The 72,089-nt window shown below is 38.6% G+C and overlaps 3 protein-coding genes, 1 non-coding gene and 1 pseudogene across 6 annotated transcripts in view; 3 read left to right on the top strand and 2 right to left on the bottom strand.

Moving 5' to 3' along the window:
- Window positions 1-5,609: 5,609 nt before the first annotated feature.
- On the top strand, window positions 5,610-7,685 carry LOC149819697 (transcription factor bHLH30 pseudogene; annotated as a pseudogene).
- A 26,300-nt stretch (window positions 7,686-33,985) lies between these two features.
- On the top strand, window positions 33,986-62,073 carry LOC149819695 (protein N-terminal and lysine N-methyltransferase EFM7-like). Of its 2 annotated transcripts, none has more exons than XM_089982952.1 (8): window positions 33,986-34,113; window positions 34,221-34,288; window positions 35,084-35,203; window positions 36,428-36,501; window positions 60,177-60,228; window positions 61,198-61,299; window positions 61,387-61,495; window positions 61,760-62,073. In XM_089982952.1, exons 1-8 carry the CDS (start codon window positions 34,049-34,051, stop codon window positions 61,887-61,889), a joined length of 720 nt encoding a protein of 239 aa, XP_089839078.1. In that variant the 5' UTR covers window positions 33,986-34,048; the 3' UTR covers window positions 61,890-62,073. The 2 variants fall into 2 exon arrangements, with proteins under 2 accessions (XP_089839078.1, XP_089839077.1); XM_089982951.1 differs by lacking the exon at window positions 60,177-60,228 and adding an exon at window positions 56,377-56,428.
- Window positions 46,431-46,533, bottom strand: LOC149819696 (U6 spliceosomal RNA). Its single transcript, XR_016426944.1, has one exon. It is a non-coding gene; the product is annotated as a U6 spliceosomal RNA (small nuclear RNA).
- Window positions 62,074-65,563: 3,490 nt separating the features above from the next.
- Window positions 65,564-67,941, top strand: LOC149819694 (protein trichome birefringence-like 8). The gene is made up of 3 exons (XM_089982341.1): window positions 65,564-66,926; window positions 67,185-67,343; window positions 67,423-67,941. Exons 1-3 carry the CDS (start codon window positions 66,553-66,555, stop codon window positions 67,748-67,750), a joined length of 861 nt encoding a protein of 286 aa, XP_089838467.1. The 5' UTR covers window positions 65,564-66,552; the 3' UTR covers window positions 67,751-67,941.
- A 139-nt stretch (window positions 67,942-68,080) lies between these two features.
- The window catches only part of LOC149819693 (Holliday junction resolvase MOC1, chloroplastic-like), a 16,492-nt gene continuing 12,483 nt past the window's right edge, over window positions 68,081-72,089 (bottom strand). Inside the window, exons 3-6 of one of the 2 annotated variants that reach the window (XM_089982342.1) lie at window positions 70,365-70,417; window positions 69,591-69,722; window positions 68,461-68,533; window positions 68,081-68,278 (exon numbers count right to left, since the gene is read on the bottom strand). In XM_089982342.1, coding sequence (XP_089838468.1) covers window positions 68,211-68,278; window positions 68,461-68,533; window positions 69,591-69,722; window positions 70,365-70,417 — 326 coding nt within the window. In that variant the 3' untranslated portion in view covers window positions 68,081-68,210. Of the gene's footprint in view, window positions 68,279-68,391; window positions 68,534-69,590; window positions 69,723-70,364; window positions 70,418-72,089 lie in introns of both variants that reach the window. The other variant, XM_089982343.1, reaches the window with a different exon arrangement.

Below are 72,089 nucleotides of genomic sequence, written 5' to 3'. Positions count from 1 at the left end.
TATATATACATTTTTAGGAGCTAGGCTTTCGCCCCACTGGCCACTGCTAGAGGCAGCTGCTGCTTAGAACGCCTAAGTGACTGCATAACCATAAGGGGGTGTTTGATTGGGCAGTTCAAATTGTGTAGAACAGTCCTGTTTAGACACTGCTGGCTGGGTGCAAAGATGTCCTAAATAAGTCAAGTTTTTGTCTCACATGTTTCATTTTATTATTATTATTATTTTCTTTTGGTTTTTGTTGTAGGTGTTTTGGACACCACCCCTCCAGGCAGAGGGGTGGAACACCGTGTTCCAAGCAAGCACCGCGGGCATCCCATGTGTCTGATGTTTACGTCAGGCACAAGGGCCGCGAAAGGCAGCGACCCACAGAGTAAACACTTGTGAAGGCTTCCAAAGTAAACATTGAATTGTGTGCACAAGTGATAAGGGGCTGAATGAAGGGAGCCTCTTATCAGCACTGGTGTAGCCCTGTGTGTGAACGGAAACATAAGGTTGTACCCTACAGTGGGTTAACTATGCGAATATATGTCAAATCCAACAAAATAACCAAATTTCACTGATATTTGAATCTGTTTAAAGTGGATCTGGTTTGAGTTTTTCACCATTTAAATCTGATTTTGAATTCGAATCCAGTTAGCCAACATCCAATTGGTCAAATATGGTATTGGACACATCCCATCCAAATATGAACCGTTTGCATCTCTAACTATATTCAACAAAGCCTAACTATATTCAACAACAATCATGAAGTTTGTACCTCATGCAAGAATCACCCTGATTGGATCACTTATACGTTTTTTACAATACTGCTCATTGTTTACGTAGTTCTAGCCACCAAATGGTAAAATCTAATCGTGCAGATGTATTTAGCATAGTTTATTTACTATGTTTTATCACCATAAGATTTCATTTTTAAGTCTATAAAAATTAATGGCTCACATTTCATAAAAATACAAGTGGTTTAAAAATGGTATCTTACATCAAATTCAAGTTAACTTTAACTCATAGAAATAATCAATAGAATATATTAAACACGATCTAACATTTATACCTTTTATCAAAGTAATGTCTATCTTCTAGACCTTTTATCTCTAAAATCATCTTAAACCCTTTTAAAAAACAGACTTCTATGTGTTTTTTGCTTAATCCAAACCTGTAGATGTGTTCATCATTGTTTATTAACTAAAAATCATGCTTTGGATTGAATAAATTCAACAAGAATTCTTGAATTTTACTTATTCAAGTTTTTGGTGCAATATGAGCCATTGCATTTTTTGTTGAGTTAAAAGCACATTTAAAAGTAAAAAATATTAACATAATACATGTTTTCTACTAAAATAAAGCATAGAGATCGCATCTATGGTATTGTTTGATTACTAAATCATGGTATGAGCAAGCCTGGGTTTTCAACCCAACTCTTTTACCCCTCAACCATGGCATCCCCCTCCCCACGGAACTTATGTCTGGCTATTTTTTGGCTGGCCACAGGACGGATTGGTATCAGCAGTCCATTTTCCTACCGGTGTCGGATTGAAAACTTGTGTTTTTTGTTTTTTTAGTTTTTTTTCACAAAATGTAACTAGCCGACCATTTTCTATCCAGCTACTAATCGAGAAAAGGCCGGCCCGGTATCACCCGGCATGGATGACCCTACACTGGCCATTTCTCGGTCGATGGCTTGCTGGAAAATGACCGCACAACTATTTCTTTTTTTATTTTTTTCATAGAAAATGAGGGTCGGCCAATTTTCGACCGGCCATTAGCCAGAAAATGGCCTGCTTGGGGTCGCCCATGTCAGGCAATGCCAAGCTGACCAGTTTCTACCCAGCGGCTGGCCGATAAATAGTCAATCCTCATTTTTTTTTTAAAGTTTTTTTTGTGGTAAAAACTATTTTTGACTTCATGTCATTCAAACAAGTCATTTAACCTTTAGGGCTTTAGGCAAAGCCTAGTTCTCCAAAAAAAATCAAGTTTTATCTCTATCATCCAAACATGGCCTATGGGTTTAGATTAAACAAACAAAAAATACATGCAAGTCTGTTTTCTAAAAAAGTCTGGGACGATATGGAAGAGACACATTCAAGTATGAGGCATTATAGGTCCAACTCTTATGCCCCAAAATTTAGAGACAACACCATAGCGGAGAATCTTTTGCATGTCCCGTGTTCCATGTTCTATCAAACAAGGGACAGCCGACTGCAGTGACCACTTTGTCCCCAGGTGGGTTTGTCCCACGTTAATTTCAAATGCGCACTTAGTCTGCATCCTGGTCCAAACCAAAAAGTTTGGAAATATCAAAGTATTGATGATACTCACCTCTAAGGTAATCCAATAAGTGGTGGATGCGGATCTAGGTCCACAGTAACCTCCATGTATTTGAAGAAACTGGCTGTAAGAGGAAGCTTATGGATTTGGAAAAGTGGCAGCTAAATCCAAAGGGGAGATGGTCTCACCTCCTTTTCCAAATTCATAAACTCCCATCTCACCTACCACTTCCCAAACAGTGCCTAAGTCAAAAGCGTTCACGGGTCTCTCAAACCCGACTCGTTGACAGCCTATGCATCAACATCTCTGCCTACAAACAAAAAATGTTATTACTGCAAAGACACTTTTTTCACTATCAAATATTACGATTAATAAAGAAATTATAATATGATAAAGATTGATTAAATGTGTATATTTAATTATTTTAATTTGCAAGCAACCTTATAAAAACTATGTACTTCGTCTTATTTCCTAGAAACTTGTTAAATTTTTTGAATCCGCATCAATAAACGTTTCAAGTAAAACATATCCTAAACTTTTTAAACCGTCACCTGCTAGTACTCGTTTCAGGCAACTGTGATCTGAAATATAAACTGCCCTAAAAAGTATTTTCTTGCGCCGCTGATAGCGCATGATAAAATGTCCGAAAAGTGTCGGACACTTTGTGTGTTTGAGAATACTGCCGTACAAGCTAGTATCGTCGGACACAGGTTGGAAACTTGGACGCACCCAACGCGTCCATTTGCCTTTTTTTTAAACCTTTAGTGCATATGGTCATGACTGCGCTAAAGGTCTGGGCTGAAACGGGGCTAAATGCTCCTTTTGACAAAAAATGATTTTTCACCACTGATCTTGCACAATCAGTGGCGGAAAGACGTCTGATAGATAGATAGAGAGAGATGTGATCGTACTTGATTTTTATGGGGATTACCTCTTGAAGAGTTCTATTCAGACACATGTGCCAGTTTTTTATAAAGATTTAAAAAATCAATGGTCTAAAATATTTATAAATTTTTGAGGATCCAAATATCACTTTTTTTTATCAAAAACACATGATCCAGGTTTAGATTCGTAGTAACTTGACGGTGTTGTTGGAACCGAGAAAAAACAATGAAAAAGCTGAAAACCCCATTTAGTATGTTTTATTTAACACGAATATATATATATATATATATATATATATATATATATATATATATAAAGATCTAGATTGGTTGAGCGAGTGAAAGATTAGGCATGCTTGAAACTCCAATAGAAGGAAAGGTTTTCCCTGGAAGAATGATTTTGGCTTTAAAGTACTTCTTTATCACCAAAGGATCAGGGTTTTGGTGATAAATAAGGCCTGATTAGAATTTGGGTCGGATTTAAAGGGTCCAATTAAAATATGAAGCTGGGTATTGATTGTGAAATTTCATACCAGACTTGGTTCCGACCTGAGTTCCGATTAAGACCCATAATTTTTTAATGTAAAAATGATAAAAATATTATTTTACCAGGTCTGGTTCATGCAATCTTTATAAGATCCGAGTATGGTTTCTCTTATAGTTGATCCGATTAGACCTGTGTCTGAACTCGGTATCACATCTCAAGTCAGGTTTGGGTCTGATTTCACATGATCCGAACCGAACCTGACCCGCTGACACCCATGGGTAAGCTCCATCCTCAGCGGCAATGACTAAAAATGTCAATTTACGGATGTGAATCCTTGTGACATTTATTATTCTGTTGGTGTATGTGTTGTTCTTGACAAAAAAATTCTTTTTGACACAAAAAAAATGGAAAAAAAATATGAGAAAATAAAATTATGAGCTACGAATAAGAAATAGAGAAGAAAAAATTGGCACAATATGCACGGTTCCCCCTCCCCCCCCCCCCCCCCCCCCCTTTCCTGATTTTAACTAAATAAATCCATTTTAGCTGGAAAAAATATAAGTTTATTTGAGTTTTTCACCCCTTAATGTTGCAATATCCCCCAAATCAGCTTTTTTGTCATCTAACTAAAAGGGAAGTTTTATTTATTATTATAAATTTTAAATAACTTTATTCCACTATCGTCACATTGCTGGCTAGTGGCTGCCCTGCTCATGATGCTTTTCAGTAACCTTTCAAAGTTTAAAGGTGTGGGCCCAACCATAAGCTGTCCACCCCGCACTCCAATTGACACGTTGGCTCCTTGCCCAAACAAGTATGAGATTTCGGATCAAGAGCAACCAAACAAAGATCCAACTCCAACCCGATTTTGACTTAATCGGATCTGACCTGGTCAGATTCGGAATAGGATAGAAAAAGATGAAACCGAATCCGGATTCGACAAGTTTAAAACCCGATATTTACATTTAATCAGATTCAAATCTTAGTTGGATTCAGGTTTTAATTGGATTTCAATGCACAATTAATACCGAATCGGAGTCCAGTTTTTTTATCAAATCTGAATTTGGATTTGGCTAGCAAATCCGACTAATTCATATTCTGATTTGGGTTACATCCGACCCGTTGACATCCCTATTATGGCCTACACTTGAGATTTGAGAAATAGATTGGATCAGACATGGGTCTGACCCGTTTAAGAACACTAACATTCCACACGAGCTCATCCAAGGGCCAAGAGTATGGGTGGGCATCCAGGCCCAGCCCGGGCCTGTTTAAAGCTCTGCCTGCCCGGTTTTAAGTGCGGCTTGTGCTGGAAATGGTCTTGTTCTCAACGGGCTTGGGTTTAAAGAGCAGCGCATGACCCTGCCCATTAACCCAAATGGGCTAATGTGAATCGGGTTGGGCCTGGGCTGGCCCAACCCAAACTCAATTAATTAGTGTAACTACCTAACTAATTTTTTTTTCATAAAATTAGTGCAATTAATTAGGTAAATAATAATAATTATTAAATTACTATGCAATTAATTATTTTTTAAAATTTTATATTATTAATAATTAGTAAATAACTAAAGCCCGTCGTGCCGGCCGGCGAGTCGACTTGGACCCGGCCCACGTTTTCCACCCATAGGCAAGAGAGAGAAATAAATCAATGACACAGCATCCTGACGTTTGCATAATGGAATAAAAATGTAAATACGTCCAAAACAGCAGGTGCAGATCAGTAATTCTCATGGGAAAAGCGATTTAAAAAGCAGTAGCCGAAACCGCTCAAAGCAAAGCATTCCAACTCCAACCCACCCTCCACCACCTTTCTGCCAACCGGTCCCGCCGGAAAATTCGCCGCGATAATCCCTCCACCCGCCGGGAAACACCACCACCACCACCACCACCATCCTCTCTCTCTCTCGCTCTCTAAAAGGAACAGCTCTTCCACAATGAGATGCTTGCCCATGCAACCTGACCACTTCCAACCGATGCCGGCCTCGGGGATAGGTCAGATTTCGGCGATATCGGCGGGTGGTTTCCTGTCTTCTTACGATGGGAACGTCAGAATTCCGGCCAATCACGTCGTGTTCCCGTCCGTTCCAGCGTTCTCCTTCGCCGGAGGAGGAGAGCCAGAATACCAAGGAATTCCGAGCGGCTGCCTCGCGGTTCCGCCAGCGGCCGGCCGGTTTCTGGGGTTCCAAGGGGGGGTCCTCCACGACGTCTCGAACAGCGCCGTCCCCTCGCCGGAGAATCTCGACGCAAAGGTGGCCGCGTCGAAGAGCCACAGCGAGGCCGAGCGGCGGAGGAGGGAAAGGATCAACTCCCACTTGGCCACTCTCAGGAGCCTCCTCCCCAACACCACCAAAGTACAACATCTCTCTCTCTCTCTCTCCCTCTCTCTCTCTCTAAACTTTGAGATCGAAGGTCATTGCTCATCATTAAGCATCATTTCCTTTCTCTTTTTTCTCTGTTAGAGACGGCAAAAGAGAATGGAAGGCTTTCTTGGTTTAGGGTTTTTCCTTTTGTTGGGACAGAAAGCTGGAGTCCTTTTGCGTCAACCCTCTGAAATATTCACCCCGGAAGACACAAAAGCGAACCAACAATAGTACCATCAAAATGTAGAACCATCACCCTTCTTTCCTGGTCCCGTAGACACCATCATGATCACCATGGGAACAGTCATGAAGGGAATCTTTGAAACTGCAGCCACTCACTAAAAGAATGCCTAGTTCGTCTAGTTCAACTAGAATTTCGTCTCGTTCAAATTAGAATTTCGTCTCGTTCATTGGCACACACGTCCCTCCAAAACAAATCGGAAAACCCATTTTTGGCTAATGCCTAAGTATCTCAAAATTGATTCTTTGTGAATAAAATTTTGTTTTATCTCGAGATTAAACATGCCAGCAAAGGAAGGAGGAAAGGGAAATTGGGCTTAAATAATACTTTGAGTGCTTTGTTGTCATTTTCATAGTGTTCGGATATATTGCGTATTTCATGTAAAAAAAAAGAATTTTGGTTCCATGGAACGAGTTTTCAAATCCATAACCAAACACAATAAATAAATATTGCACACTAATTATGGATATTGGGTTTTACATGCCAAACATGCAATAATGCCATGTTTAAATTTATCAACCTATCCAGAAATATGAGATTAAGTTGGGATACTGCATTTTAGGCAAGCAATATCCCAACTTAATCTCATATTTCCTGATAAGTTGGTGCAAATTCAAACAAGAAAAGACTGAGAAAATCATGTTAAAAAAATAAAGGGTGTTTTGATTATTTGCTTATGTCTCAACGGCAGACGGACAAGGCATCACTTCTAGCAGAGGTGATCCAGCACATGAAGGAGCTGAAGCGGCGAACATCAGAGCTTGCTGAATTCAGCCTTGTTCCGACGGAAACCGATGAAGTGAGCGTGCTCTCTGCTGAGGTTTCCGATGACGGCAGGTCAGTGATCCGGGCGTCCTTCTGCTGCGACGACCGGACGGACATCCTGCCGGAGCTCATCAGGACGCTCAAGACGCTGCGCCTCCGGACCCTCAAGGCCGAGATCTCCACGCTCGGTGGGAGGATGGTCAATGTGCTCTTCATCACCGGAGAGGAGGATTCCGGCGGCGATTCGGCGGTTGGGTGCATACAGGAAGCTCTCAAGGCGGTCATGGAGCGCACCGGCGGTGAGAGCTCCGCCGGGAAACGGCAGAGGATGGAGAGGAAGACGAGTTGAAGATGTGGGGTTGGCCCTCTCTTCTGCTTGTTTTGTAGAGACAAGTGTAGAGTTCCTTTCTATTTCTGCTGTTGGGGGTGTTGGTATAGTTGTGGGAAATGTTGGGTTGGGCTTCTTTCTGCTTCTGCGGGGAAGCGAGTGATGTCCAATTATCAGGAGCATTGAACCTTGCTGTACTTGATTAACAGAAACTGATGGGGCCGTTCATTCTTTTGGGGGTTCTCATGAGATGGTATCAGTGTTTGGGGTGCTAAGAATGTTCACATATTGAAATTGGAAATTAGTTCTATGGATTTGGCTACTGAATGACAGTTATCAAAATGGTTGGATTGAGAGAGCAATCAAAATCTGGATGCTTACTTTGCATGTGTTTAGTAGATTTGGGTGATATAGTTTTCCTCTTCCTGCCATTGCCGACTGAAAATCGATCGGAACTTTGAAATTGGGTGATTTACAAGGATGGGGATACTCATTTGATGATGTGAATATGATTATTATTATCTTTTAATTGTTGATAACCAAGCTTGGAGAGAGAGAGAGAGAGAGAGAGAGAGAGAGAGAGAGAGAGATTTAATTGAACCAACGGAGTGAAGTTACTTAGCGGTGGTGATATTCATTTTTAATCAAAAAAACCAGAGAGATTTAACTGAAGGACGAGAGAGAGATTTGATTGAAGCACTGGAGATTTGATTCCACAGAACACCCCATAATGATGATATGCATTATGAATCATAAAATTCAGAGACATTTTAAACCATGCCATCGAATATTGGGAAGAAATTCATAATTTTGGTTTTGGGAAATCAAGTTCCAAAGCAAATATCTTGGGGGTCAGGGAAAACGAATGAAACATTCGAAGTTTGTTAAGAAATCAAAGAGATGTGACTGCCAATATTATGCGCGCGTTAGGTCAAATAGGACTTCTTCTACCTTCTTTTCAAATCATCAAACGTCCCGTACGTGCTTCCTTAGTGCCCAACCCCGTTGATGAAGGGATGTGATGATTGTCATTTTTTAAAACTCTAAGATTCATTGCTGCATTCAACCGTATGACCATGAAAGAAGCAACTCATGAAAAAAATAAAACGTTTCCAAGGAATTGTTTTCGGATACTGTAATCTACTAAGGATGTGTATTGATTCCCTGAAATTTGTTCCCATTGGAAACTGTGTTCCAAGAGCTCATTATTGCAGAATCTAATCTTCCTCTGTAGGTGGATAGATCACATTTCAGCCAACTGGACGTCTGTGGAATTTGTTTCCCACTGCATCCAAATGGTGGAATATGGTTTAACCAGAAAATGGTTCCAACGAAACCTAAGAATCCAATACAGATAAAGGGCACGTTTGCCTACAGCGGTATGAAGCGTGAACCTTTCGCGGAAACGAAGTCGGGCCACGGGAAGTCTTTCCGCTGAAAGGGGGGTGATCCCGTTGATTTTAGGGCAGTTTTTCCACGAGGAAAGAGAGACCACTGTTTGTGTTGTTATGGTGAGGCCCGTGAAAACTCTTTGTTCCTCGTGCTTTTCCGCAAAACCCTACCATTTCGGTGACACAAATGCCTCCTAAACAAAATTGAAGAAAATAAAAGAAAATCTCACAATGAATTGTCAACTAGTAAAGATTTTAAGATGCAATTTTTGGACGGCTTTGAGAAAAGGGATTCTATGGATGGAATCTTCCAATCGAGAACAAGATAATCTCGTTTCAGATATCCAAAAATGAATAGTACAAACAAGTTTAAGTTATATCGCTATCAAAACCCTAAAAACGACTCGAAGTTTCTCTCACACAACTGCAACGTGTCTCAACGTAAAGCCTAAGAAACCTTCTTCCCTTTCCTTTTGATTTGGAAGAATTATACATTTTTCAACGGTTATGCAAAACCACGAGGAAAAAGATCGAGAAAAAAACCAAGAACAAGAGAAAACACAAGATTTAAGTGAGACACTCAGGCTTAGGTTCACCGGCAAATTAAAGGTGAGCAAAAAAACCACTAGCAAATGCGAGGAGATATCCCGAAACTCTCATGCCCAACTCTAGAAAAAAAAATTATACATATAAGGAAGGGCATCAAACCCTAACCGGTACAAAAAGAAAAATTACAAAATATATTTACATCCGATAATGGATCAAAGCGGGTCCAAAATTCAAGCCACTCACAACATCAAGTATCCTTCCGATCATGATTTATGAACTATAAAGATCACGCAGTCAGATCGAATCCGATCGCTACGGATCGCTCAACCAAGATCATCATCTTCTGATTCGGGAAATTCAGAACTATTTGCTCCTCCTAATTAATTCTGACATCAATTTCTGGTGATTTGAATTTAAAACAGACCGAACGAGATCGTGAAGCAAACAAACCCTAGAAATCCTTCGTCGACTCGCACCGAAATGCCTCCTCCGGCGGGCTGACGACGGCTGGAATCGCCGATTCTTCGCCTGTTCATACACACTCTTCTCTCTCTCTCTCTGAACGGCCGAAAATTGATGGGCCTACTTTCCGCCACCTCCGGAGGGTTCGTCCGTCGTTTGCAATTCTTGAGGCTCAACCTCAACCCGTGTCAGAGGTGTTCACACGTGCTTTTTTGTTTTTTCTTCACCTAAGCGGGACGTCTTTCGAGACCGAAATGTTCTCTGACTTTAAAATGCCGAAATTACCCCTTCAAATCTTGCCTCCCTTTAAGACGCGAAAATGCACTCATCATACAACCGTCTACTCCATTTTACTCCTCGAGTCCAGTTGCTTGGCTAAGCCAAGTTTGACCTCAACTAAGCTCGGTTCGTAAGGCTTTTAACGTAGCAACTTGGAGTCCTATAAAACGACGTCTTTGTTGTGAGAGTTGATGTATACTATATATAGTCAAAGGCTGGCAGTCAACTTGACTCAATTGGGGTTTGCAAGACGGCACTTTTATCTATCAACTGTCGAGCGCGATCAAGCATGACTCGATTAGTTACATAAAGGGTTCAGTCTAACCCATCTAATAACCTCGAAAACCCATGAACGTTATGAACGCAAATTAATAATTCTCCAATCTGAACTCGAACTCAAGATCAGCAGGGAATGAGACGGATGGAACCACGAGCGTCGGCATGAGAGGTCTTTCCTTCTAGACCCTGTTTGAGTGGTTCGCTCAAGTGTGGGAACCTTCCCGCAAGCTCGACCGGCTAACCTCATCCAACGTTAAAATAAGGTCGAGCTCATAGAGTCGTTCCTGTCTTTGTAAGTAGGAGATTGCGGAAGGGTAATTTCCGGCATACCACCTTAACATGGTCCCCACCAAAAGACACGTGTGAGACCGCAGCCCTCCCGACACGCCTGACGCGATCGCACGCTCGGAGAAAACCGCCTTACACGCGTGACGTCCTAGTCGGCATCCACGTCACTCACTGAAGCCACCCAGCCACTCTAAGGAGGCCACGTGGAAATATTCACGCGTGCGAGGGCTTTGGTGTGCTTTGGCCGACAGGCACGGCACGTGTCAGAGGGTGCTCCCCGAGTGCGTGCAGGCAGGGGCCTCCCCGATACGGGACCGTCTAATTCCCTCTGACGCTCGCGTGCTAAACTCTACGCCCTGCGCAATCATTAGGAACCCCCAACCCTCCTTTTCAAAAAAAATAAAATAAAATAAAATAATATATATATATATATATATATATATATATATATGATTTTTCCATTGGTCTCTGACTGATTTGACAAAGACAAATCCATCCCTCTCACATGGCTATTTGCAAAACCATGCCCCTCTCATTCAAATTTCAACGTTGGAAGAACCTCACCATATACCTTTCAACAATTGTTGAATTAACCCTGATCAATTATAGACCATGGTTAGGATCATCAAAATAACCATATTACCCCTTATTTATATACCTTTTTTTGTTAAAAGATTTTCCATAACCATCTCTCTCATATGGTAACTAAACGAAGCCCCCAAAATCAAACCTCCAACCATCTGGTAGGAGATGTGGGGGACGTTGCAAGTTCAAACCCCACCGGTATATGAGTGGTTGAATAACTGCCTCTAGCCTGTTTTAGGTATATGTAAAAAAAGCTATTTGTAAAAAAAGAAGGGCCCCGACTTTCCCCAGTTTTGTTATGGGAAAAAAAAAAACAGCAGACAAAGGTTGGTTATGGGAAAGGAGGTGTGTGGTTTTTTTTTTATAAGGATGTGAATCATCAGTTTGTTTGAGTTTTTTTTTGTTCATTAAGGCTCTTTTTGAGAATCGATGTTGGAGAGATTTTCAAGGAGTCTGAGAAAATACAAAAAACTGGACTTGAGGGAGAACGATTTTCAAATGATTTGTGGATTTACTCTATTGTTTGAAAGTATAAGTTGCTCGTTTAAGGATTCATCACCATGTTTGGTTATAGGTGAGCATAGTTGCAAGCGTCTAGACTACACAGTAAAAAAATGTGGTAAAATGGGTGAATATAAAATTTACTGAGGTAAATAGGATAAAAAAATAATTTTGAACCATCGAAAATTCAGAGTTGTAAATACCTCATCTTCATTAGAGAAGTTGAAATTTGAAATTTCAAGTATTTCAAGTTGGCTTATATCTCAACTGATATTCACACTTCCCTCTCCCAAACACAATTCAAATCTGTTTGGATTCTGCCAAGTCATGTAATCATCTTCAACACCTTCTTGGCTCCAACAATACCCTTCTCCCAAACAGAGCCTAAAAGAAGTTGATGAAAGCTGCATGGTCAATTGAGAAGACTTAGTGCTTTCTCCTTTTTTTTTTAATTATAAAATAGACATTTAACTAATTCAAAAAGATTTCAAGATTACTTGACAAACGAGAAAGTCATAGATCCAATGACATTTAAAAGCCAATTTTTTTTTTATAAGGATCAAATACCAAAACCTTGCTTTCTTCACCTTTTGTTGGAGGCATTGCAAATTCAAAACCCAATGGTACGGTTGTACTATAACTGGTGGGGGTCAGCCTAACCCAACCCACGCTTGAGTAACAAAAAAAAAAGCCTATTAAAAAAAAAACTTTGCTTCCACCAAAGTTTCACTAATCTATCACAAATAGGCAGCTTTTGAGGGTAAATTAGTCTTTTTCTTAAAGAATTGAGGTTTCAGTCACCTCCATCAACCATACCTAACCTTTTGGACCATTTTGGTAGGGTTATTAAAAATATGAGGATAATTTTGGAAATGGAGTTAAGGCAGGGATGGATTTGTCTTTCACTAATAAGTTATTCTTTTATCTTTTTTATTCTCTAATTTTAGAATTTATTTGCATAAAAAAAATTTGGTTCACCTGTTCAAGGCTGGGCTCGGTTTGAGGCAAGGGTCACTTGGGCCCTGCCAGTTGAAAACTAGACCCGATCAATGCTGCTTACTTGGCCCCTGATGTGGTTTGAGGCAAGGGTCACTTGGGCCCTGCCAGTTGAAAACTAGACCCGATCAATGCTGCTTACTTGGCCCCTGATGTGGTTTTAGTCAATATAGGCTATCGGGTTTGGATAGAGTGGACCAGGTTTTCTACGTTTTGCTAGCCCATGATGCTTTGTAAGCATCAACAAGGTGACACAAATATGGGAGGGTGGTGTATGTTCTCCCCCATGATTCACTGAATCCCACGTCTGTGTTCGGGGGGGGCGAATGAGCGCCACGTATTTATGCACATGGGGTTCGTATTTCCGTGTATGATGACATAACTTTGCATCAGACTCTAGTGCTGTTGCAAAGACTTAATCACCCTTGCTTGCTTTTCTTGCCCTGAAATGATGGTTCGAGGAAATGACAAAAATATCCTTCATTCAAAAGTTGTGAAACTACGGTTTGAGAAAAGGACAAAAAAGTCCTCCATCCAGAAAGTTTGATGTTAACTATTTAAGCTGTAGACGTTCTCTATTCATTAAACTCTTGCGCCATCTGCTGTAACAGTAGCTCCCATTGTCAACGCAAGTTTTGCCTTCGTCTCCAGTCAAGGTTTCCGCCTTGTTTTATATCTTGTTTTACAACACATTGTCACCTTCTCGTGCATGCGTTGTGTTACAAAACATTCTCTTGTCTTCTCTTCATTTTCGTTGTCGTTAGGCATTATGGAAGAAATCAATGATGCGCAAACATTTCAACGAGTGCCATTAATGCGTCGTGAGTAGCTTTCCATCTCGTCATGCTATGATTAAGAACGCATGTCGTCTTGTGTGCCATTAAGGCATTGTTTTGTTACTGCAGGTAGATCTTGTTCTTACGATGATTGGAAACTTATTGATATTTGTAAGACGCTGAGACCTGTTGACAAGAATGCTTGTTTACAAATGCTAGGAAGGGCCTTCAACCCATCAGGTATCCTACATTCACTTATTATATGCTTTGTATCTCAAACCGCTGTATTAGTAACATACTACCGATTTGTGAGATATTGTTTTGTTAGTTAATATCGATTGTTTGCTATTATGCCCAATTTCTTCCATATCGATTTGTAATTTATTCTGCGATATATTTATCCACCTTTTAGATATTATGGTTTTGTATTATCGATTTGTAAGTTATTATGCTTAACTGTCGTATCGATTTTCAATATATTATTCGATATGTATATCGATTTGTAAGATATTATATGTTTTGTAATATGTATTCATAAGATATTTGTACACAGACTTTGAAAACGTGTGTGTGCAGAAACACATCGTTACATGCATTCAAATCGCTGCTCTGTCAGCGATTTGTATTGAACTCATTTCACAACCTCCTGGATCTACTCACAAGCTTATCGTCAACACACATGTACAACATTTCGTGTCTTTTATTGGCATGGTAAGTGACAACTCGATGCTCAGTATAAGCAGATATCAAACCGCAGTTGCTTTTATACTGTCATTCTTTAAATCGATTCTTTGACTTGCTAACCCTTATCGGTATCCGTTGTTATATGCATCCTGATTAAATCGTAGTAAATGTATGTGCTTGCTAACGCAACATGATATATTGCTTACAAAACATTTCCGCGTCTTCTTTTCTTTTGCGTTGCCGTTAGGCATTACGGAAGAAAGCAATGACGCACAAACATTCCGACCAGTGCCATTAAAGCGTCGTGAGTAGCTTTCCATCTCATCATGCTGTCGATGAAGGACGCATGTCGTCTTGTGTGCCATTAAGCATTGTTTTATTACTGCAGGTAGATCTTGTTCTTACGATGGTTGGAAACTTATCGATATTTGTAAGACGCTGGGACCTGTTGACAGGAATGTTTGTTTACAAATGCTAGGAAGGGCCTCCAACCCATCAGGTATCCTACATTCACTCATTATATGATTGGTATCTCAAACCGCTGTATTAGTAACATACTACCGATTTGTGAGATATTTGTTTGTTAGTTAATATCAATTTGTTTGCTATTTTGCTGGCAACACAAACTGATATATTGCTTATAACATTGTTGAGCTTATCATCAGGTTGTAATGAAGATGATGTAGCTCTATCAATTGAAAGTTATGAAGAATTGAACATCTATAGTAATGACGCAACTGAAGAATTGAACATCTGTACTAATGATGCACATGATAAGAAGGGTGCAGGCATTAGACCCACTCTTGACTTGAATGTTTTAGTAGAAGAAATGAAATTTAATAATGAGGTAGATTATCATGACAGTACACATAATAAAAGTGTAGGCACTGCGAATGAATATGGAAGTACACTTGACTATGTTCTGGTAGAAGGAATGCAGTTTAATAATGAGAAAGCTGCATATAAATTTTACAATGATTATGCCCTAAAAGTTGGCTTCATTGTGAGAAGGTTTTCTTGGTCAAAAAATCCATAGGGTGTCGTGGTGAGAAAGACATATGTTTGTTCCAAGCAAGGTTGGAAGAAATCACTGGGAAATCCAACGAGGAGCATGCCAGAATCAAGATGTGGATGTCAAGCTAGAATGGTTTTGAGAATACATCCGAATGAGAAATTTCTAGTTCGTACTTTAATCAGTGATCATAATCATGATTTATCTGCATCATTTATGACTATTATGTTAAGGTCACATCGTAAAATAACTGTACTGCATGCTGCAATGGCTGAAATAGCCGATAGCGCCGACATTGCACTAAGGAAGACATATAATTTGTTTGCCCACATAGACAGTGGTCGCGATAATGTGTCATTCACACCTTTGGATCTAAGAAACCACTTGAGAAGGAAGATGAATGATAACATGAAGAATGGAGAAATATGTTCTTTGATTGATTACTTACAGAAGAAATCAAACAATGACCCTGGTTTCTTTAGTGCGATGCAACTGGACGAAGATGAATATGCTGTGAATATGTTTTGGGCCGATTCAAAGTCAAGAGTAGATTATGAATGCTTCAATGATGTGCTTGTATTTTATACTACAGTAAAGATTAATACTGAACAATGGTCATTTGCGCAGTTTGTCGGAGTGAACCATCACTCACAGAGTTGTATATTAGGCAACGCGTTTTTGTATGACCAGACCAAGGAAAGCTTTGAGTGGTTGTTCAGAGTATTTACACATGCAATGAACGAGAAGCAACCTGGAGCTGTACTTACAGATGGTGATCACGCAATTGCGGCTGCAGTGCTTCATGTGTGGCCAGATGCACATCATCGGCTATGTTTGTGGCATATCTTTCAAAATACATAAAAGAACATAGGACACATATTTAATCAGAAGACAGGGTTTGATAAAAAGTTTACTAGGTGTGTGCTTGAGAGCGTAGACGAGATCACCTTTATGTCTGATTGGGAGGAAATGATTCAGACATACGACCTAGAAGATTATCTGTGGTTACAAAATTTATATACAGAAAAAGAGAAGTGGGCATTGGCATATGGAAAACAGTACTTTTGTGATGGTATGATAAGAACACAAAGAGCTGAATCTATGCATGCCACTTTGAAAAAAACCATGTATTCATGTTTAACAATGTTTCGCTTCATAAAACAATATGAATTATTTATAGACGGTCTAAGACAGAATGAGCTTGAACAAGACGTGAAATGCTTCAATACACGACCTCCAACTTTGGGCATGAAAATATTGATGCGACCTGCAGATCTGTATACACTAACTATATTTGAATGGATCAAGAAAGAGGTGTTTCATGTCATGAATTGCAATATTGAAGGACCCGTGCAAACTGAGAACATGCGCAAATACCGTGTTTTATGGGAGGGCGAAAAGCATTACAAAAGGCAAGAAGCACATGTCACGTACAATGTGGACAATGGACGAGTTGAATGTTCAGGCAAAATGTATGAATTCAAAGGTATTTTATGATATCATGCATTAAAGGCACTTAATCAAGAGAAGATACAAGAAATACCGGAGTCTTATGTAATGCGAAGATGGAGAAGACAAGAAAAGATTGAAATGCTTGATATGGACAATGTGAGTAAACCTGGTGTCGACGAGAAGTGCAACATAGCCTTCTGTTACCAACAACTGTGTAGGTCATTTATGCATGTTGCTGATTTGGCATTGAGAAGTGAAAAAGGCTATGTATGCATGAGAAAAGCGTCAAGGGAGTTACTTGAAAATGTGTAGTTAATTAACCTTCAGTTCGTTGCAACGAATGAATACCAATCGAAGATAATGGGATCGAAAAGCGTAGGTGAAAATCATGCTTCGCTCGACACTCTTGAGAAATTGCGGCGTAGCCTAAACATCATCTTCAACAAGTCGGTAGTGAACACTGTTGATTATGATGGACATATTCATGAAGTGAAGGGTATCAAAAGAAAACTTGCCTCTGATCGCAGTCGTCGGAGGATAAAGGGTACACTAGAATTGGTTGGCAAGAAAAGGTCTAAGAAACAACCAACCTCTAATCAAAAGCAACAAAGCCCTAAAATTGAACAGGTATGTAAGACATTATATTGCTTCCCATTACGTGAAGCTTGTCAATATCTAACTCGTGTAATGTCCAACATGCAACAATACCCTAAAGACGTAATACCTAACGTGCTAACCTTCATTTTTTCCGACCAAATTTCCGGCAACGATAGCTTCAGTTTTATAAGTCTTTTGGTATGTAATCAATGTTGGGATGAGGTTTGCATTTCTTGTGAAACTTAAGGCAGTATTTTATATTTTGTGTTTCATGACAGGCTCTGATGAATTCGCAAGAGAAAACTGGTACACAGGAATCTCGTTTGGGCTATTAATTAAGTGGTCATGCCTCTTTGCATGACCCAATTTTCACATTATCGGATTTGTTAAGAGTTTAGGGTTTCCAGCAGAGCTCGTTTACTGAGAAATTGTTGGGTTTCCCTTCTTATTCAGACCGCAGCAGAACTCCTAGGACGTCCACTGATCTTGCCGAGGAAGTCTTTAGTAATCGTTGGATTTTGATTTATCGGTGATGATTTATGGTCCGTGGTTGGTGGTGCGTGAATCGATTTAGTATTCGCTGTATAGCAATTTATACAATCATCCGGCTGCAATTTGTATGAGTAATCTATAACAGTCATTCGTATACGCTTAATACATATTTACAACGATTCGTAGTTCAAATCATGTGCATCAATTTTATGAGAAATTTATAACAAAGTAACGATTTCAACACATAAATCGATGTACGTACAACATAATACAGTACAAATGGAGACGAAAATTGAACATGAATCATGTAACATAAACCCTATACCCTAAACTGAGTGAACAACAGAGAACACATTTGCGATTTATGCGGTCAACACAGGCATGCAATCGACGTTCGGAAATGATAAAAGTAAAGATCTATAAGAAATTATTGATGTTCATAAATCGTTGTAATTCTCTACCTCTTATACTGAAAATCGCAAAATAAATTTGGGTTGTATGCTGTAAAAAAAACATGGTAATGTTCCCCGTTGAATGATAATAGTCAGCAGCGATAAGGTAACTAAACTGTTCATAAATCGCAATTTTCCTCGTTGTCATTGAATGTAAATCGCAGGACACATATGTGATTCGTACGGACAACAAAGGATGTATTGAAAATTTTTTGATTGATCATACATTATTCATTGATTACGGTGGTTGAGTAGTAGATCTTTTGGCTCATAAATAGTCGCACAAGTACTGGACTGTGTGATTATCTTCTACTTCATGAACTAGCAACAGTCAAATCGACGGTTCCTTTATAAACCTGGAGTTCCTCCCTCGAATATGTAACTAGCTACATAGAAAATTGTGGTCGATGACGCAGACGAAGACAGCTACACGACCAACAATGGTGAATCATGTGTATATTGTCTATACATCGTCTCCATTTTCATCAAAATCCGTCTCTTTTATGCCGTTTTTGCGATTTGTGTTGTGTACTCTATAATGTAATTTCAATATCGTTCATTGGAAAGTCCTTATTCATTTCAGTAGAACATCCACCGACGAAGTTGGGCGAAAACATAGTCAATCACTCCTAGAGGGCATCAAACGAATGCATGATGAATTCGCACAATGCAACATGATCAGTAATTTTGTTCATATGAAACTAGTAGGAGTTATCTATATACATAAGTCATGTGTACGTATGTTAACAACATCATGTTTGCTGCAAACAGACTATATCCTATTTCGTCAGTTATATTAAAAGCAACGCACCAAGCAAAACTGTAAGCATCGTCAGCCCGTATTTCATGGTATATCGGTTGTATTTTATGTTGCTTTTGGTAATTGATTTAGTCCAGTTGATTCGTATTTTTACATTGCTGTTAACAATGTTTCAGTTTGCAGACTATCTTACGCCGTTTGCCATACTCCAGTGGATTTAAACACGGCCTACCTTTTTTAGTTAACGGTAATCATTGCAGAGACCTTTTGTCAAGTGAAAAAGTAAGTAAACAAACCTAGAGTGCAAGGTTACAACATTTTTACAATCCATTTGCAGATATTGATTCCCACACTCTGACAATCTGAAAAGCATTGGGTCTTATACGTGATGGATTTACATGAAAAACAAGTATGGTGTTACAATTCGTTGGAAGTTGACAGTGGTTTACGACTTAACATTTCCCATCTCGTAAGATTCCATCTATATGAGTATCGTGTCGTGTACTGGGGTCATAAATTTACTTTCGGACTCATTATTCTCAGATTGGTTTCGTCAAAGGCATTTTGGGAGTCGACGTTAGCGAGTGGATCTATCGCACGACATACCATGCTCCTTTACAAAATAATGGTGTTGATTGCGACATATTTGTAATGAAGTACATTGAAGCGATATACAATGGTGCAGAACTTTGTTTCGACGTTGTATGTCATTTCTTGACCTCTGTTATTGAGGATTAAATGCATGTCTATTGGTTCCACATTACATTTTATTTTTGCAGGTTGATATACCTGGATTCCGCGAAGAACTCTGCAAAAAATTGACGGCCTTTCTAATTGAGGAGGAGAAACTAACGAAGCTGCCACGAGGATCTAAAAGGCAACGAACAATGGTGCCCACCACGCCAGAGTAATTTCATGTTCGTCTATTCCAAGTAGATTTTAGAGACGGTACAACAATGCGTAATCTATCATATTTCGACCGAATATTAGAAGTCGTTGTTGACTGCATGAATCACAATTCTTTTTCGCGGTTTGCATTTAAAGTGTCTCAGCAAAAGAGCGATTCCTGATCAGCAAACAAATCTTACCGCTATTGACCTTTATCATGGGCGCATATCTTACAGCAAACATGATTTATGCATTCTCTAAAAAAACATGTATATGTTCGCCCAAAAATAAAAATACTCAACAGCGATAAGGAACGATTGTTGTTCTGAAATCGCAATATTCTTCGTCGTCATTGAATGCAAATCGCAAGAAAAACATAAGATTTATACGGTAAGCATGCGCAAATAATGAAAGCTTGTAATTGATAAAAGATGTGCGCTCAACCTACATGATTGACAGTCGCAGAATTAGATTGCAATGTATGCAATCAACAAAGACTTCTAATGTTTGAAATGATAATAGTCAAGATCGATAGGAAATGCTTGATGTTTAAACATCACTTTATTGCTGGCACTCACAGAATGAAAATCGCATAAGAGATTCGCGATGAATGCGGTGAACAAAAGCCATTAATGTCGCTTTCGTAATTAGAAATAGTACACAACGATAAGACATGTTTGATGTTCAGAATTGGTGGTCTAACGTCATCTTCACCTTCACTGCTATTACCATGAAATCTTGTGTAATAATTTGAAAATTTTTGGACTGTGAAATGGCGTTTCCTTTAATTATGATATTGGAGACATATGAAAAAAGTCTAGACGGATACCTCAACTGCATCGAAGCCACCTATACACTCGATTCAAGAACAAGTCATTTATGAAAAAATTGTCGGTTTGTCGGTTCCTTATTCATGAAGCAAAGTGGAACACATCCTTGACCTGTGTGATGTGTCATTCATATATTAATGAAACGTCCTATCACCTTCCACCAGTTTTCAAATAAATACGACAGTTTTAATAAACACAGAGTAAATCTCAAATGCATTAATGAAATTAAACAATGTCATGTCAGAGAGCTATTCCCAAAACTAATCAATGCGATTGGACATAGTAGTTCAAATCACGGTAACACGTAGCATGTGGGTTTGATTTTAGAAATATCTTTCGTTGTGCAATATTTTTAATTACCAAAGAGCAACATTACTAGCATTGGTTAAGCGCGTACAACACAAAACTATTTCTCGTTACGATTTAATTTTCGTAGATGAAGCAGTACAACGATTTACAAGCGTGTTTTGTAAAGTTTAAACTATATTTCAACAGAGACAGATTTACAAAATTTGTAGTATTACAGAATTTGCCTACGGAAATTGGTTTAGACAGTCTCAAAAATCTGTTATAGATCTATTTACATCCTTGTAAACTTTTCTGAATCGTGTCGTCCGTTTCGTTTGTAAGTAGTGTTGTTGGCTGATTATTTATGTCTGCCGACTTTTTAAACTCAATCAAATTTTGGCATATTTCATGGTGTACTTCCGTTATATCTTCCTACAACAAAATATGTAATGTGAAACCAATATATAACAGGAATCCTCAATAACAGCGGATATAAAGCTCATACAACGTCGAAAAAATGTTCTTCTTCATTGTATATTGCTTTAATATGCTTCATTACGAATATGCCACAATCGATCCCATTACTTTGTAAAGGAGCATCGCCAGCATATAACAACATTCACTCGGCAATGTTGACACCCACAAGGTCATTTAGGAATCCTGCCTATTTTAAAGGGATAATATAGTACAGTTCGGTCCACCTCAAATAGCTACGATTCACCTATGGACAGAAGCTTACAAAATGCATAGCGTCACGTTCTACACCACTGTGGCAGTCCAATGAGTTGTAGCACCATAGTTGTTTTTCCCGTAAATTTATCTCGTATAAGACCCAATGTTCGGGATTTTACCAGAGTGTAGGAAGTAAAATCTGCGAATCGATACAATAATTTATAAATCCATATATATATATCGTGATGAGGATGTTAGGACTAAACCTTGGAGAAGAAGTTTGTTCACTTACATTTTCAAAATTCGAAAAATCTACGCACTCATCATCGCTATTCCAACAAGGTAGTGCATCTAAGAATCCACTAGTGTATGGCTTTTGTGGGACGTACATCTGTTGCACGAAATAGTAAGGTTTAACCAGCAAGAAATGTGAGTAAGTCATAAAAGCAAATAAAACAATAGCAGACCAGACATATCATGAAATAAGGGGTGATGATGCGTATTGTATTGCTCGTTGCGTTGCTTTGAATATAATTGACAAAATCACACATTGTCTGGTTGCAAAAATTTACGAACTTGAAAACATACAAACCGATGACATAGAAAATGATAGTGTTTACATACGTACAAAATTACTGATAGTGTTCCCGTTTGCAAACTCATCTTGCATCTGCGCGATGTCGTCTACGAACTCTTTAAGGCATTGTCGCCCACCCTTGTTTGTGGATGTTGCACTGAGTGCACCATGAACGTAGTATTCAGAATTTGACATTGAAATTATTTTCTACAATAAACAACACAAATCAAAATATGACATAAAAAGCCAAATGTCGACTAAACCGGTCAGGAGGTTCAAAATATATATGCCTTAAGCGTTAGTGCTGGTCCTGTGGATGTGGTTGTCTTCTTCTTCGGTGCCATGCCTGGTCGTATTGCTCCCATCGTCCTCTTCTTTGGCGCAATCCCTGGTCGTATTGCTCTCATCGTCCTCTTCTTCGGCATCATGCCTTGTTGTATTGCTCTCATCGTCATCTTCTTCGGTGACATGCCTGGACGAAAATATCGATGTCACCTTTGCAACGCAGCTACGGAATCGACGTCATCAGTCAAATATAAAGGAAACATCCTTTAACATGCTGCCCTTTTTTGAAAACCGTCCACAAATTAAATGCTTGCATTTTAAATTTAAAAAAAAAAACGTCATTTAACATACCACCCTTTTTCGAAACCGCCCGTAAATTAAATGCTTGCATTTTAAATAAATAAAAAAATGTCGTTTAACATGCCACCCTTTTTCAAAAACCGCCCGCAAATTAAATGATTGTGTTTTAAATAAATAAAAAAATGTCCTTTAACATTCTGCCCTTTTTCAAAAATCGCCCGCAAATTAAATGATTGCATTTTAAATAATTAAAAACTTGTCGTTTCGACTGCATACTATAACAATAGTTGAGTGAAAGATTGACCCGACCCGACCAAACCCAGTTTCTAGGTATGTATAATCTTTGACGATTATTGTATTGATTATCATATATGGATACATTGATATATTCATGCCACATACTTTCCTTATCGATTTTTTAACAACAAACGTTTTTTATCGTTGTTGACTAATGATCATCAATAGCGATTTCTGAGCATCAAACTTTTCTTATCATTGTTGACTGTTATCATTTACGATGTCAAAACTCATTCAATTATTGTTCACAACATACATCGCAAATCTTTTTTGCGATTTTCTATCATGGCGGAGACAAATACAACGAATTCTGAGCAGAAATGCTCTATCATATCGATGGTGACCTTAATAATTTCCTAACGTCGATTACGGGACCATGTTGACTGCATCAATCGCATGTTTTCTGTGATTTTCATTAAAAAACGATGAGTAACATTGCGATTTGTGAACTATATTACTCGTGCCAATCAGACATCTATTGTGATTGTCATTCAAAACCGATGAGTTATATTGAGATTTATATTGCGATTTTCAATCAAGCAAGGAGGTTAGGCAATGCCACGGTTTCTGAACAACAAATATCTATTTTTGATTAAAGTTTATTTATTTACGAGATTCATAGACGAAACGTGTCTGTTAGATGTAATAAAAAAGAATTAAACAATAAAAGAATGTCACATTCTGACAATTACTTATACAATTACAACAAATACCTATCATGATAAAAAAGAATACCTAGGGTTCAGATGAAATATGATAGACTCGTCTCTTTCTTTTTCTTGGTGGACTGTCTATTCTGGGTGGCCTCTTGGTTGCGTCTATCTTATTAAAAAAACTGGTCATCATCTCCACCAGTGAGTTCAATTATATCCCCATATTGCTTACATCTGTCATTAATTTCTTATTCTCCCTCTTCATCAGTTTGAACCTTGCGGCGGAGACAATGTTCTTTTTTGTAGCAAGTGTTCGCTCTTCATCGCGATTTGTTACTGAGGGAATTGTTATTGTAACCGGAGACAATGTTCTCTTTTGTAGACGACAGGCAAGTTGTAGAGGCTGGGCTGCAACATGAAAGGGGGCAGTTGGGAGGCATGGGTTCCCAATTTTCTCAATGTCCAGATTTCGCTGCATAGATTCCCAATACCTTTCAAAATAGAAGGGATCAAATTGTCGTCCTTTATAATCATACGATACGACATGGACACCACCTGTTTTCCAAATTAATAATTCGTCCCTGTAGCATTCACGTCAATTCACGTTCCTGCCCCCACCACTATTCATCTTCCTTCTCACTTCCAAAGGCTTATTTCGGATAGACTGCCCCAAGCCGGATTGTAGGAGAACTCGACTACCATGCTGAAACTCGGCTTCATAATTGCAAAACAACCATAAATCGCGGTTAGACAATCTAGCAGCATCTGCAACAACGTCTTGGTCATCGTCCTCCCCATCTTCATACGGTCTCCACAAAACCTGTACATTGGTAATTCTTTTTAATAGCGAGAGACAAATATATTATAATTTACTTAAGAATAATATGACGACACGATATGTACTACGGAAGACAATCCTGCAACGATGATTAGTTAAGAATGTTAAACATTACAACGATTTATGATACTGAATGATAAATGCTGACCCGATTGTAAATAATTTTAGAACGTTTACCTCATTTAGTTGCAGCCAATCTAAAATAGACTTAGCATTATGAACTGTGACGTTTATTCTAGCCCAGCGACCGATCTTTGGAAAACCACAAATTACAGGGCCACAACGTGGACGCAATGAGATAATATGTTCCCACGCCCAAGCATAACAAAAACAATATATTAGTAACACTACAACCTTCAATGAGCTAACTCTACAATTACTAAGTATGTCATAAACAAATACCTGAACAAATGGCCAAAATCCACCAATTGTTTTCATACCATTACTCGCACAGTATAGTTGACTGTACAAGTGTGCGAGCATAGCGGCACCTCAGGCATAATTGTCGATTTTGTCTAAGTCTGTCAGGTACTTCAACCACATGCAACTTATTCTCGAACCAGAACAATCAGAAAATAAAGTAAGACAAAAAAAAGAAGAGAAGGAAGTCGCACAACTCTTGGTCAGCTATTTCAAATGCACAAATAGCGCAGCGACCTTCCCATTTATTACGAAAAAATGAGACTTTCATTGATGTGGAATTGATTCCACTAGAAATACATTGACTCCATTCGTTCATCGACATTCCTAAAAGGGCCATGCATTTTTTTCTTGCGTTATAGTTTAAATGCTGTAATAGGACAACACTGTCACCGCACTTAAGGCCAGTGATCCTCGCCACATCTTCTAGAGTCATAGTGATCTCAAAAGAATCAAACTGGAATGTGTTCGTCTTATCATTCCACTTATTTACCAGGTGGGTCATGTTATTCTAGCAAGTTTCAAAATATTGCTGGTTCAAAAGGCCACCGAAGTGCATATTTCGTAATCGGTCCTTCTGATATGCACTCAGCAGACCATACCACGACAGAACTACAGGCCATTGACACCGACCTCCGAGCTTTTCACCTGGTGCTCTACTTCTCCTGTGACCTCCTTGTAACACACAATAACATATTATTCCTACCAATTGTAAATTAATATCATTTGTACTTATAAATAATATTCTACTAATCGCTATAAATAATATTGGTTGCACACAAACTATCACAATAATCGCTATACATATTAATACCTAACACAGTAATCGTTATACCAAAATCGCTAAACATATTATTAAATTTTCACAGACAAGACAAATTTATTTACCTTGGTTGCTCTTCTCTCTTGTTCTCCCTCCAACCTAGGCCTTTCTGGTTGGTCCACTGCCTTTCCCTTTCCTTCTCTTTCGGCTCCACCTTCTCCTTCGTTTCTCTCTCCTTACTTTTCTCGACCTCCTTCTCCTTCCTTTCTCTCTCCTTCTTTTTCTCGTCTTCCTTTTCCTTCATTTCTCTCTCCTTATCCTTCCTTTCTCTCTCTTTTTTCTCGTCCTCCTTCTCCTTCCTTTCTCTTTCCTTCTTTTTCTCGTCCTCCTCCTTCCGCCACCTTTCTTTCTCTTCCAAATCTTGTTTCCTTCTTTCCTCTACTTCCTCCTCCTGCTTCTCCCTTTCTCTTTCCTTTTGTTCCTCCTCTTCCTTCTCCTTCTGTTGCCTTTCCTTCTTTTGCTCATCCTCCTTCTCCTTCCTTTGCATTTCCTTACCTTCCTCAAACTCCTTTTCCCTCCTTCGCCTTTCCTTTTTTTCCTCATACTGAGGCTTATTTTGTTCCTTCTCTTCCTCCTCCTTATTCATTTGCCTTCGCCTCTTCTCCACCTCCTTCAGTAGCTTTACCCTGTTTCATTACTATAAGCTCCAACAACATCTTGTTCGTTTCTGTCTTAGCATCCTTCATTAGATTATTAAATTCTCTTTCCCTCTCCTCCTCATTCTTTTTTTGCCTTTCCCTCTGCTCTGCCTTCTTCCTTCACCTTCTCTTTTCATTCTCCTTCTTATTTCTTTGCTTTGCTTTCTCTTGGTCATCCTTCTTTTGCATCTTTAGTTCTTCAGCATTCTTCCTTTGGTCCGCAACCTCGATATCTGATGGATAATCCTCCGCATAATATAATTCCAACGCTTTTTCTCTGTCTTTATCGTTCTCAATCTTAAGTATATTTTGGTACCTTTCAAAAACCTTAGATAGATGGGACTAGAGGATCACTTCTCTAATACACAACCCATAGAACGACGGGGTATCTCTTCTCTGATGAGCCGCAAACATTGTTAACCTGCGCAACACATTGAACGATCATCATGATTATAAATCGTCACAATATTTGGGTTGATAAGTACACATCATTGTAAGATTTATCAAACTTACAAATCGTTGTATAAGAAGCAACCTTCAGATTGAATAACGAAACCTTACACGAAACTCACTGAAACGATAGGATTTTGGATATTCCAACTGTAGAGTAAGAAACAGTAAGAATGTATACGCAACAGACAGTGGCAGCGATGCTGCGACTGCGCGTAAGACGGAAACAGATGCTCTGGCGGTAGCAGAACAAAGGAAAGGATGCTCCGACGACAACAGAAGAAGGCAACGACTGATCCGGCGACAACAGATGAAGGCAAAGTATGTTCCGGTAGAGTTTTTTGCTTAGGGCGAGAATGAATTGTTTTGAATTATTTAAATCCTACAACATACAACTTGCTACATATGCAAACTTTGCTGAACATTTTGGCGCAATAACGATGCAGGGCAGTTTTGTCCTTTTCACGAACCGCCGACTCAGTTTTCTAGATGAAGGGCATTTATGTATGTTCGAGGAAGAGGAAGAGAATGGCGGTAAAGGATACTTAAGTCTTTGCGACGACACCAAATTACGGTGCAATGTGATGCAAACACACATGGGGATACATGCCGGTCTGCATCTTATACGTGGCGCTCTTTGGGAACCCCCGAACATGAGATGGAGCTACCGACCCAGTCGGGGGGGGGGGGGGGAACATATAACCTGCTTCGCACAAATATGCACTTTTTCATTTTTTTTGGGATAACCAATGGGAACCCCCTCCCCAAGTACATTGGCTGGTCTGCTAATGGTAAAACCCTTGAGGTTCCTTACACTCACTGAAGAGTGCACCCAACTTTGACCTTACGACAAGAGATACCACACGTGGGTTTCGAACTTATGATGTCTCAACTAACTTAGTGACATTCCGAAGACGCCCCTACCATAACAAATATGCACTTTGTTTTGCAAGCCATGCTAAGCCAAAAATGTTACTTACCCCCACTAAGAGAATTGATTGACCTTTGACTATGATGATAATGGCCAAAGCACTACTTGTTGGAGTGGCAAGATTATGCTGTGGACAGGATCATAAGGGGACAAAAGAGATAGGGATGAAGGTTTTGGCTCCAACCTAGGGGTGGCAAAATCTGACACGACCCACCAACCCGCTTCTTAGGCGGGTTCGGTTTTGGCTTAAATGGGTTTGTGTCGTAAACAGGTTGACCCGCCTAACCTGTTTATTAAACGGGTTGGGTTCGTGTTAGGGGTATGCCAACCCGCCAACCCGGCTGACCCATTTAATAAACAGGTTAAGAGGGTGGGTCAACCCATTTACTCGAACCTGACCCGCCAACCCGTTTACCCGATCTGACCCGTTTATTAAATGGGTTAACCATGTCGTGTCGGGTTACCCATTTAATAAATGGGTCTGGTTCGTGTTTGCCACAACCGACCCGTTTAATAAATGGGTCGGGTTCGTGTTGAGGTTATATGCTGACCCGCCAACCTACCAACCCGACCCGATTGCCACCCCTACTCCAACCTGCTACTTTTTGGGTTGTGCTAATCGGGTCCTGATTTGAAAGGCATTAAAAATGTGTTTGAATCTCTCTCTCTCTCTCTCTCTTTATATATATATATATATATATATATATATATATATATAGTGTAAAAATAGTAGCTACCCTCAAGTGTACCATACCATTTATGAGAATTTTTTTTTTTTTTTTATGGTTTGTTCAGTCAAAAACATGTTTTAGATCATCCGATTGCATTTTATAAGTGGATCCTTTAAAGACTTAAGATTTAGGTCCACAATACGTAAAAATGTTACTATGACTATGTTTTTACATCAAAACTCGATCAAAATTGTTTTCCTTAGCAGACCATGTAAAACTCATTTGTGAGGTCAAATTGATGAAATCAAACTCTCACCTATGAATTTTAAACTAGATAGTATGGTACTTTTAAGTGTAGCTTATATATATGGGTTAATATTTGGTGCTATTGAAGGCACAAAACTAATGATTACAACTCTCATTATTTTCATGTTTTTAGATTTTTTCTGAACATCAAACATTATGAATGGCATCTACAAGGTTTGTTTAGCAGAAAATGAATTTTGAATAATGTATTTGTGACATATAAGCAAGTTTTATCCCACCTAAACAAAGCTTTATTTTTCAAAAAATTAATGTTTTTTTTTTGTTGATCATTACATGCCTTCTTTAGTAGAAAACAACTTTTGAATCATGTGAATGTAACCTATATGTAGTTTTTTCAAGATATTAAAATATCAATGGTCTACAATGAACCAAAATTTTATGACTTAAAAAATCTTATTTTTGTATCAAAAAACAGGATCCAATGCATGATTCCTATCAAATAGACTATGATAAATGCCTCTATGATGTAAGATTGAGAATATATAACTTATACATATATATGGTTTCTACTATGTGGGAGTAAGTGCTCCCGGAGCATCTCTCTCTCTTCTATAGTGGTATTGCCACCAGATGTACACACTTGATTTACTTAGATATGAGCTCCAAAAGCAAAAATCTACTGATAGGATCTCGTTTAGCATGCTTTATTTATTATTTTCATGTGTTAAAGTTGACTCTAATATGATGCTTTATACCATTTTTAAACCAGTCATATCTTCATCAATTGTGAGCCATTGATTTTCACCATCTTAAAAATGAAATCTTATGGTACATTAGACATGATAAAACCTTCTATAAACCATATGTTAAACACATCTGTACTTGTTAGATTTGTTATTTACTGGTTAGATCTATACAAATAAGAGTGTGTATCATAGCATCATGTTATAAAACCATCATATATTTTCTCATAGAGGGCGCCATTGCCGCCACTGGCAACCACCCATCTCAACATTTCTCGAGATGAAGTCCAAAAACATCTAGAGAAATTCCGAAATGGGTGGCTATCAGCGGGGCTGCTGCATGTAATGTTAATACTTTCCCATATGTGTATATATACCTGGGTGATGCTTAATTGCTCATGCATTATGCAAACACATGCATTTAGGCAAACGGTATCATTTATATATCAACGACATCGAGGCTGCGGTTGTGTAACGTGGAAAATTTGCACGAAATGTCCTTTCACGGTAAAGAAATCGGACCACCTTCTCACGGGAATGGTTTCCGTAGAAAGGGGAGGATGGCCGTTGATTTTGGGATTGCTTTTTTGTGAGAAAAAATCTTGGCAGCATTTGACCGGCAGCCTAGGTTCAAATCCCATGAGCGTCAACCTCTACTTAAGCCAAAGCTTGGCAACTTTTTGGGCTCGAGAGGTAAGCTCTCAGAGTTTTATGCTGACAGGACAGTGATGGTAAGTAGGGCAAACTGAGCCAGCATGACTAGGTATCTGTGTTTGAGACAGTGGCGGAGCCAGAAATTTTTCACTAGAGGCACATCGTTCGTGCAGAGATAAAACTTAAATAAGCATTTTGATGCTGTTGGTTGTCATTTGACAGTGTTTTGTTTGTTGATTTCACTAATCTCAAACTGGGCCTGGACCGAAATTTGCAGTGTTTTTAGTGGATTTAGGCTCTGTTTGAGAGCCTTGCACTGAGATGGAAACACCATGTCCATGTGCTGCCAAAATATGGTCTTGCCAAAATGTGGCGTCTGAGGATGGAGTTGCCAAAAGCATCATTTGATGAGTGCTCTTGAAATGTGATGTTGGGGCTGCCAAGTCCATTCCCAATAGAGTGTTTTGTGTTTTGAGAACACTGCAGCTCCCAAACAGCAGAGAGCATGAGAACAAGGGGGAAGCCACAATATAGCCCCTATTAACGGTCACACGGTTGCTGCTGTTTCTTTAACACAACTGGGGCACATAAGGCTGGGTGGTCGTGTCCTCAATCTGAAGTTTTACATCGCAGAGAGGTGGCCTCATTAAGTGACCTGATTCTTGGTGAGGGTTCCTTTGTCATAAAAAAATGCTCTTAAACAGAGCTTTAATGTGTGAAATGGCCGAGTCTAGTTGCCATGATGTCCAGACAAGATAGCTGACATTGACGTTAATAGAAAGTTCAGAGACAAACCACAAGTAGAGCTTGGCTAGTTTTATGGACAAATACAGTTTGGATTGGGCATGGTTTCTTCTGTATTTGGGAGGTAGGCCTCGGAGGCTGTTGAAGAATTGTAAAAGTGAAAGGTCTTCCACTATTTTCATGTTTTATTTCCCTTTTTTTCAGGATTTTTGGATGAAGTAAATCTTTAATTTATTTCAAGATGTTCCCTTGCCGAGAAAATCTTGATACTGAGATTTGTGATATTAGTTGTGCTTCACATTTTAGGTCTTGGTGCACGTCTTTTTCGAAGTTGCATGAATCTCCTGCATTAGACTGCTTGACAAACCCAGACAACATCAAGTTGGGGTGCAAAGATCTATTTTTTTTTTGGTTTCTAATTCTGGGGTGGGCGATCGCCCACCCATGCCCACCCCTGGCTCCGCCACTGGTTTGAGACGGTTTCTTTCAGTAAAAAAGAAAAGAAAACGAGGAGGTCGGTTTGTATTGCTTGCACGAAACTTGTTTGGAGTCAAGAACCAATGTTGTCAGTATTGGTATCGGCCCTGAATACTTTGGCCACCGATTCAGCTGTGTCGGCCGATACTCATACCCATCATACTTAAGTGAATAGTTTTGTATTCGCGCAAAAATATTAAAAATTTATTATGCGAATCAATCATAATGTGACACATGTTAAAACTATTAAAATAATTTTAAAATGTTATTAAAATTATTTTTTTTTGTATTTTTTGATATTTATTAAAAAATAACGGATTCAGAGGTGAAGCCGGATCAAAATTTTGCTGATACGATGCTTATCAGCCGATACAGGCTGATAGGCACCGATACTGATAACATTGGTCTGGACTGGTAAAGTAAACTCAGCAACCCAGTCCGGATCGGGTGCAATATGATTGCACAAAAAATCGTGCATTAAGCACCCGATTACCCTCCATCAGGCCTTGGGCCCCACACCTGACAGGCCCTGTCCCCAAGATGGAGGGTGATCAGGTACTTAATGCACAAATATTTGTGCAATCATATTGCACCTAATTTTTTTCACCTGGGTACATGGATACAGAGTACAGGAGATAGCTATGGTTGACACTTAAAAAATTTTGGTTCTCATAAAATCAAATCTATGACTCATTTATAATAAGATGATTTATTCACAAGCCAAAACTATGGCGTCGAGATCATAGAGTCAATTTGATGAATCATAAAAAAAAAAAAAGATGATTTATTCACATGTCAAAAATTGTATTAATTCTGATGTCTCACATTCTTTTCTTTTCTTTTTAAACCATTGATGCCTTAGATGAACGGCATTACCGTAAAGATTTCTGATCTAGATTCAATTAAACATATCTACTGCTCATAAATTGGACCCTAAAACAGCTTCATTCAGGCCCCCCAACCTAGCAACCAAAACTTTGTCCTTGTGATGTGCCGTCAACTTGGTAAGGTTCAGAGCCCTTGTGGGTAGGGATGTCAATGAACTGGATTTTTATCCCAAATTTGGATTTCAGTGCTTAATTGTAAATTATGTCTCATAAAAATATTATAGGTGGTCCAACGGCCAGCCTGACTTTTTTAACAGGTCAATTGGTCCATTGATGGGTAGGGCTCACCCAAATGTCAGCTCTACTCAAGGATCAAAACTTTGACCAAGCCCGACCTGTATGTGTCAGGCCACAGGCAGCCAACGAGTCTGCCCTTTTTTTTTTTTTAGTCTAAGGAACACCCCCCACCCCCCACATCACTGATCACGTTGACCTTCAGTTGGTCAGCCCATTGACCAGCCATGTCCATTTGATTGGCCTGTGGAATTCATCAATAACAGGAGCCCAAAAATTTGGCTTTGGCTTTAAATGGTTCAGATTCATGTCAAATGTTTGAAAGAACATGAGTCCATTTAGTCAAATTTTGTAAGCAAAACTAAATCCAAGTTTGGTTTAGTTATAGCATTCTTCTGAGTTCAAATTTCAATTTCAATTTCAATTTCAATTATAGTATCTTGTTACATGAATAAACTCCCTTCCTCAAAAACTAGATTTGAAAGAAGAAAGCTCCTAGCTTCCTTGAAAAAAAAGAAAACCTTTAAAAAGCCGGCTTCTAAAATATGAGAAACTCAATAATTTTTTTAGTGGAAAGACCATTTCCACCTTGTTTTCCAAATCGATTTCCTTTTTTTCTCTCTCGCTTTCTTCTTGCTTCTTGTCACTTTCACTCACTTTTTTTCTGGCTTATTATATTTTTCATATTTGAAAAATAATATTTTTCATATTTGAAAAATAATATTTTTATTTTATTTTATATCTGTATGTCATTTTTAGCTACTTTCACTGGCGCTTCAAAAAAATTATATGTATTTCCCCTTTCGATTTTTCATACCCTTGCAGTGAGTGAAGAGTCTTGTGTCCCTTAGCGCTAAATCAACGGGGAAAGTACCAGAAGCAGAAAGGAAGATGTTTCAGGATTTCTTTATGGTTCTACAGATGCCAAGAGCTTTCTCTCGATCCCTCTCCAGATCTTTCGTCGGAACTAATTGCCTTCCTAGCCTTTGAACTAAATGGGATGCTATCTGAGAGTTTTTGCACAATCCATCCTTCCTGGTTCATATTACTTTTTGCTTGCTTCCTCGTTTCTGCTTCTTTCATCGCTTCTTATATGCATTTCCTATGGTCTGACATAAAATCCAAACAAGATCCAACGGGATAATAAGCATATCTCTATTAGGTTGCATACCATATTCGGGTTCCAGTTTGGTACCAACTTATCCATCCAAATACGGATATTCTTACATTCGACAAGATCGGGTCCGTGTTCGACCCGTTTACATACCCGAGGCTCCAGTCTGATGCCCACAGATACTGAAAATCCCAAATTCGTGATATTCATGATTCCAATTAGCAATAGGAAATTTGCAAATCAAGGTAAAATTTAGTTTTTTAGAGGCAGCCAAACAGTTCTTAAAAACATCTGTCTGCAGGGAAAACGACCTTATTCATATCCAACTTTTTTCCTGTTAAATACGTGAAAAACAACTAACGTGAAATTAAATCGTTAAATACCCGTGCACCTAAAACAGCCGTTCTGAACCGGGATTTCTCCTTTCTATGATCCTCTGAATCAGCATCTCCCCCGGAGGACCACATAAGAAAGGAGAAGAGATGCTGGGCGATGGTGACGAAGACGATACCATCTGTTTAGACGAGTCGTTCTTCATCAACAGCGAGTAAAAACGCTACAACCCCCCTTTTGTTTTTCTTGTGTTTTCTGGTCATCTAAGGGTTTGAGTATGGTCTAATTTCCTTATTTTTCTTCCCCTCTCTTTGTTGGTAGCTACCGATTGACTTCTTTCAAATATGGAGACCAAGTTCTTGAGCTTCTCTGCCTACAATCCGCTTCAAGTATGTCTTTTAACCCATAATTCTTACCGAAAATGTGATTTTGTGTTTGTTGGTGTTCCAAAGAACAACAGACTAGCAGACGTTTCAATGTACCCATGAAGCCTAAATGATACGTTTGGGAACATGGCATTTGTAAATAGTAAGATTTGCTACATCCAAGTTTTGGAATATGATAAACATGTTCTGCAAACTGTAGTTACTGGAGGCTTCTTGCTAAATGGGGAAGCGGGAAACTCTTCTTTTCTCCGAAAGGAGGGGAAGCTTTGGGAAACCCATATTTTGAAATATGAGAATCTCGATTCCCTTTAGTAAGAATCCCGCTTCCTCTTCATTTCAAAAATCGATTCCCTTGCGCTTTCTTAACGTTTTGCTCTTGCTTCTTGTCACTTTTCACTTGCTTCCTTCTCACTTCCTATATTTTTCATACTAGAAAATTAAAAAAAAAATGTAACAAGCTTACTTGTTGGTTTTATATCATTTTATATTTGTGTTTAGGTCACTTATTATTATTTTTTGCCCGTGCTTCATATTGTTTTCTACGTGTTCTTTTCATTTTTCATGCATAATCGCCTCATAACTGCTTCACTCTTCCGGCTTCATACTATTTTTCAACACTCGCTTCCCCGCTTCCGCTTCACACATTGCTTCTCGTATCCATTTTGTTTCCTGGTAACTATGCTGCAAACCAATGTGAAAATTTTAGATGGTGATCTTGTGTTTATTTCTTATTGTTCCTTTCATGGGTAGCAAGGGGTACGCTGTAATTGTGTTTGATTTTTTATTTTTGTTTTGTAGCTGACTATGACCTTACTGGACAGTTGGTATGGCCTGGTGCTGAGCTCTTGAATACTTACCTCTCAAACAATAAGCAGATACTTCATGGATGCTCTATTATTGAATTGGGTTCGGGTGTTGGTAATACATTGAGCTTAACTTTTAGATTTATGTACTTTTGTTCTTTTCATTTGGTCGAGTGTTTTGAAGGTCAATCGTTATGTCAAAGGCTTCTCCATGATTAAGATGATAAACACAAACAACAAGCTCGCATGCAGAATCTCAAAGTATTTCATTAATATGTGAATAATATGGTTACAAACGTTTCTATTTTGAATATTCCATTTAATGTGAAGCACCAATTTTTGTGGATTTCTTGCAAAATAATACATGGTTGAGATTTTGATGCACAGCCCAAATATTGTCTCACCATCTTATTCATTGCATCATTCTTTATACCTATCAATATTCTTAAAAAACAAGCTATTCTACGGCCAAATTTTTGTAAAAGAGCTTCTTGTAACTGTTGAAGATTGGCCTAAGACTGGCCTTTGCATTTTCTATGTGCTTATGTGAAAATTACATATTGAATCAACCTAGTTAGAATTTCATAATGGTAAGGTTTGCTTTTTCAATGAAGTTTATCACATCAGTTTCATTCGTGAATGCTGATTTTCAATTATGTAGGGGTTCTTACTAATATGTGATTTCCATGTGCATCTATTGTTTTCAAGTTTTAGAGCCTGTGAATATATGCAGCTCAAGCTAATTGAATATAAAAGTAAAAAAAAATGCATTTGCTTTGCCGAAATGCATTTTCTATTTATTGTAGAAAAGTAGGACACTCTTTCCTAACTAGTATTATAATTATGCCTGGTTACAGAGTTCACAAATTTGGTTGGTTTTAGATTCACTCAATGGACAACTGCTGCTTCTGCACAAGATCTATGAGAGTAACATACCAATAGATAAACATTCGCATGTGCTCACACAACACACACACACACACACAAGAGAGAGAGAGAGAGAGAGAGAGAGAGAGAGAGAGAGAGAGAGAGAGAGAGAGAGAGAGAGAGAGAGAGTGAGAGAGAGAGAGAGAGAGAGATGAACTACCATTTCCATCTAGTTGTCCAGAAACCATTTTCAAGATAACTGTAATAGTAAATAGGGTTTCCATCCGCTATGAGGGAACCATATGTCAGTACCCAAGTGCAAGTGCAAGTGCGCATTCGTTAAAATCCATCACGCTTAACAACTAGTGTATATTGGAGTATAAAATGCATCTATTTTTTCTTTATTTTGTTGCCTTCTTTGATTGAGCTTTTCAACTCGTTTAAACCTTAATTTTTCATTGCTTTCCTTCAGGTGTTACAGGATTACTTTGTAGCCGATTTTGTCATGAAATTGTGTTGACTGACCACAATGATGAAGTTCTTAAGGCAAGTATTATATAACAAAAAAATTCTCTTTGGTTTTCTTAGGCCTCAATTCCTTTTGTGTTTACTGTTTGGCTTAACCCGGATTATCCAGCTTCATGTTTAGATAAATGGAATGATCTTGAACTATTTAGAAAAATTAAATAGTGTAAGCTTCAGACTGGACATCTATAGAATCCAATTTCACCTGTCACCACTTTCGTTCAAGGTGCAAATTCCTGGATTTTGTTATTATACTATGGGATAGTCAAATGTAGGTGAGCACACCCTAAAATTTAAAATCAATGGAAGACTTGTTTGCTATTCATAGATCTTTTCTATGTATAATTTTAATCATAGTCACCGATATGCCGATATTTTGAAAATATCGCGATATTATTGGTATTTCAATGTCAGCCAATATTTTCTCAAGAATTTCAAAATATCGCCAGAAACGAAAATATCGCGATATTTTCCCGAGATTTTCAAAAACACCTTTTTAACATATTTTAAGTATCTTTTGTTGTTTACTTTTATATTTTAAAAACTTTACTAATTGTTTCTTTATAGTTTTTTGCAAGAAAAATAATAGAAAACCTATTGTTTTCTTATCTTTCTTATCACTATATATATTCAAGTTTTAAAGCTTCCAAGATTTTCCCTAGAAAATCACATTTTTAAAATATCTCCGAGAAAAACCCTCGCTAAGAAATTACCATGAACGACATAGGTGACTGATTTTAATGTAGTTGGTGTACCACACTAATCATGCAAAAAGTGCATGCAGCATTATCAGTATTTGCGTACGGAAAGCATATTTCATGAATAACATGATATTTTCCTGAGATATTCAAAAACACCTTTTTTAACATATTTTAAGTATCTTTTCTTGTTTCTTTTATATTTTAAAAACTTTACTAATTATTTCTTTATATTTTTTGCAAGAAAAATAATAGAAAACCTATTATTTTATTATCTTTCTTATTACTATATATATATATATATATTTTCAATTTTTAAAGCTTCTAAGATTTTCCCTAGAATATATGGAATGTCGGTTTAGTAAGCAACGAAGTAGTGATGGGAGTGTAGTGAAGCTTGGTGAGCAAGATATACCGGTGAATGATTATTTCAAATATTTGGGATCCATCATTCAAAAGTATGGAGAAATTGATGGAGATGTAAATCATAGGATAAAGGTTGGGTGGATGAAATGGAAAAGTGCTACTGGAGTGTTGTGCGATCGTAGAATGCCATTGCGGTTGAAGGGAAAGTTTTATAGGACGACTATTAGACCCGCTTTACTATATGGTACGGAATGTTGGGCTGCCAAGAGACATCATATTCAAAAAATGAGTGTAGCTGAGATGCGGATGCTTAGATGGATGTGTGGAAATACAATAAAAGATAAGATTCGGAACGAAGAGATACGTAAGAAGGTAGGTGTTGCACCCATTGAAAATAAGATGCGAGAGAATCGTTTACGGTGGTTTGGACATATTCGGCGAAGGCCTAATGATGCTCCAGTTAGAAGGTTGGAGAAATGGGAAAATATATTAGTTAAAAGAGGTCGGGGTAGGCCTAGGAAGACTTGGATGGAGATGATAGGAAAGGATATGAATGCTTTGAACCTCACCGAGGACATGGCGTTGGATAGAAATGATTGGAGGAAAAGGATTCATGTGGAAGACCCAAAATGAATTTCTTTTTTGGTTCATATCGCTGACCCCAATTGTTTTGGGATGAAGGCGTAGTTGTTGTAAGATTTTCCCTAGAAAATCACATTTTGAAAATATCTCTGAGAAAACCCCTCGCCAAGAAATTACGTTGAATGATATAGGTGATTGATTTTAATGTAGTTGGCATACCACACTAATCATGCAAAAACTGCATGCAGCATTATCAGTATTTGCGTACAGAAAGCATATTTCATGAATATCATCTGGTATAATGAATTTTAATTGCCCATTCTTTCTCAATGGCCATTGTATCACCGACTCAGTAGTAGTGGTACTGGATATGGTCTGAGAAAGTGACAGCTTCATAAATGTGATCACTTTGAGAGCACCAGCATAAAATCTATTTAAATTAATAGTCCTAAAATTGACTTATGTCACTCTCTCTCTCTCTCTAAGTATATATGCCCATTCAGTATGCTTAGGATCTTCCACAATCTAAAATTGGTGGCATGACCTATATAAAATTGTTCAATGGAAGCTTACATCGTTTGGCATATCACAGAGTACTTTTTAACTTGCCCAAGTCATATTGATAGGCTAGACTTGCAAGTTTATGCAATTTTGAACTCACAAGCTGCATTGGTCCAGTTTTATGCTTTAAAAAATGGGTTATATTAGAATAGGGGAAATACACATTGAACATTCAAAAGGATGACCCATTTTAAATTATAAATATCCATTCCTATTTTTTTGTTTATACTGTTATATTTTATAAGATGAGTTTCTTTTCCTTTCTTACGATAAGAATAGACATGTGTAACAGGGATATTTTTTGTTCAATTTTTGTATAACACATGTTTGTACTTGTTTGTATTTACAAGGGGTATTTATGTAATCCAACATAAAACCCACACATATATAAATACATCGTCCTCATGACAAGAATGTGGTTGGTTATAGATGGGTGTATAAGATAAGCATAAAGCTGATGGTACTATAGAGAGATATAAAGAACGGCTGGTTGCTAAAGGGTATATACAATATGTTCTTGATTTTGAGGAGACCTTTAGTCCAGTTGTTCGGATGGGCACCATTAGAGTTGTCTTACCTTTGGCAGCCATATATGACTGAGAAGTGAGAACTCTATCAACTGGATGTGAAAAACGCATTTCTCCACGGAGATTTACATGAAGTCTACATAGAGCATCCACCGTCTATGCGGAAGGTGATGTCAATAATATTGAAGGCTATCTATGGTCTCCAGTGGGCATCACGTGCCTGATTTGAGACATTTAGTGAAGCCATTTGCTCTATTGGGTTTGTTTGAAGACAGTGTGGTTATTCTTTTTTTGTCCATAAAGATGGTAATGAATTCACTACTGTTTCAGTATATGTAGATGGTATTGTCATTACATGGAGCAATAGGCAAAGAATTAAGACTCTCAAAGGCATTCTTATTAAAAAGTTTCACATGAGGGATCTTGGCAGGTTATATTATTTTCTTAGAGTCAAAGTGGATCATCAAAATGATTTCTTAGTCCTTAAACAAAGAAAGTATGCCATTGATCTCTTACAGCGTAATGGTATGACAGATTGCAAACCTGTCAAAATACCTCTCCCTCAGAACATACAGTTACATTTGGAATGAGAAGGAGATGAATTATTAAGAGAGCCAAAAAAATATCGCAGCATCATTGGGGCATTATAGTATATTTCTTTTACAAAACCATGTCTTGTTTGTGTTAATCAAGTGTTGCAATTTATGCATGTGCCACATGTGAGTCTTATGGAAGTTGTCAAGCGTGTTGTTAGGTATATTAAAGGAACTATTATTGATGGTTTAATATAGAAGAGACATGTTGATCAGGGTAAATCATTGCCACTCGTTGGTGGCTTATTTGGATGTCGGTTGGGCAGCAAATCCGGTTTCTAGAAGGTCTGTTACTGGTTCTGGTGTGTTTCTTGGGACAAATCTGATATTTTGGTCTAGTAGGAAGCAAAGGACAGTTGCTTGGTCGAGTATGAAAGAAGAATATAGAGCAATGGCATCCCTGACATAAGAAATTCTATGGATAAGGCACATGTTAGTGTCATTGCATCAATGTATTGGGATATCTTTACTCTTTTATGACAACAAAAGTGCATTTGCAATAGCTAACAATCCTGTGCATCTTGGGAAAATGAAACACATGGAAATAAATGTTTGCACAAAAATATATAATAATAAATAAATATTTTAAATACATCTACAAGTGTGTCAAAATTATCAAATATACATTTATTTATACATGATAAGATAAATACGTAGGTTATGGTAAACCTCCCTTACTGTGCTTGCTGGTTACGGTAAAGGAGGGTAACCTATGCTGGTTACGGTAAACCTCTCTTATCATGCTTGTTGGTTACAGTAAATGAGGATTATCTATGCTGGTTACGGTAAACTTATTTTACTGTGCTTGTTGGTTACGATAAAAGAGGGTAACATGTGTTGGTTATAGTAAGCCTCTCTTACCATGCTTGTTGGGTTACGGTAAATGAGGGTAAAGCATCCCTTACCATACTTACTGGTTATGGTAAATGACAATAACCTGTGTTGGTTATAGTAAACCTCTTTGACCACCCTTGCTGGTTACCCTAAAATAGGGTAACCTGTGCTGGTTACGGTAAACTTCTCTTACCACCTATGTCACATGGGTGCGGGTGCGGGAGCGGCTGCGGGGATTCGGCACTTCCAAAAAACCCGGGTGCGGGGGTGCGGCAGGGGCAAAAATGTAAAAAAAATATATATATATATATATATATATATATATATATATATAATTTTGAAGTTTTAACAGTTTAACATTTAACAATAAACATTGTCATAAACTCATAATATGATTCATCATGCATGCAGTATATCAACCTAAATATCAAATTATCAATCAAATAAGTAAAGCAATTACATAAATCGACCTAAATATCAATCAAATAAGTATTGCATAAAAGAACTAAATTACATACCAAAGTATATCCTGATGAAGTAATGGATGCTAATAATTTTCTTCTTCATCATTAAATGCATCATTAGAAGGAATACTGGGCTCAACTAAATCCATGTTTGTTACGTTGAATTCATGTTCTCCCTCGAAGTCACACTCTTCTGGGTTTACATCCCAAAATTTGGATGTTCCTTGTCTGCATTATAAACCCAATTTGAAAATGATAAATACAATACAAGTATATTTAAATGAAAACTAAGAAATAATCAAATAACTAAGAGAGTAAATTAGTACCTGTATTCATCATTGCTTCGCGAAAGTAATCGAAGATTTGAATGAACATATACTAAATCCTCTGCACGCTTGCTGGTGAGTTTATTTCTCTTCATGTTGTGGATTTGAGAATATGTGCTCCAATTTCTTTCACAACAAGATGAACTAGCAGGCTGCCATAGCAATCTTAATGCAAGACGTTGCAGAAGAGGTGTTTCTGATCCAAATGTTGACCACCATATGATAGGATCTATATTATCTTCTTCTCTCGCGAATAATGCCGATGCATATAATCTCGAAGATGAAAATTTTCTAAACTCTTGTGTGACTTGATGTAGAAGATATGCTTCTGGAAAAAGTCTTGTCATACACATATTTCTATGTCTTGATAGCTCTGGGTCTAAATTTGGAGGGACACGACCAATACCACCAGCCCGCCACTTATTTGCATAATATTTTGGATTAAGAGAATGTGCCATGCAATGCAAAGGAGTGTTGCTCTTATCCCATCTTCTGACTAAAATTGAATGAATATGATTAAAAAAATCTGAATCATGCAATGCAGGATTTTTTTCTTCATGCATGAAAACTATAGCTTGTATTTTTTCAATCATATTATCCCACATTTCATAAACTCTGTGAAGCATGGGCTCATCCTTATCAACTTCTCTTAACATTTCCCAAATAGGTTGCGTAAATTGAAGGAAGTATACCACTCTGTCCCAAAACTCATCATCAAGAATGAATTTCTTAATTTCTTGAGCCTTCATATCATCATCAACACGATAGAATGTCCAATTTTCATCAGTCACCATGTTAATCAAAGCATTCTTCACTCTTTTAATCCTCTTCATCATCACAATGATGGACGCAAAACGTGTTTCAACGACCTTCAACAATTTCAAATCAGAATGCCTATTAAATATAGCATTAGCACGATGGTGGTTAACAACAAAATTCTTAATGCTTTTGACATTTCTTTCTAAATCTTCAATCCATGAACATAAAGCATATGCTTGTAAATTTTCTTCTTCTTTGGGGTTGCATATGCTCTTTAGGGCTAGATTTAAGCTGTGTGCTACACAGGGAGTCCAAAAAATATGAGGGTACTCACTCTCCAAACTCAACGCTGCACTTTTACAAACCGGAGCATTGTCTGTAATGATTTGTACCACTTTCTGATCACCCACTTCTTTTATCACTTCTATAAACAATCCCTTTAAATACTCTGCATTTTTATATTCCCCAGATGCATCAACTGCTTTCAAGAATATTGGGCCACTAAGCGAACAAGCAATGAAATTGATTAATGGACGCCTTTGAATATCTGTCCATCCATCAGACACAATGGAAACTCCATTTTGCTCCCATGAATATTTTTTAATTTCTAGCAACCTCTCCACGTTTGTCCTCTCTTCTGCAAGAAGTGTGGTTCGTATTTTTTCTGAACTTGGAGACACATAACCACTCAAATTACAATTTGCCAAGGATGTTACTAAATCCTTCCAATAAGGATTTCTAGCCGCATTAAATGGGAGTGAACCAAAATAAAAATACCTCCCAACTTTTCTATCCAATTCTTCTCTTCCATATGTATTGAATGATGCTTGTATCGTTCCTCTACCTTTTAGATTGACTTTTCTTTTTTTTTTCAGCATCTTCGTGGTGGCTTGCAAATGGCACACTGAGTGCAGAAGAATCGGCCATTGCCTTTCTCTTCTCATATTATTCTTGTATTTTCTTGTATTGCCTTCGCATTGCCTCATCAACTTTTCTGCAAGCTGAAATGCCATGTCCTGGTATCTTTAACAAATGAGCCTTCACTCTTGTGTAAGACCCAACAAAATCTTTTTCGCAGAGCTTGCATCGAAATCTTTTGTTTCCACCACCTCCTTCTCCAGTTTTTGCAAGTTTATCTACATGTATCCATAGTGGCCCCACATCATCAATCCCACTTCAACTATCAGCAAACTATGTCACATGGGTGCGGGTGCGGGTGCGACACGGGTGCGGCGCAATTTCAAAAAATTTGGACACGGGGACTCGGCTATATATATATATTAAAAAATAAATAATAAATAATAAATAAAAAAAATATATATATATATATATAAATAAGACTCGGTCAAAGTTGTGCCCATTAGGGGACAGGTGATGAGTTGTGAAGGCATTCTGTACACTTTCTTCATACAGGAATAATTCACTTTTGGGCACTTTCTTCATACACTGTAATAATTCACTTTCTTCATACAGAAAAAAACCACAAAAACTTGAGTTGTGCCCATTCTGTACTTAAAACTTGAAAGTGTACAGGTTTTTTAGTTGTGATGGGTTTTTTCCTTACAGCTGTAGCCCAGAAAATTAAAAAAAAAAAAATTCAAAAAAAAAAAAAATCCAAAAAATGGACCAAAATGACCCTGGGTGCGTTGACCACACCCAGGGTCGGGTTGACCGAGTCCGAGCCGCACCCGTGACCGCACCCGTGTCGGTGCGTGTCGACGCGGGTGCGGCGACCTTGGAGCCGAGTCCGTGTGACATAGTCAGCAAAACTAGCAGCAAAACTCACATGTTGGGATGAGGATGACGCAAGTCCTTGCCCTTTATCCGTCATTTTTATCCTGAAAACACAAAAAAAAAATACATTACAATTTTCAAATCAATTCGAAAACACAGGGAGAAGGGGGGGCTCAGCCCCTCCCCTGCCAACCCAACAAGAGAGCGAGAGCGAGGGGGGCTCGGCCCCTCCCCTGTCGACCCCAAAAAAAAAAAAACAGATGGGGGAGGGGCCCCCTGTCGACCCAAAGAAAAAAAACAGATGGGGCTCGGCCCCTCCCCTGTCGACTCAAAAAAAAAAAAACAGATGGGGAAGGGGCTCGGCCCCTCCCCTGTCGACCCAAATAAAAAAACAAACAGATGGGGGAGGGGTTCGGCCCCTCCCCTGTCGACCCAAAGAAAAAAACATATGGGGGAGGGGCTCGGCCCCTCCCCTGTCGACCCCCAAAAAAAAAAAAACAGATGGGGGAGGGGCTCGGCCCCTCCCCTGTCGACCCAAAGAAAAAAACATATGGGGGAGGGGCTCGGCCCCTCCCCTGTCGACCCCCCAAAAAAAAAAAACAGATGGGGGAGGGGCTCGGCCCCTCCCTTGTCGACCCAAAGAAAAAAAAAGATGGGGGAGGGGCTCGGCCCCTCCCCTGTCGACCCAAAAACGAAAAACATAAAGGGAGGGGCTCGGCCCCTCCCCTGTCGACCCAAAAAAGAAAAACATAAAAGGGAGGGGCTCGGCCCCTCCCCTGTCAACCCAATCGACCCAAAAAAAAGAGGTAGATGGGGGAGGGGCTCGGCCCCTCCTGTGCCGAAAAACGAGGGAGCAGGGGAGGCTCAGCCCCTCCCCTGCCGACCCAACAAGAGACCGAGAGGGGGGGGGGGGGGGTGCTCGGCCCCTCCCCAGCCGACCCAAGAAAGTGAGAGACATACCTGCGAGCAAAGAGGAGGAGTCTGGGAGGCGGAGCTGGGGGCGGCGGCGTTGGGGGCGGCGACGCTGGGGGCGGCGGAGCTGGGGCGGCGATGGGAGAGCTCGAGCTCAGGGGGAGAGAGAGGAGAGATTAGGGCAAAAAAAAAATTTCGCCCAAAAATGTGGACAAAAATGACCCTGGATGCGTTGACCGCACCCAGGGTCGTGTTGGCCGCACCCGGTGCCGCACCTGCACGCGATCCCGCATCGCGTCGCGTCGACGCGGGTGCAACATCTGTTTTGCCGAGTCCCTGTGACATAGCTTACCACCTTTGTTGGTTATTGTAAAAGAAAATAACTCGTGCTGGTTGCAGTAAATCAGTCACGTATCACCCTAACTTCCAAGCATCCACCCATTATGTGGCTGGTACCTGTGAAGTAAGAAGGCAAGAAGCATGGGGTGGTTACAAGTACAGATGGCATTTATTCAACAAAAATAATATCCATGATGGAATAACTTCCTTCATGGGATGCTAAACTTAAGGGAGCAACTCTATAAAAGGGAGAAGCTACTTAGGTTCAGAGAGGAAAAAAAAAAGAAGAGAAAAAAATGAGATAAAGAAAAGGAAAAACAAGTTGCCAAAGCGACAATGTATTCAAGAGAGCCCAAGAAGACATGAGGATCCAATCAACTCTCAGACCCTTATCTTCTTCTTTCTTTATCTTTCTCTTTTCTTCTTCTTCTCACTTGTAATCTAAGCTTTGGGAATCAGAGGCTACTGTAAAGGTGAAGCGATCTCAAAATAAAGTTCAAAGTTTTTGTATCTCAATTTGAGTGTTAAAAAAATCAACGCTCTGATAGACAAGCATTTTGTTCATAAAAAGGCTGAGACTAGAGAGTTGCAGGCTGTCTTTGTTCAAGAGATGAATCAAGTTGTTGGTCTTTTTACAAAACCTTAATCGATTGCCTGACATTGATATCTTAAAAGCAAACTGTCCACGATGGCTAGCCAAGTCCCGTTTGAGGAAGAGTGATAAGAATAGACGTGTGTAACAAGGGTATTTTTGTCCAGCTTTTATATAACACATGCTTGTACTTGTTTGCATTTAAAAGGGGTATTTATGTAATCCAACATAAAACCCACACATGTATAAATACATACTAGGGACGCCCTAAGGAATCTATCTCGGGTGTCTCCTTTGTTCTCCTTCTCTATATTATGCACGATTCGAGAGGAAAGTTTGAAATTTAATATCTTACATGTGGTCTATTTTATTCTAAGATTGTGCCACCTTGGAGATTTGTGGTTGTTCCCTACTTAACATATTTTGAGGTTTATACTTTTTTTTATGGAGAAACTACCCCAGGATCAAAGACCTAGTCACGTTGGCTCTACCTACCATACTTACGGTCGTTGTCCTGGCAGCGTAAAGCTATGTGGTCTTACCCTTTGCCCTCAGGGAGTCTCCACGCTTTGGCTTGCACAGGGGTGATGCCCCTGGTTTTAAACTTAAACCTCTTGCCTAGCAGCCTAGGCTCCATCTCACTACGCCAAACCCCCTTGGGGCAAAATTTTGGACCATTTCTCGAATTGCGTGTGTCATCCTTGCACAGGGGTCATGCTAATCTTCTATGTATCGTTCCAATTTTATTGGATGTCTTCAAAGAGATTTGAGGTTCATACTTTATAGCACCATCATTTTTATAGTGTTAATAAAAATATTTATTTTTGTAGGCATGAAATGACAAAAAAAAATTAAGAGCACTGTCCTTTGTTAAATACTGATGAAAATTAAAATTGGTTTTTCCATGAAGACATTATGCATGATTAACATCTTGTACTTTGTTTTCTAGTGTCCATGCTTAGTTTTGTGAGAGCTATAATTCATCGGGCTTATTTTCTTCGTGTAGCACCCAAACCGAATGACTATAAAATTACACTGATACTTCCATTCCACATATTACGGGCAACATAGGAGACATCTTTGTTAAAATATAATGTCAAAATGTAATATATATATATATATAGATAGATAGATATATTTTTGTAATACCCTGTAAGGGTAAAATAGTCTTTTCCTTCTCACGCATATTTTCTCTTTTCTTTTGTATTTTTTTTATTCCTTTTTCTTTTTAGCCATTGAGGGGCCCGCACATATAGATGTTGGACCCCTCTAACGGTCTATAATATGATCGTTGGAGGGGCTCCAACGTCTATACGTGGAGCCCCTCCAAGGGTTCAATATGTATATAAATAGGGGTCTTCCCCCTTTGTAATCCCGAAGCTTTTTAGCAAAAGCTCTCTCCCTTTTTCAATAAAGATTAATCTTCTCTATGCCTTTGAGCATTTGTAATCTCTTGAATGTGTTGTGCCTTTGTGCATATTTGTTTTAAGTGTTCTTATTGTGCCTTTGTGCACGTGTTTATCACTAAAAACTTGGTGTTCTTGTTTTTGTTATCTCTTTGAAGACATTTTCACATGGTATCAGAGCAAGGTCTCTAGAAGAAGAGCTCAGGTATTGCATCATCACGGTGGTTACCTCGAAGAACGTGCTCATTCTTCGTTCTCATTCCTTTGGAATTATAAGCTCTTGCAAATCAATTCAAGTGAAGCGCAATACATCAAGTAAGCTCAAAGAACATCCTTTGTGGTAAGATTTCTAATTTTGAAGGCCCTTTCTTTCTCTTAAAAGGTATTTTCATGAGGGAAAAGGATTCTTATTTTTTCCTTGGTTTTAAACTCAATGGGTCCAACTATCGTGTTTGGGCCGGCAATATGGAAGCCCATATTAAGGGGAAAGGTCTTTGGGGCTATGTCAAAGGCATCATTCTCGAACACGAACAAAAAATCACCATTATTGAAAAAGGTGAAATTAAGGTTTTTCATGGGAAAGAAAGAGAGAAGACATTTGAAGAATATAATAAGAAGCATGAAGAGTGGGAAATAAAGAATTATAAAATCCTTTCATGGATTTTTTTCACTGTAGAAACAAGGATAAATGCCAATATTTTAAAATTTAAAAAGGCATTTCAAGTTTGGGATTATCTTGAGAAGATGTATACCTCAAGAAATTTATCCCATAAATACTATCTTCAAAAAAAGGCATTGACCCTCCAAAAAGGGAAAATGTTCATTGCCAAATTATCATCTATTTGGGATGAACTTGCACTTCAAGAACCCAAATGGAGTGGGAAAGCTATTGAACTAAGGCATAAGCAATTGAAAGATGATCACTTTTTCAATTTTTTGAATGAGCTTAGACCCAAATTTGAGCAAACTAGATCATCACTTTTATTTTCTTTTACATCTCCACCTTTAGAAGATGTTCTTACTAAATTAAGTGGAGAATAGACCAGATTGGGAATGAACAAAATCAATCAAAGTGTGTTGGTCATTCCTTCTAAAGATGAAAATGAATGAGCCTATGCCGTCTCTAGATCGGGGAATAATGTGAAAACATACAAACCCCCTCATTTCAACAAATTTCAAAATCAAAATCAAGGAGCAAGAGAAAATGGTAGTTAAAATGGAAGGTACCAAGGAAGAGACTATAGTAAAATTATGTCATTTTTTGCAAAGAACCGATACATATTAAACCGGTGTGTCCTAAATGGAAGAAGATGGTGGCTATGTCAACAACATTTTAACCACATAAGGAGGAAGGTCATCTACCTCCAACAATCAAGATGTATTTAGTTATCGGGTCTGGATATACCAGATCCGACCCATAGTGTAATGTAAGCTTAAATACATGTTTAGGTCACGATTTCTTTAACTGAAATCATGACAGCCGAAGTCGATCTCTCCCTTTTCTCTCCCTCTCTTTCTCTTCTCTTTCTCAATACAGGAACACAAGGAAAATTTACATGGTATCAGAGCCAAGATCCAACTAAGGGTTGAAGTGGATTCCGAAGGTGCGGAAAATCAAGGTTTGAGGTTTCGCCTATTCTTTTCTTCATTTCCTTCAGATTTTTTTTCTCTACCACGATTTCAATCTCCACTTCTTGTTTTCCCTTTCTGTTTTCCCACCTTTTTCACGCAGTGAATCCCTAATATCACGTGGATTTCATTTCCACGATTTCTTCCTTTAGTGGATTCACATCTCACGTGAATCCCTTTTCTACCACGATTTCAATCTCCACCTCTCGTTTTCCCTTTCTGTTTTCTCACTTTTTTTTTCACGCAGTGAATCCCTAATCTCACGTGGATTTCATTTCTACGATTTCTTCCTTTAGTGGATTCACATCTCACGTGAATCCCTAATCTGTTCACGCAGGATTCAAAAAAAAAAAAAAATTGTTGTCCAGCCTGCTGTGGGACAGAAAATCTGTTCATTCCTTTGCTCTCATTTGTTTTTTTCTCGTATCATTTTTGTTCTGACTGTTACGAGTGGGATTCACATTGAAAACTCAGTGCTTTCTTCTGACAGTTTCTGGTCGGTCTATCTTTGAGTTACTCAGCCGGAAAAAAAAAAAAACCATCAACAAACACCTCTGACTGCAGACTGAGCACTCTGTGAATACTAAAAAAAAAAAGGGGGTTCCCTTTCTTGTTAAAACTCCTTTTCATGGATCTTCATTCCTCTTCATCCAATCTTTCCTCAAGTTTTCTCACTCAACTCGTTTCTGAAAAGTTAACTACCTCAAACTTCTTGATTTGGAAGAGACAAATTATTCCTTTTATATGGAAGCTATACATCTTCTTAGATAACTTATTGAAAGATATAGAGAGAGGAACAAAGATTTGCATATGGTTTTTATTGATTTAGAGAAGGCATACGATAGAGTACCTAGGGACGTTCTCTGGTGGACAATGATGAAGAAAGGTGTTTCTCTCAAGTACATTAGTATAATTAAAGATATGTATGAAGGAGTAGTAACCAATGTCCGCACTTGTGGAGCGGTGACAACCAATTTTCCGATAACGGTTGGGTTACATCAAGGATCTACTTTAAGCCCTTTCCTATTTGCGATAGTGATGGATGAGCTTACGAGATCAATTCAAGAAAATGTACCGTGGTGTATGTTGTTTGCTGATGATATTGTTTTGATTGATGAGTCTAGAGCTGGGGTTAATGCTAAGTTAGAATTATGGAGACAGACATTGGAAGCTAGAGGTTTTAAGTCGAGTAAGAGTAAGACTGAATATATGGAATGTCGGTTTAGTAAGCAACAAAGTAGTGAAGCTTGGTGAGCAAGAAATACCGGTGAATGATTATTTCAAATATTTGGGATCCATCATTCAAAAGTATGGAGAAATTGATGAAGATGTAAATCATAGGATAAAGGTTGGGTGGATGAAATGGAAAAGTGCAACTGGAGTGTTGTGCGATCGTAGAATGCCATTGCGGTTGAAGGGAAAGTTTTATAGGACGACTATTAGACCCGCTTTACTATATGGTACGGAATGTTGGGCTGCCAAGAGACATCATATTCAAAAAATGAGTGTAGCTGAGATGCGGATGCTTAGATGGATGTGTGGAAATACATTAAAAGATAAGATTCAGAACGAGGAGATACGTAAGAAGGTAGGTGTTGCACCCATTGAAAATAAGATGCGAGAGAATCGTTTACGGTGGTTTGGACATATTCGGCGAAGGCCTAATGATGCTCCAGTTAGAAGGTTGGAGAAATGGGAAATATATTAGTTAAAAGAGGTCGGGGTAGGCCTAGGAAGACTTGGATGGAGATGATAGGTAAGGATATGAATGCTTTGAACCTCACCGAGGACATGGCATTGGATAGAAATGATTGGAGGAAAAGGATTCATGTGGAAGACCCAAAATGAATTTCTTTTTTGGTTCATATCGCTGACCCCAATTGTTTTGGGATGAAGGCGTAGTTGTTGTTGTTGTTTGTTGTTGTATAACGAGTCAAGGTCTCTTAGGTCACCTTGATGGAACCACTCCCGTCCCACTCGAATTTGTTACGAGAGAAGAAAAAGACGACAAAGGAGTAAGTTCAATTGTGTTTGTCAAGAATGTTGAGTACCTCAACTGGGAAAGGAAAGATCAATCAGTGGTTGCATACATCACTTCCACCTTATCCCAAGAGGTCCTTATTGCCATCCCCGACAATTGTACTGCTCTGCAACTTTGGGAAAAATTGGTTCAAACTTCAAACATATTCACAAGTTTCGCAGGCGAGAATGGTTTTTCTCAAAAGGGAATTCCAGATGTTGAGAAAAGATTCCATGACCATCATGGAATATCTGAACAAGATGAAGACTATCACAGATCAACTTGCAGTTATAGGATGCTCGGTGAATGACAGCGATATGGTACAACAGACTCTGAGTGGATTGGGATCCGAGTACAACATGATCGTCACTTCCCTATTGTGTCTCCCTGCTCTTCCTACCTTTGATGAGTTGCGAGCAAAATTAATTCAGTATGAGATGACTCTGAAAGGGTTCTCTGAGGAATCCCACGTTCACACAAATTCTCAAGAAGTTTTTGCCACAGGGGTGTCTTATGGTAGAGGACGCGGACGAGGAGGACAAGGGCGAAGTGGACATGGAGGGCGTGGTTTGCTTCCCACTCCAAATATGTTAGCTCATGCGCAGGGGTCAAGATCCATTCCTACCTGCTTCCTTTGTAATAAAAAGGGGCATATCAAGGCGAATTGTTGGCATAATCCAGAGAATAAAGGAAAGGGTCCACAGACAGAAAACAAAAGGAAGTTCTCAAGCAGTGGAGAGATTAAAGATCTGTTGATATCTGCCTTGTCAGAGTTGAAATTGAAGCAGTGCGATGAAGGCACCTGGTTTGTCGACTCAGGGGCAACGACTCATGTAACAGGTGATGCAGGTAAGATTTCTAATCCCATTCCTTATTTTGGAAAAAGTAAGATTGTCACTGGAGATGGATCCCACCATCCTGTTTCTCATGTTGGAAAAACCGTCATTCCCATGTCACATTCCACTCTTACTCTTTCTGACGTTCTTCATGCTCCTGACATTAAGAAAAATATTGTCTCTGTTTCCAAACTTATTGATGATAATAATGCTTCAGTTGAATTCACTCCCTTCTCTGTGCAGGTCAAGGACCTTCGCACGAGGGAAACATTCGTTGAAGGAAAGAGACGAGGCAATATGTATGTCTTTGAAGAAGCTCCTTGTCATGCTGTCCGCCCTGTCCACCTGAATTCAGAGCCTTCATTAGAGTCGTGTTCATCCTCTTCTGCTAATGTTTTTAGTATTTCTGAATGTAATAAGTCATTCTTATGGCATAGTCGATTAGGACATTATGGGGGTCATTTCATTGAGAAACTTGTATCTAATAATCTCATTCCAAAAGAAAGTCTAAATAGGGATGAGAACAGTCACAAATGTTCCAGTTGTCTTTCCTGCAAGAGTCATGTATTGCCTTTTCATTCCATTAATAAGAGAGCTTCAAAACCTTTTGAGATAATCTGTTCTGATGTATGGGGACCAACCCCAGTTGCCTCTGGATCTGGGAGCAAATACTATATAATCTTTGTTGATAGCTATACTCGATGCACTTGGATATATTTCATAAAAAATAAGTCGGAAGTCTTCTCTTTGTTTCAAAATTTTCTTTCCCTTGTCAAAAATCATTTTTCTGAGTCCATTCAATTTTTCTAATGTGATGGAGGTGGGGAATTCTCATCCCGTGATTTTATCTCTTTTCTTCAAAGTAATGGAAGAGGAAGAAGGGTGTCCTGTCCTCACACTCCTCAATAAAATGGAATTGTTGAACGAAAACACAGGCATATCGTTGAAAGTGCCATGAGTATGCTTCATGATAGCAATCTTCTCATCAACTTATGGACAGAAGCCTTTCATTCTGCCGTGCATGTGATAAACAGACTGCCTATGGTTATTCTGGAAAATAAGTCTCCTTATCAGTCTTTTTGGAACTTATCCTAGTTATTATGATCTGCGTGTTTTTGGATGTGTTTGCTATGTGCATATCGATCAGTCCCTGAGAAACAAGTTTCAAGACAAAGCCCAAAAGTGCAGATTTGTGGGATATGCAGATGACTACAAAGGATATAAGTGTTATGATCCCACCAACAAACGTATCAGAACCTCAAGAAATGTTGTCTTTGATGAACAAAATTTTGATCACGGAGCCAACACAACGAGTATGTCAACTGAAATCTACCATCCTTGGCTAAGCTCAGAACTTTTTGCTGGCTCCAATGAAACATGTTCCTCATATTGCGTGCAACAAGAAGAAGAGGTTTTTGAGAACACTGGGACGTCGGGGTCACAGAATGCAGAGGAAGTACCGGGCAGATACAAAGGCATTGTCTATTCCAGACAGAGACCGACAACATCAAGCCATTTAGATCAGGTCTCAGTCGCCAATCCTACTCCTTCTCATACCCTCACAGTCAGAAAATCAAACCGCATACAGTATCCTATTGACAGGTGGGTTAGTTATAACAACTTCTCCTTGGATTTTCAATTGTTTTTAACTGCCATCAATAAGGATGAAGAGCCCATCATGTATTATCAGGCATCAGCTTCTATGAAATGGGTAGAAGCCATGAATGATGAAATGCAAGCCTTGCATGAATGTGGAACATGAGAAGTTGTTCCCAGACCACCTGACAAAAATGTTGTCGGATGCAAATGGGTCTACAAAATCAAGTACAAGCCAGATAGAACCATTGAACGATATAAAGCAAGGCTTGTAGCAAAAGGATTCACTCAAGAAGCAGGGCAAGACTATGATGAGACCTTTAGTCCGGTTGTAAGAATGGGAACGATTCGAATTATCATTTCCCTGGCTGTTGAACATGGATGGAAGTTGAGTCAGCTTGATGTAAAAAATGCATTCTTACATGGGGATTTGAAAGATGAGGTATACATGAAACAACCCCCTGGATATCAAGAACAAAATTGTAAAACCCATGTATGCAGGTTAAAAAGAGCCATCTACGGCCTGAAGCAAGCATCTCGCTCTTGGTTTGATAGCTTCTCATCTGAGATTCAGAAACATGGATTTTCACGTTCCATGCTGGACCACTCATTATTTATCTTTAAAAGCCAGTCTGTGACCACTCTATTATTAATTTATGTCGATGATATTATCATCACAGGAAACTCTGCGGACCACATTCAAGAAATAAAAGACTTATTAGGTCAAAGGTTCAAAATGAAAGACCTTGGAGTTCTACGCTATTTCCTTGGTGTAGAAGTTGACAACCAGGCTCATGGATTGACACTCACTCAACACAAGTACACCGTAGATGTTCTCAGCAAGGCAGGCATGAAAGACTGCAAACCTCTAGGAACTCCGAGTGTACTTCATCAAAAACTTAGCGCTCATGATGGAGATATGTGTGATGACCCCACCAGGTATCGCAGCATAATAGGAATGTTACAATATCTCACATTCACTAGACCTGATATTGTTTATTCAGTCAATCAAGTGTCTCAATTTATGCATGCGCCACGTACTGGACATATGGAAGCGGTCAAGAGGATCCTTAGATATCTGAAAGGGACTATTGGGGATGGATTGATATATTTACCACAGTCCCATGGCCAAAACGAGCACGAAATTACTGTATATTGTGATGCAGACTGGGCAGGAGATCCCGACGAAAGAAGATCTACATCATGATATTGTGCCTTCATTGAAAGAAATTTAGTCTCTTGGAGCAGTAGAAAACAAAAAGCTATCGCTAGATCAAGCACTGAGGCTGAATATAGATCCATGGCTGCTGCCACTGCCGAAGTCACATGGATCAGGCATCTTCTAACTGAAGTAGGAGAAAAGATCTCCCACACTACCTTGCTCTGTGACAATCAAAGTGCTATCAATATGTCATTCAATTCAGTACATCACAGCCGTGCCAAACACATTGAGATCGACCAACACTTTGTGAGACAGAAGGTTGAAGAAAAAGAGATTGAACCTGAGTTTGTCAGTACTGAAAGACAGGTTGCAGACATATTTACAAAAGGGTTAACCAAGGATCGTTTTTGGATGCTTAAAAGCAAGTTGTTCATGGTCCAAAACCATGATCAACTTGAGGGGGGGGGGGGGTGAAAAAGGTGCAGGATCTGACCCGATCCATGTCACCGTCCATGTATGTAAAGATGTATTTAGTTATCGGGTCTGGATATACCAGACCCGACCCATAGTGTAATGTAAGCTTAAATATATGTTTAGGTCATGATTTCTTTAACTGAAATCGTGACAGCCGAAGTCGATCTCTCCCTTTTCTCTCCCTCTCTCTTTCTCTTCTCTTTCTCAATACAGGAACACAAGAAAAATTTACACAATGGAGCATTGTCTTTAAGTCAAATCATGGAAGTACTTCAATCTCTTCTCAAGGGATCCATTTATGGGCCGCCATGTCAACCTTCTCTTCTCCCGGTAAGACTCCTTGGCTTTTATATTCGGGTGCTTCTTTTCATATGACTCTGATTTTTTTGCCCTTTTCGAATATAGAAATAATTTATCTCCTTCTTTTATCTCAATCGTGGATGGTGCTTCTCTTGAAATTAAAGGAATTGGAATTTTTGAAAAATAAGGTTTTTTTATCCCTAAAGTTGGATTCATTCTCAAGTTAAATTTAAATTTGGTTTTGGTCTTTCAACTATCGGACCAGGGGTGTGATATCAAATTCTTATCAAATAAATGTTGGATACAGGATCGTCAGTCCAAGAAGTTGATTGGGGAAGGTTCTAAGAAAGGAGATCTTAAATATATAGTTTTGTAATACCCTATAAGGGTAAAATAGTTTTTTCCTTCTCACACATATTTTCTCTTTTCTTTTTCTTATTTTTCTATTTTTTCCTTTTATTCTTTTTTCTTTTTAGCCATTGAGGGGCCCACACATATAGACGTTGGGCCTCTCCAATGTCTATATGTGGAGCCGCTCCAAGGGTTCAATATGTGTATAAATAGGGGTCTTCCCCCTTTGTAATCCCGAAGCTTTTTATCCAAAGTTCTCTCCCTTTTTCAATAAAGACTAATCTTCTTTATGCCTTTGTGCATTTGTAATCTTCTGAATGTGTTGTGCCTTTGTGTACATTTGTTCTAAGTGTTCTTATTATGCCTTTGTGTACGTGTTTCTCACTAAAAACTTAGTGTTCTTGTGTATGTTGTCTATTTGAAGACATTTTCACAATCTCTATTTTCCCCCGAGGGATCTTTAAAATTACCACTGCTTAGCTTTCAATTCACCTTTAACCATCAAATGAAATGTGAATACTATCCTCTCTTTGAAACAAGGGATTTTGTGTTCTCCATATTACCATACCTCCAGAGTCAATAGTTTTATATGAGGAACCATTGAACTCAATCACATGTTGCCGTTACTCTTCAGTTTTCTGTTGAGGTCTATCTCGTAGAGGTACTCAAATTGGATCAAGGATCGATTTCTAGGTTTTATCATAAACCTAATTGGTTAAAATGCTACTAACCAATTTATAATGGCACAATTTTCTATCTTTAGACAAAGACATTTTAAACTTTATTTTTAGGATATTCCATTCTTTTAAGTTACTTAATGGTGTTCCTCTTTCAGGTATTGAAGAAAAACATAGAGCTGTATTCTTCAGGAACTGTGTGTAGTGGAGGTGAGAGAAATTTAACTTTTAAAATTCAATATTCTCTGAATTTGATATTGTCATGTCCATTAAAAGCATCCTGGATGCAATTAGGAAGATAAGAGGTTCATAGAAGAGAGATTTCATCTCAAACATTAAATGAAGTTGAAACCTGCATGAGGTTAATTTCTATGAATTCCAACCTCCTTTGCTTGAGGTGGTTTCTCTCTTGTGTTAATTTAAGGTTAATTTCTATAGTGAACTATAAAACTTCTTGCATGAAATGCATGGAAAAAAGAGTGAAATGTTATTTCATAGTCAACTGAAATGTTGTCTTTGATGAACAAAATTTTGATCACGGAGCTAACACAACGAGTATGTCAACTGAAATTTACCATCCTTGGCTAAGCTCAGAACTTTTTGCTGGCTCCAATGAAACATGTTCCTCAGATTGCGTGCAACAAGAAGAAGAGGTTTTTGAGAACACTGGGACGTCGGGGTCACAGAATGCAGAGGAAGTACCGGGCAGATACAAAGGCATTGTCTATTCCAGACAGAGACCGACAACATCAAGCCATTTAGATCAGGTCTCAGTCGCCAATCCTACTCCTTCTCATACCCTCACAGTCAGAAAATCAAACCGCATACAGTATCCTATTGACAGGTGGGTTAGTTATAACAACTTCTCCTTGGATTTTCAATTGTTTTTAACTGCCATCAATAAGGATGAAGAGCCCATCATGTATTATCAGGCATCAGCTTCTATGAAATGGGTAGAAGCCATGAATGATGAAATGCAAGCCTTGCATGAATGTGGAACATGAGAAGTTGTTCCCAGACCACCTGACAAAAATGTTGTCGGATGCAAATGGGTCTACAAAATCAAGTACAAGCCAGATAGAACCATTGAACGATATAAAGCAAGGCTTGTAGCAAAAGGATTCACTCAAGAAGCAGGGCAAGACTATGATGAGACCTTTAGTCCGGTTGTAAGAATGGGAACGATTCGAATTATCATTTCCCTGGCTGTTGAACATGGATGGAAGTTGAGTCAGCTTGATGTAAAAAATGCATTCTTACATGGGGATTTGAAAGAGGAGGTATACATGAAACAACCCCCTGGATATCAAGAACAAAATTGTAAAACCCATGTATGCAGGTTAAAAAGAGCCATCTACGGCCTGAAGCAAGCATCTCGCTCTTGGTTTGATAGCTTCTCATCTGAGATTCAGAAACATGGATTTTCACGTTCCATGCTGGACCACTCATTATTTATCTTTAAAAGCCAGTCTGTGACCACTCTATTATTAATTTATGTCGATGATATTATCATCACAGGAAACTCTGCGGACCACATTCAAGAAATAAAAGACTTATTAGGTCAAAGGTTCAAAATGAAAGACCTTGGAGTTCTACGCTATTTCCTTGGTGTAGAAGTTGACAACCAGGCTCATGGATTGACACTCACTCAACACAAGTACACCGTAGATGTTCTCAGCAAGGCAGGCATGAAAGACTGCAAACCTCTAGGAACTCCGAGTGTACTTCATCAAAAACTTAGCGCTCATGATGGAGATATGTGTGATGACCCCACCAGGTATCGCAGCATAATAGGAATGTTACAATATCTCACATTCACTAGACCTGATATTGTTTATTCAGTCAATCAAGTGTCTCAATTTATGCATGCGCCACGTACTGGACATATGGAAGCGGTCAAGAGGATCCTTAGATATCTGAAAAGGACTATTGGGGATGGATTGATATATTTACCACAGTCCCATGGCCAAAACGAGCACGAAATTACTGTATATTGTGATGCAGACTGGGCAGGAGATCCCGACGAAAGAAGATCTACATCATGATATTGTGCCTTCATTGAAAGAAATTTAGTCTTTTGGAGCAGTAGAAAACAAAAAGCTATCGCTAGATCAAGCACTGAGGCTGAATATAGATCCATGGCTGCTGCCACTGCCGAAGTCACATGGATCAGGCATCTTCTAACTGAAGTAGGAGAAAAGATCTCCCACACTACCTTGCTCTGTGACAATCAAAGTGCTATCAATATGTCATTCAATTCAGTACATCACAGCCGTGCCAAACACATTGAGATCGACCAACACTTTGTGAGACAGAAGGTTGAAGAAAAAGAGATTGAACCTGAGTTTGTCAGTACTGAAAGACAGGTTGCAGACATATTTACAAAAGGGTTAACCAAGGATCGTTTTTGGATGCTTAAAAGCAAGTTGTTCATGGTCCAAAACCATGATCAACTTGAGGGGGGGGGGGTGAAAAAGGTGCAGGATCTGACCCGATCCATGTCACCGTCCATGTATGTAAAGATGTATTTAGTTATCGGGTCTGGATATACCAGACCCGACCCATAGTGTAATGTAAGCTTAAATATATGTTTAGGTCATGATTTCTTTAACTGAAATCGTGACAGCCGAAGTCGATCTCTCCCTTTTCTCTCCCTCTCTCTTTCTCTTCTCTTTCTCAATACAGGAACACAAGAAAAATTTACACAATGGAGCATTGTCTTTAAGTCAAATCATGGAAGTACTTCAATCTCTTCTCAAGGGATCCATTTATGGGCCGCCATGTCAACCTTCTCTTCTCCCGGTAAGACTCCTTGGCTTTTATATTCGGGTGCTTCTTTTCATATGACTCTGATTTTTTTGCCCTTTTCGAATATAGAAATAATTTATCTCCTTCTTTTATCTCAATCGTGGATGGTGCTTCTCTTGAAATTAAAGGAATTGGAATTTTTGAAAAATAAGGTTTTTTTATCCCTAAAGTTGGATTCATTCTCAAGTTAAATTTAAATTTGGTTTTGGTCTTTCAACTATCGGACCAGGGGTGTGATATCAAATTCTTATCAAATAAATGTTGGATACAGGATCGTCAGTCCAAGAAGTTGATTGGGGAAGGTTCTAAGAAAGGAGATCTTAAATATATAGTTTTGTAATACCCTATAAGGGTAAAATAGTTTTTTCCTTCTCACACATATTTTCTCTTTTCTTTTTCTTATTTTTCTATTTTTTCCTTTTATTCTTTTTTCTTTTTAGCCATTGAGGGGCCCACACATATAGACGTTGGGCCTCTCCAATGTCTATATGTGGAGCCGCTCCAAGGGTTCAATATGTGTATAAATAGGGGTCTTCCCCCTTTGTAATCCCGAAGCTTTTTATCCAAAGTTCTCTCCCTTTTTCAATAAAGACTAATCTTCTTTATGCCTTTGTGCATTTGTAATCTTCTGAATGTGTTGTGCCTTTGTGTACATTTGTTCTAAGTGTTCTTATTATGCCTTTGTGTACGTGTTTCTCACTAAAAACTTAGTGTTCTTGTGTATGTTGTCTATTTGAAGACATTTTCACAATCTCTATTTTCCCCCGAGGGATCTTTAAAATTACCACTGCTTAGCTTTCAATTCACCTTTAACCATCAAATGAAATGTGAATACTATCCTCTCTTTGAAACAAGGGATTTTGTGTTCTCCATATTACCATACCTCCAGAGTCAATAGTTTTATATGAGGAACCATTGAACTCAATCACATGTTGCCGTTACTCTTCAGTTTTCTGTTGAGGTCTATCTCGTAGAGGTACTCAAATTGGATCAAGGATCGATTTCTAGGTTTTATCATAAACCTAATTGGTTAAAATGCTACTAACCAATTTATAATGGCACAATTTTCTATCTTTAGACAAAGACATTTTAAACTTTATTTTTAGGATATTCCATTCTTTTAAGTTACTTAATGGTGTTCCTCTTTCAGGTATTGAAGAAAAACATAGAGCTGTATTCTTCAGGAACTGTGTGTAGTGGAGGTGAGAGAAATTTAACTTTTAAAATTCAATATTCTCTGAATTTGATATTGTCATGTCCATTAAAAGCATCCTGGATGCAATTAGGAAGATAAGAGGTTCATAGAAGAGAGATTTCATCTCAAACATTAAATGAAGTTGAAACCTGCATGAGGTTAATTTCTATGAATTCCAACCTCCTTTGCTTGAGGTGGTTTCTCTCTTGTGTTAATTTAAGGTTAATTTCTATAGTGAACTATAAAACTTCATGCATGAAATGCATGGAAAAAAGAGTGAAATGTTATTCCATAGTCACCTATATCAGTCTCAGCAATTTCTCGCCAAGGCTTTTTCTCGGAGATATTTTGAAAAATTTGTTTTTCTCAAGAAAATCTCGAAAGTTAAAAATATAAATAATATTAAGAAAGATAAGAAAATACTAAGTTTTTTATTATTTTCTTGCAAAAATATAAAGAACCAAGTTTTACAATTTTTTAAAATACAAAATAAACAAAAAATAGAAAAAGTGAGCTTAAAATAAATAAAAATAGAAGTTTTTAAAAAATATTGCAAAAAACATCGTGATAATATCACAATATTTTCATTTTGGAATATCATGATATTTTACCAATATTATCGACCTACCTTGGAATGGTAATAATATCATCACCATATTTTGGCAATATCGGTGACTATGGATTATTTTGCCCTCTCAATGTAGAATAACAGATGGCCTTGTTGCATTTTTGTTATGCATGGGTGCATTGCTCTTTCATGCATATTCCCTGGGTAAAAGCATCTTCAAGGTGTATAGTTTGATAGCCTATGCATATAAACCAAACCTTTTTTTATTCTAATGGTGCCTCGTCTACGTTTAAGATTATTTATGGACTGACTGAGCAACTTCAATTCATGGTTCATTGATTATTCAAGTACATAGCTGGTGTCTATGCTGGTCTAGGTTCATCTGTTTTGACTTTCCATTGGCTGCAGATTTGGTTGCTGAGAAACTAGAATGGAGCAATGAGAATCAATTGAAGAAAATATTAGAGAGGCATCCAGGGGGATTTGATCTAATTCTTGGAGCTGACATTTATATCCCATCATATTTTTCTTGCTTCTTTGTGGTTCAAGTTACTAACAAGTGTTTCTCAGTTTTTCTTTTCCTTAATAAGAACATAAGCTTCCAGCATTCGAGCATTCCTTTACTTTTTGACACAGTTGCGCAGCTGCTCCTATTCAAGGAAGGGGGATGCAAATTCTTGCTGGCCTACGTCTCCCGTGCCAAGATGTAATGGATGAACAAAAATCCATTGAGAATTATTTACTTTCAATTTGCTCCGGCTATGTTTATTTTAGTGACCTTGTCATGTAGGACTGGATTACTAGTCATGCTTCTCTTTGATAGCCAATTTGGAACAACTTTGCATTTTGGTATCTGAAAGGCATCCATAATTTGAGCGAAGATTACAGATGCATAATGATAGATCAGAGTTTTGGGGGATGCACTGTTAAATGCTAATTCTGTTTTTCTTTTTTTCCAATTCTTGGACAGCCTAGATGAATTGGTGATCAAGGAGGCCATTCAGCATGGCTTGCAAGCGAGTGAAGTACATGGAACAAGATCGAAAATCGGAAACCATGAAGGCGTAATTTTTGAGTTCACCATTCAAAGACCTCTATAGCAGACAGCAGGCCCTTGTTTTTAACGTTTTTCTAATTACTTTCTCTCCCCTTCATCGCCACCACACAATTGTATGCTTGTTTGAATTCTAGTTTTCTTGCAATGGAAGATGCTTCACTAGTATCTTTGTATCCATTTGTTCCATTGTCTTGAAGTGCCTTTCATCCACTTTTGCTAGCTATAAAGATAATATCCAGGAAGGCATGCATAATTTGCTGTGATATTGCTGCTAAAACACCAGAAAATTCCATCTTTTTTATTCATTATACCAACTTGGACTTTATTCACAGGGTGGTTGATTTTTTTTTTGTAAAGGATAATGTAGTCACAGGTTCACAATCTGGAGCATCAAACCTTTTCGTTTTCCGAAGCCAATCTTTTGGTTCCATTAGTTATGTTTGAATTAAGAAGGTCGCATGTGTCTACATAAAGTTGTTTCTCGGAAAAATTTTAGATCCGCACCTTAGTTATCACCTTTTATTTGATTCGAACAACCATACGGCGTGTCACAAAGATACAGCGCATGACACGAGTTGGTAAATTTTTTGGAAAATAGGGTGAGTGGATACCATTTTTATTTTTAAACAGTAAAAAATTATAATTTTGGTATTTTAATTATAAAAATACATGTTCATTAAAATATTCAAAAAATTATGAAATATATATTAAAATAATGTATGAAGACCCAAAATGAATTTCTTTTTTGGTTCATATCGCTGACCCCAATTGTTTTGGGATGAACGCGTAGTTGTAGTTGTTGTTGTTGTTGTATATTAAAATAATGTATGAATGTGGAAGGTCGTGTCTGCTATCTGATTCGTGTGCCCATGGACACAGACCCTAGCGGTGTGTCCTTGTGACAGCTCATAGCTTTTGCATAGTTATTCAACACCGACATTGGTTTTTTTTTTTCTGATAGACATGCTAGGAGATAATGACTGACTCCTGTGGGATTGAACCCAAAACCCATAATGTGACCCAACCATTCAGCTCTTTCATTCAATCCCTTTCCACCTTCATTTAGTAAAGATTAACCAAGTTATCCTCTCCCCCTCAAAAAAAGATTAATCAAGTTATCAGAAATAAGGCTTTCTTTTTTTTTTGGCTATGCTCCCCCTCCCACCACTACACACATTGGCAAGTCTACAGTTGGTAAAACTCTTGAAATCCTCCCTACCCATCGGATAGTATACCCAACTTTGACCTTATGATGAGACTCCTTGTGAATCCTAAAACTTGTTTAAACCCTTGAGATTCTCTCTATCCACCGGAGACTATACCCAACTTCGACCTTATGACAAGAGACACTGAACCCGGCAGGAGGAGTTTCAAGCTTAGGGCGGGGGACACATAAAGATCATTAGCAGATAGGGCAGCCTCCGAAGGTTATTAAAGATAACTTGTCCACAACCAACAGGGGCTCCGCTTGTTAGAATCTCAATGATATATGGTTGTATAACTGGTAGGGTCTGCCTAACCCCAGCTTTATCTGTCGAAAAAAAAAACAAAAACTTACCACAACAGTGACATCCCTTCAGCTTGGTGACGTTCAAAGCCACCCCTACCAAATAAGGAGAGCCCTTCGGAGCTCTAAGAAGGTCATTTTACCCCAAATTAATATACAAAAAGAAGATTGTTTTACCTGTTACTGCCACCTTCGGTTTTAAGTTTTCATATGAATAAATCTATTAGGCTTGTTTGGTAGGAGCTGTCAGTGCACGTCACCATGTGTTGGGACGTTGCAAGTTCAAAACCCAATGGTATGTTGTGTAACTGGTGGGGTCTGCCTAACCCCAGCTTGCCTTAAAAAAAATCTACCATTTAGTGGCCATTTTACCCCCAACTTGATCTACAAAAAGAAGATTGTTTTGCCTATTACTACGACCTTCGTTTTTTGTGTTTTTATATGAATAAGTTTACCATTTCGTCATGTATATGATTCCATTTAAGATTGTATCCATGTTCTCCAATTGCTTTTTATTCATTAAATGAAAGACAAATATCCTTCACCCAAGGGTAAGAAGGTCTTTTCCACTAACAGCAACAAGATCTAAATCGTAGTTAACACGTTTAGGATAGGAAAAACTTCTTTTTCAAGAATGTCGGCGAAAAAACTCATTTGAGGAAACTTTTAAAACACAAAAAAAAAAACTCATATTGAAAGCTCTAATATGGATCCAATTTACCCGGGTATCATATGCAAATCCCATTGGATCTTGGATTCAGAGAACATGGTTTCTATCCCCTAACTTGGTTTCATAAGCCAAGTTTGGGCTCACTTGACCTCCAAGTTGCATGCATTGCGAACTATTCAGCAGCTAAAAGTAACTTTGCTGCTGTTGCAGATATGTAGGTGATATGAACCGTCCCATCCCAAAAAATCTGATGGTCCATAATTATTTCTTTCTTTTTTTGAATTTATAACCCAAAAAAAATGTGCCCAGCACGAAGACGTGGTCACACTGGCTCAGCCTGCCATACCTACAGTCGTTGTGCCAACAGCGTAAAACTCCAAGGCTAGGACCCCTGACCCCAGGGATAATTATTTCTTTCTTTGAAGCATCTTTCCACACTAACTGCATCTCTTTAGGTACTCACTTATCCAGATAAGTTGGGAAATTACATTGTTAAGACTTGATACTGACCTAGATCAGATCCAATAGAACCCAGGATTGGGTTCAATGCAGACCCAAGTTTCTATATGTACGATAAATTTAAAATGGGGAGTTCCACCAAGCCTGGCTCTTGCTAACCGAACCCTAATACAGATCTGGTCCTGTCCATGCCAGATCTAGTTGGACCCAGACCCTGCACCAGCACCTCAAAACTGGATCCAGTCAGGACCCAGATGGGCTTGCTTAGGCCTGGCGGTTGACAAACCTATTTGTGAAATATCATGCAATTGTCCAACTTATCCTACATTTTCTACGTAGGTCGGTGCATACAAATAACCATGAAATTGAGGCTCTAGCTGTAGGTCCGGAGCTTTTTTGCTTTGCAAGTCTGGTTAGTGGGGGCCATATATGAGCAGGAGGCACATGTAATTGGCTCTTAATGAAACCAACAACCCTAAAATTAGGCAGTCAACCAACGGAATTAACGGCTTACCATGGGAACCACTCATTGTTAACACCCTCTCTCTCTCTCTCTCAAACCACTACTCTTGCCGACATAACCCTTCCTCTCTCTCTGTGATTTCTATCAGATGGGAGCTTTGTTTTCAAGGACATGCTTATGTCTTACAAATCCATTTCACAGGAATTCCTTGTACAACTTGCAGTTCTTCAAAAGAGACTCAATTTTCTCTCACTTCCTGCTCATCTCCATCTCCATCTTCTTAGCCATCTTGTCTGGCCTTGTCTTCCTCGACACGTGCGGTGTCTTCCAGATACAACCTCTCCTTCATCTTGGATACCTCTCTTTCAGTTCAACCCCAAAACATGGATCAGTCATCAAGGAAGCTTGTGATTACTCTAATGGTAGATGGGTCTATGACGAAGACCACCCAAGGTTCAGTTATAAGGAGGATTGCCCATTTCTTGATCCTGGATTCAGGTGCCAACAAAATGGCAGGACAGACATGGAGTATCAAAAGTGGAGATGGCAGCCTTTTGGATGCGACCTCCCAAAGTAGGAAGATTAATCTGCATTGGTTTGATTTCTAATTTCTTTTATATTTTAGTTTCAGTTTGATTGCTTGAACCGAGTACACCTTCATGATAGGCATGGTCTGGACTGGGTACTAGTTGCCAGGAAACCAGCAGGCCAATGCTGAAGACTCTCATGGACCGTCTTTTGAGCTTCATCCTGTATAAACTTAACTAAGGAACACGAGGACTTGGAAGAGTTAAAGTCCATAGAGTATCAGGTTGCCCAGATCAATGCAACCATCTCCCCACATCCTGTTCAAGGGAAAGTGTGTTCTTGAACATGTTTGAAAACTCATTACCAACTTGGGCAACTTGACCTACTTGTGGCCATGTCTTGAGCCCCACTGGCTTCAGGTAACTTGCAGGAAAGGTGGTCAAAGACTCATATCAGAGCCACCTGGGTCATGTCCCATGCTCTCCTGGACTCGGGCAATCCAACCAAATCATCCAAGTTCTCCTGTGCTCCCTTTTTCTCGATCTTGGTTCACATCAAAGTATTCTCAAGTCATCAATCTCTTTCAAACTTAAATTAGATCTCAGTTCTAAGTGAGGGCCATATGCTGAGCTTGTAATAGGACTACACGAGACTAGCAGGTTGAATGGCTCACATGCGCAACTACTAATGGTTAAACCATTCAAGATTCGGCTCATCCAGGCCAAGTGCAGTGCCACAGATGATGCATGAATAATCAACATGAGTCCAAGCATTACCACATTGTTCATATGAGTCTCAGTTTTCAAATCTTTTGATACAAACATGGACTCAGAATGACTTGACCAGCTTCCAAAGTTAATCCCCAGCCTAATCAGTTTGACTTTCGAGTCCTGCAGCTCAGAGATCAAGCTCATGCATGTCTGATTGCCCTCAAAGCCTCAGTCTTCAAACTAATGTTCGCTTAGATAACCACAAAGCTCTGGACAGATCATACAGGGATTCTTTTTCCTGCTCACCTGCTGTTGAATTTGCCTTGCTTATTTTGCTGTGGTTTACATTACAGATTTGATGCCAGAGATATGCTAGAGAGAAGCAGAAATGGCCGATTGGTATTTGTTGGTGATTCCATTGGGAGAAACCACTGGGAGTCCTTGATCTGTATGCTTGCACAAACTGTCTCAAACAAGTCAGCCATATATGAAATGAATGGAAATCCTATAAGTAAACACAAGGGCTATCTGGCCATCAAGTTTGAAGAATTCAATTGCACCATAGAGTACTACAGAGACCCTTTTCTGGTTACCTTAGACCGCCCTCCAAAAAATTCTTCAGCCAAAATTCAGAAGGCTGTTCGAGTAGATAAAATTCACTGGTTTTCCAAAAAATGGATAAATTCAGATGTTCTAGTTTTTAATGCTGGCCATTGGTGGACTCCTGACAAGACAATGAATCTGTAAGTACAAGCCTCTGAATAAAAAACGCAACTGAAAGTGCTTCATTGGATAGCATCTGGACAACTTAAGCTATTGTTCAAATGGCTGGAAGGACCCAAACGATCATTAACTAAGCTGCAGTTTTTAAAATTCATGGTCCAGAATCCAGATGATATCCTAGAACACATTGGGTGAATGCCCCCAGGTCATTGATCGCCTCAAGAACTTATATCTGAATCTTTTTCAAGTTACTCAGCTGTTTTTTCACTGTGCACCAGAGGCATTTATTTTCAGGAAGGAGGAGTAATCAACATGACAATGGATACAGTGTCCGCATTCCAGAAGTCATTAAAGACTTGGAAAAAATGGGTTGTTCAGGAAGTAAACTTACAAAAGAGCCACATCTTCTTCCGGAGCTATTCCTCAGTCCATTTCAAGTAAGGACAATAGTTATCATAATTTCAACATTCATACTCATGGGGACAGGATAATTTATCAATTGAATAAAATTTGCAGAGAGGCATGGAATGAAGGAGGGACTTGTAGCTCAAATAGAGAACCTGAAACAAATTTGACAGAACTTGAAGAAGAACCATGGCAGAATCAGATAGTTCATGATACAATCAAGCAGATGAAGCATCCAAGCAAAAATGTTATATTTCTCAACATAACTTACTTGACAGAGTTCAGGAAAGATGGCCACCCTTCAATTCACCGTGAACCAGGCACGCCTGAACCAATAATCGAAGATTGCAGCCACTGGTGCTTACCTGGAGTGCCGGATACATGGAATGAAATCCTCTATGCCCAACTAATCTATAGAGGCTACAGAATTAGAAGATAACATGTCAAAGGAAGAATGAATTTTTTAAAGATGTCTTGCTGCTCCCAAAGACGATGTCCATACTGCAATATGGTAAATCAAATGTGTATATTTTTGCCTTTTTTCGAATGTAGTGTTTACAGCATGGCCAACCAGTTTCATGGCCCCATGACAAACAAACGTCATGGACTAGGGCCATCAAGAGTTAAACATTGAAAAATAGACAGTGGGAACCCAAGACCAAAAGGATTGAGAACATCGACTTTGGTGTCAGACTGATAGGAGAACTGGTTAGAGAGGCCATCAATACCATCACATAACAGTCATTCAGGCAATAAAAAACTTAACCAATGTGGAAGATTGAACTAGATCCCAAAAATTTCCTCAAAATTAAAACTTAGCACTTATGATAAGTAAGGATGGATGTCATAAAATAAAATGAATAGGGCAACTTCCAGAACAAAGTTTTGTTTCTAATAAGCTACTGTGTTTCTTGTACTCTTCTCAGACCTTTCCCGTAAGCAGCAATTAATAAAGCCTCTGCTCGACCTGCAGAAATTGGAGATAGTACAACTTAGCAACATGGAAGAGAAGCACAGAGGAGAGAATATATTGGAGTTGAAAAATGAATTCTATTCTGAAATTAGAATCCACATCCTTACATTTGAATCAACAATAGTTACATGGCATGTCTAAACGAGACAAGAACCAAACACAAGAGTGAAACTGACCATGGTCCATTTTTCTCTTGAACATGGAACCCAGTGAAGGAAATAGCTCACACGCTGCCTTCCTGCTGTCATCCTGTCAAATACTTGCATATTTAAATTGCTGAAATACAAAATCTTAACTTGAGTAGTCTATCTATCCAATTAATGTAACTTTTGCACAAAGCCCAGGAACCGTGCATCTTATTACATTGTTACAGAAATGTGGAACAATATAACAATTGACAACTTTACTATCATACAACACTTGTACATACTTAGAAGCTGACATTGTACGTGAAAAACAATCAAGAGTATCAAATGCAACGACTTTAAACAAGAGAACTCCTAAAATATGCATCTCTTTGCGTCCATAAGTAAATCATCAAATGACAATGCAGATCAAGAAAATAAACACAACCAATTCAATCAGTAATGATGACTTGTAATTAGTGTAGACAACCAAATGCAAGGACTAGATTTCTGCAATTGTATCATCCCAGTTCATTGTAACTTGTGCTGTTATGCACTTGCTACATATAGCCCTCATCTCCACAACCCTATCTAACATTCTTACATTTCTTATTTGTAATACCAGCAGCTACCAGGTAGTTATTGTAAGTTTTGGGAGTATCATGACCCATGCAAGACAGCCAATTGTTTCACGGGAAGGAAAAGCAACATCATCCCTTGCAAATTAGTTTGTAAATGACTTGAAGTCTAGCATTACAAAACAGAAAAGTATACATAACTAGTAAAAGAAAAGGCAAAACTTTACTCATGACCCTATGTTTAACAATAAATTTGTGTTCTTAGTAATGATTTGAAAGTTGTGCGATCATTCTATCAGTAGATAAATCTAATGGTGGTTGATAACACATAAAAAAGTTAACGTTAATGATACTTCAGATCTAGTTCAATATGGTTTGTGGGTCCCACCATGAAACAGATCCCTCGTATCTGAGATCCATAACCAAATGTTTCCATCAAACCGTCTACACGCCAATGTACCTGTATATGCTCAATTACAAACCTCGAGAAAGGTCTGATGGTTCGGACACTTGGCGTCATACTGAGAAAGTTGTGCTAGACCTCCTTTCATGTACTAATACTGCTTAAGACCACATCATCCAAAAAGTAAATAATAGACTAACCTTACTTGAGGAACTTCCTGCAAGTTCAAAATGTGTCTTCCAAAGGACAGATGACACAGGAACAATTGAAAATCCAGAGGCAACTAATATACCAATCCACAATCCATATCCAAACCCTCCACTCCACCAGCCCTATTAAATAGCAGAACAAGCTGTGGTTATTTTTATCATGCCATTTCCAAAGCAGTAAAAATAAATCAAAGCCATAGTAATAGCATAATCTGAAGCTGACATTTATGTGTGTTCATACTGTGTGCAAGAGAGAGAGGCAGTGGTGGTTGTCACTTGATGATAATGATGATGTTGGTGGTGATGTGGTGTTAGTGATCATGATATTTGACGACACTGAAAATGTTAATGGTGGCCTTGATGTAATGTAATGAGTGACGAGGGGGGTGAGGGGTTGATGCCTATGATGGAGATGATGACGATGACAGTGATGATAATTTAATGGCTGAAGAAAACCTAAGGTGATTGTGATGATAATGAGTTATCAACAAGGCAATAATAATGATAAATGTGATTCTCTTGATGATGAAGGCATTTGATGAACATGATGATAGGGATGATAAATGTGATTCTCTTGATGAAGGCATTTGATGAACATGATGATAGTCTTAATAATGACAGGGATGATTATCTATGATGGTATTGAGGTAATGATCACAAGAGAGTTTACTAGGGGAAATATGATTTAGGTCCGTGAAAAGATAATACCATCACACAGCAAATAACATTAGAAGAAAATGAGAGCACACATTATGTCAGAAATACCTGTTTGCCATCTTTTGGAAAAGGTGTTGATTGCTCGATATATGCAGTAGTTCCTGAAACATTATTATTTCAAGTAACTAAATTAAGGATTAACATCTTCTCTAAATAATGTCCACATCTTTATGATGCATCCAGAACCATTAAAGTGCAAGAAATTGAAATAACACAAGACCTCTCTTTCTAACTGAAAGAAGATATATTTTGACAGTAACACACACGAACATGCACACACTCCTTCACATCCATGCATGCACACACACACACAAGAGAAAGATAAGTGATTCATATTCTTTTTTTCAAGAAATGAGTGATTCATATTCTATAGTCATGACCCTGAGAAGTGTGGGAACTGCACTTCTGATTATGCTAGATGTATCGTTTTTGGGACAAAAGTTTTATCTTATTTTCTAATAAGATGCAGCAAGTTACATTTGTTAGAAAATTATCTCAGTGGGTATGGCAATTGAGCTTGAACCAGGTATGCTAAGAGGCACGCATTAGACGTGATATCTTTAAAGCGATAGTTGCCCCACTTAGGACCATGTCCTTGGTGCAAATGGGTATTCGTGCAACCTCGCTCCCAGGATATAACCGAGCTTTCGCCTACTCGAGAAGGTCGGTCTACGCCTTGTACTGAGTGAGACCGAGTAACTTGACACAGACCACCTTGAATAGCCTATTCACTAGGTTAGGTAAACCCTAGGCTCAACATAGGCTTAGACCCTAGGCTAGGCCTAGATCCTAGGGTCAACTTAAACAAAGTCTTGACTAAGTCAATGTCTGAACCAACTAGAGAGAGGGATAGGAAGAGCACTAGAGAGAGAGAGAGTAGGCTCGTATGAGCTAGGGAGCTCGTGGGAAAGAGAGAGAGTGAGAGGAAAGAAGAGAGGAGAGCATGTGAGCGATGAGAAGAATGGGAGAGAACTAAGGTATATATGGGCCCCAGCCCCACCAGCTTCATAAAAGAAACCAAACGGCTTGCAATGAATGGCCCTTAATGGCCAAACGGCTAGCAATAAAGGCCCCAACAGCTAGGAGAAGGGTGGTTATTGTTAAAATGTATATTATTATATATATATAATATTTTTTATTTTTCTGTTTTTTGTATTTTGTCATCTAGTTCAATTTGAACTAGAATGACATAACTAGTCAAGTCTTAGTTAAGACTTGACTAGCAATAGAGTCGTTGGACTCTAGTCTAACGGCTCTATTTAGAGCCGCTGGACTGAGTCCAACGACTCTATTGAGTCCCTCATTTTCTCCCTCTCTCATATTGTGTATATATAGGGGTACAACCCCTCTTGTAATGTATGTAAAATGCTTCTTAAGCATTGCTTTCTCCTTGTTCAATAAAAGAATATTTTTATTCTTTTTTGTTTCCTTTTATACCCTTCTGAAGGGTTATGTTTAAATGTTTTGTTAAGACATCATTTCGAATCTCAGTTCATGTTTGGAAGATCGTCATCTCATTTCATGGTATCAGAGCCGCAGAAGTATTAGACCTTAAAGAAAAGCTGCATCGATTTCCGTGCCCATTTGCAAAAGTGTTCGCCACTTGAAGAGAAGTGTTTTATCACTTCATTGGGAAAGATTTCACATCTTGTTGTATTGTATCTCTTTCTTTTTCTCACTTCTCTTCTTGTTTCTCTTTTATCCCTATTCTTTCTCTCTCCTTGAAATCGATGGATGACAATAATAAAGTCACCATCATGCCTATAAAATTGA

This window comes from Nuphar pumila, chromosome 12, assembly GCF_984573655.1.
Source record: "Nuphar pumila chromosome 12, dmNupPumi1.hap1.1, whole genome shotgun sequence".
In the NCBI taxonomy this organism is placed as follows: Eukaryota; Viridiplantae; Streptophyta; class Magnoliopsida; order Nymphaeales; family Nymphaeaceae; genus Nuphar; species Nuphar pumila.
This window is presented reverse-complemented; position numbering and strand designations above follow the sequence as displayed.

Bases quoted from the DNA above. Each gene is read 5' to 3' on its own strand.
- LOC149819695 (XM_089982952.1), top strand. From the start codon at position 34,049: ATGCTGGGCGATGGTGACGAAGACGATACCATCTGTTTAGACGAGTCG. The intron at 34,289-35,083 runs GTATGTCTTTTA...TTTGTTTTGTAG, and splicing joins CTGCCTACAATCCGCTTCAA to CTGACTATGACCTTACTGGA. The intron at 36,502-60,176 runs GCAAGTATTATA...TTCCTCTTTCAG, and splicing joins ACAATGATGAAGTTCTTAAG to GTATTGAAGAAAAACATAGA.
- LOC149819694 (XM_089982341.1), top strand. From the start codon at position 66,553: ATGCTAGAGAGAAGCAGAAATGGCCGATTGGTATTTGTTGGTGATTCC. The intron at 66,927-67,184 runs GTAAGTACAAGC...ACTGTGCACCAG, and splicing joins CCTGACAAGACAATGAATCT to AGGCATTTATTTTCAGGAAG. The intron at 67,344-67,422 runs GTAAGGACAATA...TAAAATTTGCAG, and splicing joins TATTCCTCAGTCCATTTCAA to AGAGGCATGGAATGAAGGAG.